The 71,916-nt window shown below is 42.8% G+C and overlaps 2 protein-coding genes across 2 annotated transcripts; one reads left to right on the forward strand and one right to left on the reverse strand.

Moving 5' to 3' along the window:
* Positions 1-7,281: 7,281 nt before the first annotated feature.
* Positions 7,282-23,558, reverse strand: Dnase2b (deoxyribonuclease 2 beta). The gene is made up of 6 exons (XM_036191392.1): positions 23,446-23,558; positions 20,695-20,872; positions 16,151-16,232; positions 13,582-13,743; positions 9,469-9,666; positions 7,282-7,622 (listed from the first exon to the last, which is right to left on the reverse strand). Exons 1-6 carry the CDS (start codon positions 23,556-23,558, stop codon positions 7,282-7,284), a joined length of 1,074 nt encoding a protein of 357 aa, XP_036047285.1.
* A 697-nt stretch (positions 23,559-24,255) lies between these two features.
* On the forward strand, positions 24,256-58,167 carry LOC118586298 (uricase). The gene is made up of 8 exons (XM_036191424.1): positions 24,256-24,339; positions 36,868-37,086; positions 38,986-39,102; positions 39,196-39,274; positions 50,769-50,952; positions 53,310-53,433; positions 55,303-55,386; positions 57,871-58,167. The coding sequence occupies exons 1-8, from the start codon at positions 24,310-24,312 to the stop codon at positions 57,943-57,945; spliced, it is 912 nt and encodes a 303-aa protein (XP_036047317.1). The 5' UTR covers positions 24,256-24,309; the 3' UTR covers positions 57,946-58,167.
* Positions 58,168-71,916: the final 13,749 nt, after the last annotated feature.

Below are 71,916 nucleotides of genomic sequence, written 5' to 3' on the forward strand. Positions count from 1 at the left end.
GCAGAGGACTGGACATGGGTCAGTGCTACAGAAAGATGAGGTGATCTCACTGTTTGGCTGGTGTGTGGCTTCTGAAAGTATTTTACACAGAGAATTGACAGTAAAGGTGGAAGGAAGAGAGGAAGAAGGGATAGGTTTTAAAAATAACCAACTGAAGAAGCGGCATTCATTTGGCTACTTTTATATATATCTATATCTATATCTATATATAAAATGATGTTTATTTATAGGAATGATGTTTAAATATTCAAATAATGAGTGAAATATCACTCAAATAAATTTATTTGAATGAAACATCATTCAAATAAATGAATTTGTATATGATATATATGTATTTATTTATTTTTGTAGTGCTGGGGATTAAACTCAGGGCCTTGTACATTCTAGGCAAGCACTATAACACTAAGCTGCATTCCTAGCCTCTTTTTATTTTTTATTCTGAGACAGAGTCTCAGTAAGCTGCCAAGGCTGGACTGGAACCCACCCTGCGTCCCACTCAGGCCTTGAACTCATGATCTTTCTGCCTCAGTCTCTAGAGTAGCTAATAGTCTAGGCCTTTACTAACAGGTCTGGATACATCTGCATTGAAAGAGATTAATTAGGAAGAACTGTATTCATATAAGTGTTGGCAGGATGAATAAGAATAATTTTTATGTGGCTGGGTCTGCCTACACCAAGATGCCCAATGGCCTGTGTAGAACACAGTTCTAATAAGGCCTCATCATGTAGGTCACAGGAGCTGTATGTTTGCTTACAGGACATCTTTTCTGGCCCAGTGTGATCAGCACCTTTGGGACATGGTTAGCAAAGGAATCTGAACGAAGCGCCACCCTACTACTACATGAAGACTTGACAATACTTGGTCAGTGTTCAATGAGCTTTATGGGACAGAAGAAAATGTTTCTTGAATACTTGCCATAGCTTGCGTTCTTAGTATGGAATTTTTTTTCACTTTTTTTGTTGTTGTTTTTTTCAAGACAGAGTTTCTCTGTGTTGTTTTGGTGCCTGTCCTGGATCTTGTTCTGTAGACCAGGGTGTCCTTGAACTCACAGAGATCTGCCTGGCTCTGCCTCCTGAGTGCTGGGATTAAAGGCGTGCGCCACCACCACCTGGCTAAGCTGGTCACTTTTATTGAAATGTCTTGAATGTTGAGCTGGGCCAGGGGATCTCTCTCTCTCTCCTCAGGATTGGCTGTCAGCGTCTCCTAAAATGGAGTAAAGTAGAAAAGAATGCTCTTCTGTAGACACAGAGGGACATTGTTCAAATCAATAATTCAGCCAGAGAGTCACTTCCTTACGTCATGGACTTTGCCATGGTGGTCATTTGTTGTCTCATTTTATGGGTGCAGACTGAAAGTGAAGGAATTAAAAAATGCTATTCCATTAAAATGACGACTAAATGAGCAGCAGCCGGTACACTGAGATAGATGTCAAAACCGTAGGAGGAGACAGAAAAGGTCATCAGATAGTGATTCAATTCACCAAGAAGTTACAATAATTGCAAATGTACATGTACCTAACACTGGGGAGTCAGCTTTATGAAGCAAACATTAGGTCTAAAAAGAGAGAGGCGACCTATATCAACACCCCATTTCAATAGTTAGATCACTGACAAAAATCATTTTAATATCGAAGACTTCAATGAAGAGAAAGGCCCAGCCACATGCTTGCACATCTGGAGGAAAATATCTAGACAACTGCAAAAGCAAGTTATGACTTGGGGGCTCTGTTGGAAACACAGGAAGAAGGAAGATAAATGACATGTGGTGAATGGCTGTGGAAAAGCCAAGGTTAAACCTAGAGTTGATAACTATTGTAAGAGGTGTGCACAACACAATTATTTTTTGCACTTTGTTTGAAGTACACTTTTTTACTTTTCCATTTCTTCATCTCAGCTTCTAGACAACATATTGAGCAAGAGTGGACTCCATTCCATCAGTCTTACACAGTGGAAGATCCTTATCTTGTCCATGGGAGACTACTTGGAAACAAACCTTTACATCTCTTCCCCTTGTTCTTTCTATCATCCTAGGAGCTGGCTATTCTTAACAGTTTTCTCACACTTTCCCTTTGTTTTCTATCCTTCATATAGAAGCTACACTTAGATCACCAACATAGGAGAGAGTTGGCTGTTTCTTGTGATGGCCTCTTCTTTCTGTTTATTTTCTCCAGCCTTTCACCTTGTTCAGTCCTGCTGAGACCTCTGCCAGAACCTCTATACCCTTTTCTGTATTATTGCAGCTATGTTACACATCTCTTTGCCCTGTATCTCTCTGGTGATCACTGTGTTCTATTTTGATATATAGAGAGAATATTACACCTACCCTTAACATATTTAGTATTATTTGATTTAAGCCACTCCAAGCATGGGATCCCATGGGAAGTCAATGTCATTATTTCTTCAAGATCTGCTTTTCCTCTTTTCCATTTGTCAGGGAAATCTAAGTATTTTGAAATACTCACCCAAACCATTGTGTCAACTCTCCTCTATTATAACAGATACCTGAGAAAACAGTCTTATTCTGGCTCACAGTTTTGGAAGTTCAGGTAAATGACTGATTGGTCTCACTGCTTTTGATCCTGTGGCCATGTGTATCTTGATAGGGGCATATTGCCAATCAAAATTAATCACCTTGTGGCCAGAATATGTGTGTGTGTGTGTGTGTGTGTGAGAGAGAGAGAGAGAGAGAGAGAGAGAGAGAGAGACAGACAGACAGACAGACAGACAGACAGACAGACAGACAGACATAGGAGAATGAGATACCATAGTCACCTTCGGAACATGGCTGTAATGATGTGAAGACCTCTAGGGCAAACCCCTGAGAAGTTCCTGCCAGGACTCCTACTCTGGGGACGATGCTTTAACACATGAGCATTTGGGGGGCACTTAAGATTCAAATGTAGCACTTAGTTAAAAACATCCAAAGGACAGGGTAAACTATCAGACTCCTGCAGAGCAGAACAGAGCAGAACGGAGCAGAGCAGAGCAGAGCAGAGAAGAATAGAGAAGAGCAGAGGAGCAGAGGCTGTTTGCCTTCTTTTCTGCACATTAGAGTTCCTGAGACCGAATATACCAAGTGGATTCAGTTGGAGAAGTGTTTGGACTCTTTTCAAGTTGACAGAAGCCCACTATTACTACTCTCTGAATAAGTCATGAGCTCACTGAACTGTGCTCATCATTCACTCAATGTTCTGTTGACCATAAAGATACCGAGAAAGGCTCTTGTTTGGCTGCCATCCAAGGACGCATTCCTCTGACAATTGCATAGCACACCAGACTTACACCTCTTGTCATAGACAGGGAAGAGGTGTCCAAAGATGTCTGGTTCAGTATTTGAATACAGTTCAGAGGTGGAGTACTTACCTAGAACACGTGAGTCTGTGCATTTCTTCTCCATCACCTCTGAGATACCTGATTCATAGACAAGCTGTAAGCTATCTAGATGATAGTTTTCTACATACTTAGAATCTTGTTCTTAAAAATCCGCTGAAGATTCAAGCTGTGGAACATACTTGGGACATCCCTTCTAGGCAGCTTTAAAAATGAGCTGGCTCTTTGGAGCCCACTACCTATGGTGGGACATCTTGCACAGCCTTTATGCAGGAGGGAGGGGCTTGGACCTGCCTCAACTGAACATACCAGGCTCTGCTGACTCCCCATGGGAGGCCTTACCTTTTTGGAGGAGGGGATGAGGACGGGTTGGGGGAAGGCTTGGAGGAAACAGGAGGAAGGAAGAAAGGGGGAAGCTGTGGTTGGTAGGTAATTAAAAAAATTCTTAATAAAGGAAAAACAATAAAAAAATTGTAAAAATCTGTGTTGTCTTGAAGTTGCTTTGCAGCAATCTTGACTCAATAATTTCTGATCATTTTTTTACATATTTACTCAAATATCATCTGCTTTACTGGAAAGAAAAGACAAAGATTTTTTTAGCATCTACATTTCATAACTATTAGTTTCTGCTAAAAATATAAAGTATTTCTAGATATTTATTTTTGTACAGGTATGTTGTGTATATATGTGTTTGTGTGTGAGCGTGCATTCCTGCCATGGCGCCAGTGTGGAGGTCAGAGGACAAACTCTGGTATCCTTCTACTTGGTGTGAGGCAGGGTTTCCCTCAATGACAACTCTGCCCAGGCTAGCCAGCCCGCAAGCTTCAGAAAGATTCTATTGTCCGCCTCCATCTCATCATCTCATCATGGGACTGCTGTGATTACAGACATCCACCACTGTGTCCAGCTTTTACATGAGCGACTGGGACCTAAACTTAGGTTGTCAGGCCCATGCAACAAGTACGTTTACCTACTGAGCCATCTCCTCAGCCCCATAAAATATTTTTTCATCATAGCACTTTTTTTTTTGTGAACAGTAGCTATTCAGGTCACGCCAGTCTTAAGTGAGCTTGTAAAACCGCAGCTGTACAGCTGCTTTCTTGGCTGTTGCTCTCTCTTCCTAGTAGAGAACTCACACAGTCACTCTGTCATCCTAACATCCTGAGCTGGATTCCCGTTGAGCATCTCCTTCCACTGAGCAGTATTTCCTTTTGTGTCTCTATCTCAGATCTTATGAACCTGGACTCCATTCAACATCGCTTTCCTAATGACCATTCAGATACCATTATTTTCATTTCACCAAAATAGTCTTTGTTTTCATGAGTCAGATTCAGAGCTGGGATTTCCTCTATCTAGTACATCTATTCCTTGGGAGTTGAAATTGTCAGTGTATTAAGCCAAAAAGCAATAATTCTTTTAACTGAATAAAAACTTTAACAAATGTCTGAATATTTGAAGTCCTAACATAACCTCTTTGTTTTATCTCATCCCACCAGTTTCTTTCTACTGCTTGTTGTGAAAACTTTTCCATCCTATGCTACATTCTCAAGCTCATTTCCTCTTTAATCCACATTCTATGTCGGTGTGTAAAGTGCTTGTAACTGGGACACTGTGAGCATCATAATCCATGTCTCAATTATTTCTGCTGAAAAGGCTTGGTACCAAACTCTGCCACTGTTGCTTCTACACATAGGTAAAGGTTGTCTTCGTGAAAATAAGCAAGGACTTTGTTGTGCTGGACACTTTTACGTCAACTTGACGACACAGGCGAGTGTCATTGGTGAGGAGGAGCCTCAGCCTTCACTGGGCTGTAGGCAAACCTGTAGGAAATTTTCTTAATTGGTGATTGTTGTGGGAGGGCTCAGTTCACTCAGTTGAGCCACCCCTGGGCTGGTGGTCCTGGGTGCTATAAGAAAGTAGGCTGAGCAATAAGACTGCTGCTTTCTTTAAGGGAGGTTAAGTATTTCCATCTCTCCATAATCAGAAGCCATGCCTTTCAGGTGTGTGTCTGCAGTGGGCCAGCACCTCCTTTTTTTCCCTCCTGCTTCTGTATAATCTGACTTTATTTTATCTTCCTAATTTTATTTATTTATTTTTGTGAGCATGGGATGTGTCGTTTTCTAGACTGTCTGGAGTTATGTGTTGGGAGATAATTTGACCTAGTGTATATTTTTAGCTCAGTAGAATTACTCCATTTTAACCTTCCTTTTACATTTTATTTATTCTTTGTATGATTGGATCAAGGTTTGCCCCTCTCCACCTGTGAGTCGTCATCTTGCACTTTAAAATTTTCCATTGACAATCCCATTTCATAGAGATTATTTATACTCCGGTATTTTCTGCAAGACGAAAATAGTCTTCCCCAAGCCCTTTAATACTCCCAAGTAGGGAGACAGCATCCAAAAAAACCTGTCTCTTGTACTTGTTTTTGACAAGAAGACAAGTAACTTTTTCATGGCCTATCATTGGGCCAGTAGGTCCTAGAGACTTTGGTTCATATTGAAATATCAAGATAATTATGATCCTGTATTTCTTCACTTCCTTTATTGTCTTCTGGAATCTTGGTTAAGAGCACAACTTCAGTGCCAAACAGTTCTGCAAACCTCCGTTGACTTGTCGGGAAAGTGAGAACAATGAAAGTTATTGCTGAAAAGAGCTGCTATAAAGATTACATAAGGAAAGGAGTAGTGCGTGTGGACTGCACCGCGCTGCGCTGTCAGTATGTTCTGAGCAGCCACTGTGTGACTCTAAGCCACTTTTGCTCAACTCTAAGCTTTTGAACTTGGAACCCACATCTCACACTTTCTTAAGTAACTAAGTCTTTCGATTTTGTATATCGTGCATTTCAAGGTGAGAACTCCAGAACAAGAAACACTGAAACTAAGATGACTACCCTTGATTTTTGCTTCTTTGTTTACATTTATTTCCTTCAAATTCGTGGGTTTATACTTACATTGTTTTCATTCTGTTTCTTCACCTAATTTTTCTCAAAATAATTCATAAAACTTTTTGTGTTCTATTTTCTTGGGTGGAGGTCAAATTTGAAATTCCCCAGCATTTTACACCCTAAACTGTATTACAGAGGAAGTGGGGGGGGGGAGTCTTGCATGTGTTCTGTGAAGGCCCTACCACTGAACTACCTTCCAGACATTCTTGAATTTTTTGTCAGATAAGTTCTCACTAAGTTGCCCAGGCTAGCCTTGAATTTACTTTGTATCCTAAACTGGCCTTGAACTTGTGATCAACAGTTCTGCCTCAGTCTCCTGAATAGCTGGGATTATAGGACTGTGATTTCTTCCTCCAGTGATTTCTGTTAGCTATATGCCAAGCTCTGTACTAGGTGTCTAAACATGCTTAGATATTATTTCCCTGTTTTAGACTGAAACAAAAAAAATATAGCATGGAGAATTCAAGTGAGCAGCTCAAGATGATGTGAGTAGTAAGGAGCATGAGCAAAGAAGACAAGGTTAGACTCTAAACCAGTGCAGAGGAGGAACTTTGGGGATAGGACCATAGAACAAAACAGTATAAAAGAGGAGAGAGAGAGAGAGACAAAGGCAGAGAGAGACAGACAGACAGACAAGACAGACAGAGACAGAGAGAAAGAGAACACTTTTGTTTTCTTTAAATAGAACAGTCAGAAGAGCTTTGTGAGATAGATTAAATTTAATCCACAAGAAAGGCCACTGAAGATGTCCAAACTGGAGAGAGTATTTTCTTTTGTTCCATCATTATCATTATTTAGGTTTCTAATTCCATAAATACAAAGGAGACAAATTTCTATTGATTAAAACGGAATGGTAAATGTGCACCCACTACGGTTTTTAGAGTGTTTTATTGGATGCTATGTTGTGTATGCCCAGAAGCTTTTAACATCTGGAGAATGGATCCAAGGCAAGAAGTTCCATTTCCAGTGTTTTCAAGGACAGTGCACATGTCTTTTCCCCAAGCTTAGTCACATGGCTCATAATGGACTAATAATCTATGAAATGAGTAGTAAATGTCCTGATTGTGGGTACAGATGAATCCTCCACTTCTGAAGGCTTGGTGTGGGTCCCGATTTAGGTCTCCAATACAGGTCCAGCGATATTTGGAGCCCTGTGTGGAAACGCACCATTTGGAGTGGTCATGGTGGGAACTGAAGTAAGGTCGGTGATACAGCTTAATGGCCTTGATGTTGTAGACATGGTAAGGAAGGGAACAGTTCGAAGGAAGCTCACGTCCCTTTCGCTGCCAGGTTTCTGCTAGTAAATCTGTTTTCAAATGTTGAGCCATCCAGGCTGTAAAGATGTCTAGGGGCCAGGAGGAAAGAAACAGTGAATGAGATCAACCAGATAATCCCTGAAAAGTCCCTAGGGAGTAGAAGTCTCCATTTATTCTTGCTCTATACATTTGGCAAAAGTAATAGCATGACCACATGATAACATAGTGGATGAGAAAATATTTTCTAAATACTAAAGCAATGTTCAAACAAAAGTTATTATTGTCATTTTATAAAGATGTTGGAGTCTGCAAATGCCTTCTCTCACACACAAATACAGCAATATATGTTTTAGCCATGAAAAGACTTCTAGAAATAATAAGATGGAGAATTAGAGGCAATTTCAAGGATTTCTGTAGGTACTATGACTGAATTTAATTAAGTCAGTGGGAGAATTTTCATAAAAATGTTAGTGTAGAACAAAGAAAAACTAATGTATGGTCATCCATGTCAATTGAGAGGTATCGTCCAGGATGAACGTGGAAGGGTGGATTTCAGAAGATATAGGAACATCAGCTTTTCACAACAGCTGTGGCAGAAACACCGGTGGGACCATGGTGGCAAGACAGTTGGAGAGGATATGACAAAATTGAAAGCTATTAAGGACCTGAAACTGGATGGATTTGGTGGTTTGTTGGAAGAATGGGAAAGAGGGAATCTGGAATGTCTTAGAGACTATGTAGAATGTGAAGAAAAGAGTGGGTATGTGGGGGATGATGGCATGACCAATCTGGCACATTGCATTCTGTGTACTTCTACCAACTCCTGGTGGAAACAGCCCATTCACCGTTGAGTACATCTGTTAGTGTATAAGTCTGGGGCAGAAATCCCAGCCTTGGAAATCATCCAAAGTCTTTCTGGAATTATGTTACATGGTACATAGAGTGATATAAGGATAGAAAACCATATAGCAATCTCATCTCCTAAGGAGGCAGGTCTGGCACAAGGGACTTCAATACACCAGAAGGTAGACTAAGAGGCTGTGCTCCCCAAAGCAGTGAAGGAGAGGGTTTCAGGAAGGGAAAGTTTTCATCAGCACCATGGCCGACAATGGCTTTTTCTGTCCCATTAGTTTCTGTACTTCTAGAGTCTGACATAGGCTGTAAGTATCAGTAAATTCCCTGTAATGTACAAAAGAAGCAAGAAAGCAAAAAGCATGGTGGACCACAAAGCTACGCAAAGCATTTATGGCTGGGAGAGATTGTTATAGACAAAGGGAAGAGAATCAAGCTACTGAAGGCTCTGATGTTGTTCCAAAAGAAATTTGGGTGGAAACAGGGAAACCAGAGAGATGGGCAGTTTAGACTTGAGGAATGGGTTTTAAATAAGCCTGTGTGATACAAAGAGCCTGTGAGGGCAGGAGGTTTGAAAGACAGAACAGATAGAGTAGAAAAAAATAGCAAGGTATCTTGAGGCTAGAGTGGGTTGTAGAGAGAGTTAGGGGGGCTGCTGGAATGTACACAACCCCAGGTACAAAAGCATAAAGACAGCTAAGAGAGGGTACAGAACTTAAGTAACTGCTCCCTTATGCTCTTTGTTCTCACCAGGGGAGAGAGGGAAGGGCTGTATAAAGGGTTTGAGAACAAGGAGGCCTCAGAGCAACTGTCTAGCAGATACTGGAAATAGCTGTGGCTCTCCGCCCTGCTGAGACTGAACTGAGTTTCTAGAGTCCCAGATGTATGTGTATGAGGTGCTTCTGTAGTTGAACTGGCAACTGCTACCATTCATATGGAACAAAGAAACACATGAGTGAGCTGTTGCCTGAAGTCTCTCTTCCAGCTTCCCAACTCTTCTCTCCTCCTCTGTCCTGAATAACCAGAGTGTTTTCTCTAAGCAATCCACATGATTCCTACTAACATGGTGATAACTTCTCATACCATCAGTATAAGAATCGGATTTCACAAAATGGAAGAAGTTCTGTCCCTGGGCAGATTGAAGCACAGTGAGGTGCCTGCCATGGATCTTTAAGGAGCTGGACTTGGCACACAGCTGGGGCATGTGGATGAGTTCCCGGTGGAAGGTGTTTGGGATGGAGCAGCTGTAGATGTTTGGTTGGGAGACCAAGAGCTGAGAGTCTAAATCAAGAGACAACAAAGAAAAGTCAAGCACAAATGGAAAATGGAAATACTTACTGACGTTATGGATTTTTATGTCGATTAAAATACAGAAACAAAAAATTCCCCAACCATGGGCACTCCTCCTCACCTGTTTAGAGTAACAGTCTTCAAATGCCTCGTGGTTAAGGTAATTAAAGCCTATTGAACACTCCTACTATCCATATATGTTTTATACATTTTTTAATCTTCGTGGGGTGGGGTGTATAATGTATGTATGTATTATGTATCTATGATGTGTCTGTATATGTGCCTGTGCCCGCGTGACACACATGTGGTAGTCAGAGGACAAACTCATGTCAGTTCTTGCATTTTACCTCATTTAAGGCGTGGTCTCTCTGCTGTTTGTCATGGCATACCTAAGGCTCATTGGCCCATGAGCTTCTGGAGATTTTCCTGTCTTACTTCTGTTCTTATGGTAGGAGTGTTGGGGTTACAGTAGATGCACTGCTACTATGCGTGGCTTTATGTGAGTTCTGGGATTCAAGCTCAGGTTCTGGCAACCTGTTTATCCAAACCCTCTTCCCAAACTGAGTTTTATGTTTTCCTAATCTAATCATTAGGTAAATTCTAATTAACCTAATAATTATCTAACTTATCTAATTACTCAGTAAATTCTGTTGTTATCACCATCCTCATTTTTGAGATGAATTAACTGAGACTCTGCGCCACACACCTATAAAGCTTGTAGATGTGGAGTTAAAATTCATTTTTATATAATCCTGCCCTGGATGCCACATGCTTTCTTTCCTATGTGTACATAAATAAAAGTAAAGAACTCCTAGTGTCAAACATTCATTTTGGAGAATAATCAACTCATTGTATGTCTCATCTATGTAGTGTTCAGCACTCTAACATATGACTTCAACTAGTTAGATGAAGGACATAATGGTTATTCTTGATTGTCAACTGACTCCATCTGAAATTAATGAGAACCCAAGTGGCTATGTTTACCTGGAGGGATTTTTCTTAATCAAGTCATTTGAAGTGGGAACACCCACCCTGGATCTTTTGAGGTGGGAAGATCTATCTTTAATCTGGGCCATACCTTCTGGTGGCAACTTATATGAAGGACATGAAAGAAGGAAGCTTTTATTCTTTGCCTGCTTTCCTTCACTCTCAATGTCAAGTTCAACCTTTCACTGAAATTAGAGGTTACTTTTTTGGGGCTCAGGTATATACTGAAGATCAACTGAGACATCCAGCCTTGTGGTCTGAACAACTACTGGATTCTTAGATTTTCCATTGGTAGACAGCCAATGTTGGACTAGCTATAAGTCACTCTACTAAATCTCATATAGATATATATTCATTTTATCATTTCTGTTCCTCTAGAGATTAGTCTAGAGTCTAGACCAGTGGTTCTCAACCCTTGGATCTCAACTCCTTTGGGGTCAAATGACACTTTCACAGGGGTTGCATATCAGATATCCTGCATATCATATTTTGACATTATGATTCATAACAGTAGCAAAATTACAGTTATGAAGTAGCAACAAAAATGATTTTATGCCGGGTGGTGGTAGAGCACGCCTTTAATCTCAGCACTTGGGAGATAGAGCCAGTGGATCTCTGTGAGTTCGAGGCTAGCCTAGTCTACAGAGCGAAATCCAGGATAGGCACCAAAACTACACAGAGAAACCCTGTCTTGAAAAAACAAAACAAAACAAAAGATTTATGCTTGGGGTCACCACAACATGAGGAACTGTATTAAAAGGTTATAGTATTAGGAAGATTAAGACATTGGTTTATACTAATACAGGGCTTATGGTGAAAATCGGGTGAGAAACCTTTTCTAAGCTTCCTGTACCCGAAGGTGAAACACTACATCTTTTCTTACTTCCACACAATATTTTGTCAAATAGAAGTATTTTGGGTGATTTGAGCATGAGATCTTAGAAGACGTTATCTGCTGCTGAGGTGTGATGTTGGCAGTATGGAGGCAACACCTGTCAGAGTGGCTAAGATCAAAAACACAGAAGACAGCTTATGCTGGAGAGGATGTGGAGCAAGGAGAACTCTCTTCCACTGCTGGTGGGAATACAAGCTTGTACAGCCACTTTGGAAATCAATATGGTGCTTCCTTAGAAAATTGGGAATCCATTTCCCCCAAGACCCAACTGTACCACTCTTGGGCATATACCCAAGGAATGCTCAATCCTACCACAAGGGCATTTGCTCAGCTATGTTCATATCAGCATTGTTTGTAATAGCAGAATCTGGAAACAACCTAGATGCCCTTCAACTGAAGAATGGATAAAGAAAATATGGTACATATACACAATGGAGTACTACTCAGCAGAGAAAAACAATGACATCATGAGGTTTGCAGGCAAATGGATGGATCTAGAAAAAATCATCCTGAGTGAGGTAACCCAGACTCAGAAGGACAAACATGGAATGTACTCACTCATAGGAGGATACTAGATGTAAAACAAAGATGACTAGACTGCTACACAACTCCAGGGAGGCTACCTAGAAAACAGGACCCTAGGAAAGACCCAAGGATCACCCAATGACAGAGAAATGGATGAGATCTACATGAACAACCTGGACGACAGTGGGAGTAATGAAGGGCAAGATTTGAGGGAAAGAAAGCTTAGGGGAGCAGGAGATCCCAGCTGGATCAAGAACAGAAAGGGAGAATGAGGAATAACAGACCATGATAAATGAAGAACACATGAGAACAGGAATAGGCAGAGTGCTGGAGAGTCCCCAAAAATCCACAATGATACATCCTCTGTAGACTGCTGGCAATGGTAGAGAGAAAGCCTGATCTGACCTAGTCTGGTGATCAGATGGCTAAACACCCTAACTGTCGTGCTGGAGCTCTCGTCCAATAACTGATGGAAGTGGATGCAGAGATCCTCAGCCGGGCCCCAGGTGGAGCTCCAGGTGTCCAACTGTCGAGAAAGAGGAGGGTCTGCAAGAGCGTGAATTGTTGAATCCAAGATTGCAAAAAGCACAGGGACAAATAGCCAAATGAATGGAAGCACATGAACTATGAACCAAAGGCTGTGGAGCCCCCAGCTAGATCAGGCCCTCTGGATAAGTGAGACAATTGAATAGCTTGATCTGCTTGGGAGGCACCCAGTCTGTGGGACCAGGATTTGTCCTTAATGCATGAGCTGGCTGTTTGAAACCTTGGGCTTACACAGGGACACTTTGCTCAGTCTGGAAGGAGGTGACAGGACCTGCCTGTACTGAATCCACCAGGTTTAAATGAATCCCCAGGGGTGCCTTGATCCTGGAGGACATGGGAATGGAGGGGAGGGGCTGGGGGGAGGGTGGGACTGGGGGTGGGAGGGGGGAGGACACGGGAACCCATGGCTGATGTATAAAATTTAAAACACATAATAATAAAGAAAAAAAAGAAAAATTTTTAAAAAAAGAAAAAAAGAAAAAACTAACATTGAGTCTATATTTAAAAATAAAGGTTTGTCTCTTACACACATATATGTGTGTACACACGCAGGCACGGTTTCTAGTTCCTCATGTAAAGTACAAACATCTCTGATCAGTAGTGTTGTGTTTCTGTATATTTATGATGGCACTGAGGTCTCTGAAGGCATCCAAGGAAAAGCCAACACCCAAGTTTGTCCCTGTCCCAAGTACTCATGCAGTATCTGTCTGCCTCATCCATTTTTTGTTACTTACCTGGCTCCGAAATTAATTTGAAATTATTCCCCCTGTTAGAGTTCAATAATGTCATTTGCAGACCAGGAACTGAGGCCGGGAGAGACCCTGCCTAAGGTCTCACCATAGCAGAGACAGTAGGGGGACTTGAGGAACCAGAAGGTCTATGAATAATTAACGGATGAAGTGGCACACTTCCTCCTTCAACACTCTACCCCTTTATGTATGCTCTGGTGTTACCTAGGACTTCATACTGGCTGTACTTGAAAGTTATGCAGATGCCGCTTTGTCCATATCGTCTCCCCGAGGATGGGTAATCATAGCCATCTTCTGGAAATGGAGGAAACCTAGGGACAGAATGAATCAGCCAGAACCCCTGGATTCTGTTCCATACTAGAAGACCTACCAAAGAAAGACACATGTGATTTGGAAAAGTTAGAAAACAGATCTCCTCTCAAAATATATTTCAAAACTATAATATTGAAGCCTACTTACACTTTAGATTAATGTTTCCTTAGGCTCTTGAGAACTACCCTGCTCATTTGTCAAGGATTTCAGTAACAACTCAGGTATACATCATGGTATCCCCTTACTGTAAAGGGGAGCCAGAGAAAACACTTTGTGAAGATGTAGGAGCAATTTCATATTGAAACTAGTTGGGCAATTTTGCTGAACTGGAATTTGATCTCGTTAAACATAGTTACCTGGCAAGCTCTAGCTGGAGTCTTCACTGATGAGTCTCTAAGTTGTCTTCAAAGAGCTGCTAAAAGCAGCTAAAAGACAATAGCAAACCGAGGAGGGTGCTGGCAGCACTTGGCTCTAAGAGGCAGCTGCTCATTTGTTGGAGAAGACTCACCCAGTTTCTACAGTCTCAAGTTTAAAAGTCTCAAGAGCCTACTAAAATGAAAGCCACAAAGGCAGGTTGTGACATGGCAGAAAGGCCCTTGTCCAAAACACTTTCCATGTTTATAAACATGTGGTGGGCTAGCCAGGGCTTCCAGGTCACATAAGAATATGCCAGCAAAGGTATTCAAATGCCTGCTGACTTGCTTTTTCAAAGAGTACCCCTTGAGGAGAAAGTATACTGTGGTGGAAACTGTTGGAGTTTCTGTTGCCTAACAGGTCTCATGACCTTGGTATCACAGCCTCCTGGGTGTTAATGTGCCCGTGGGTCCAATGAAGCCCCAACTTCACATTAAACTCTCTTTTGTTTCCCCCAATCCTTGACGCAAACAACAGGTCAGAAAAGGAAGGCTCAGAGGCCAATGGGATGAGGATGGAAAATATGGCATGTTCCAAATGCCACTGGGTTCCATGGTAACGAGGCTATCACAAGGGCAGCAATGTGATCACAAGCTCTCAATATCACAAAGTTTGATGGGCATTACAAATGATTTATATTTGGGGAGGTATAGGGATACACAGAGCCTCACGTGGCAGCCCAGGTTGGCCCCATACTCTGTAGCCCAGGCTGGCCCCGTACTCATGGCAATGCTGCTGCCGCCTCAGTCTCTTCAGTGCTGGAGTTATTGTGTTTGTGGATATGCCTGGATATTGAAAATCAGCTGCCCTAGGGCCAGATGCACCTCAGTGATATATTAGTTCTGCTGTACAGTATTAAACCTGAATTTATTTCCTGCCAACCATTAAATTTCAAAATATTTTCTAAAATACTATTTTTTGTCATCTCCTGAATAATTGCATGCATAAAATTCAGGGTAATGGTTTCCTTGTTAGACATTGTAAGTACTCTGCAGTCTCCCGCTAGCTCAGCCCCATGTCACCTGCTGACTGTATTTGGATTCCTTTGAAGATACTGGGTTTGGAACGTTCTGAACAATACTTATTGCCATAGAAGTTATTTGAGATATATTATGTTAAAAGGAGTTGGAAAAATAATAATTATAATAGTTTTATAATCTACTGAGTATTAGGATTACAATTTTTTGTTTATCTACATTTAAATTTTTCTATAACACATATAATTATGCATAGTTTGTAAATGGAAAATAACCAAGATTACTATGTTAAGAATTCCTGTATCAAGTAACAATTTGTAACAAAGCATATATTAAGTTACTATTAAAAAAAACCTTAAGGATTTTTTAAATGTTTAAATGAAGTTACACATTAAATAGAGTTAATTTTATTCAATGCAAATTATAACTCAGTAAACTTCCATAAGCTGGGTATAAGCCTGTAATCCTAGCAACATGGGACATTCAGACAAAAAGATCAGAAGTTCAAGGCTAGCTTGAGCAACTTGGGGAGATTGTATCAATGGCCTGGGGGTATAACTCAGTGATAGATTGATTGGCCTGCAAAAATGAAAGAAATAAAAAACCAATAAAACCTAACTAAAAAGTGTGTATATGCACATGTGTTTCTCTCTCTCTCTCTCATATACATATACACATACAATGTATCCTTGCTGGTGTGTGTATGTCTCTGTCTCTCTGTCTCTCTCTGTCTCTGTCTCTCTCTCTCTCTCTATACATGTGAATATATATATATATGGCTGTATGTATGTATAACTGGTATTTGAACAACCAGTACTTGAGTACTTACTTTAAAGCATATTTTTTTTTAATTTTAAGAAATAAATTGGGATTTCTGAAAAGGGATTTGACATGTCAAGCCATATAATTATTTTGTAAAGCGTTATATAGAAATCATATCTCAGTAAGTCAGGATAAGCCATAAAACAAAAGCTGTCTTTTTAATGTGGAATATGAGGATACTAAAGATGGAAGACTTAAGAAAATGTTGATTCCCAATAGGCAAGAGAAGCCAAGAGCTGCTTACTTACCTTTGGTGTGTCCGTACTTTCTGCTGTAGTTCATAGACTTGGGGACACCATCATTGTACACTAGATAGGCTGTGTCATTGCTCTGCGGGAACACAGAGTTATAATGGCACAAGTCTTCTATTTTCAATTATTCTCACTGTTTCTATCAGCTACCCAGCCTACAGCACAAAGCTTTCATTAATGCACACAAGAAATCACCCACAGGAACATGAATTCTGTGACATCCAAGATGGAGGGGGAGAAGTCCATTTTCACTCATACAGACTTTGTGTGTATGTGTGTGCATGTATATTTGTGTGTGTGTGTGTGTGTGCGCGCGCGCGCGCGCGCGCGCGCGCGCGCACGCTAGAGAACAACTTTGAGCATATTTTCCTGGCCTAGAACTAGTCAACTAGAGTAGGCTGACTGGTCAGCAAACCTCAGAGAGCCACCTGACTCCACCTCCTCTCTCTGGGATTACAAGCATGTGCCACCACCTAGGTTTTTTGGCCTCCTGTGACAGGAGTCCCATGTGATCTGTGCGTGAGGATGACACTTCCATTTTTTCTTGGTTGTTTTGGAAGCAGGTATCTGATTGAGCAAGCAGCGTATGATAAAGGAGTGTGGAATTGTTGTTCAGGAAATGAAGTTGGGACAACTGGCCAAAGATTACACCTGGGTTTTTCCACTGATGTTATAGGTGCAGTGCAGAGTGGGCTGTCAGGATCTCATTTCCTCTGCCTGTGTCGTGCCTCACTGCCTTCACACAGCTTTGTATTAATCAGGACTCTTCATCACCTGCTCCCCTTCCTCTCTTGTATGAGAGTTGTTTTCCCCCAAATTATTTCTCAGTGACACATTGACATTTTCCTCCCTAGAGAAAGTGGTGAAATTTAATGTGTGATATTGGATTTCTTCTAGTGAGATTCTCCAAAGAGGTTGTTTAACCTCCAAGTCAGAGGCAAGCCATTGTTTTGGTAGTGTCTCTTTGTCATGTTTCGGGAGCTTCTTATATTTGTTCTGGGTGGTTCCATTCCACCTGTGCCATGATACAGTGACTTTTACCAAAACCAATGATGTTGATATTAAAAAAAAAATTAGTGACATAATAAAAGCAACAAGGGTAACTCATTTCCTTAAAAAAATTCCCTATTCTTTCCTCAGATGGAAAAGTCAATAATGGATCTCTTGAAGTTACTTATTTGAGGTAATCCAAAAGCACTTAAAAATGTGTAGTAGCATAGTTTTGGTTACCCTGTCTTGGCATTCCAGGAAAGTAAGCTGTTTCCTTAGCCTTGGTTTTTTGTTTGTTTGTTTGTTTGTTTGTTTTTTGTATAATCAACCGCAGCAGCTACAGAATGGTAATGCATCATCCTTCTCCTGAGAACTCTGACAGTTACTCTGAGCTGGCATTGACTGTGGTAACAAAGCCATATGTATGCCTTCCAGGTGCCACGTGGAAGGATGACCTATTGAGGGTATTCTTACAATAGATGATGTTTATTATTACAGCCTGGAGGGTAACAGACAGCTATGTCTAAATTGGTTACAGCCTTGGTGGGAAGAGATGCTACTGAAGAGGGGAAAAGATCATAGAACAGGCAGGATAGACCTGGTGGCACATACCTGTAATTACAGCATTGAGGATGATAAGGCAGGTGGGTCATGAGTTCAAGACTAGCTGACTAGCCTAGGCTACACAGGGAGGCCCTTTCTCTTAGAATGTGTGTGTGTGTGTGTGTGTGTGTGTGTGTGTGTGTGTGTGTGTATGTATGTATGTATGTGTGTGTGTGTCTATGTGAGTGCCTTTGACTGAGTGGGTACATGTGAAGGCCGGAAGTTGATTTGGGGGGAGGGTTCTTCCATTACTTCTCCATCTTATTTTGATTCTCCCACTGCACCTGGAGGTCACAGGTTCAGCTAAGCTGGCTGTCATCAAACCCTAGAGATCTACTCATCTCTACCCCATGCTGATGTTGTAGGCTTTCACCACACTTAGCTTTGAGGGCTATCTCCATCTCCCGGGCCCCAGAGCTATTCCTTTAACCCGTATGTTAAGTGCTGTCTTGATTATTGGATGCTGGACTAAGGGGATTACTCTCTGACCTTAGTCTAGCTGGAGATACAGTTAGAGAAGGGTAAGCCACTGCATTGTAGTTTGATTATTAAGGAATCTGAAGGGTCCTTATTTGCAAAAGTAAAAGAATAGGAACAATTCCAAATGTACCCAGGCTGTTGGACTCAATCCCCTTGACACTGGTGATACACAATTAGCTGGTTTTATCTTGCCTTCCACTATCAGAAGATCAATACCAGGTCAAAGGGTAGAGAAGACGGTTCTCAGTCACTGGGGGCAGATAGTTCTGTCTTCCAAAGAACACCCAGTCACACCTATGTGCCATTTGCTCTGTTGCTGTCTAATTTTGAGCCAATCAGATATGGAAACCTGACATCAGCCCCTTTCCTGACATTTTCCTCTCTAGAACCAAGCACTCAAAGCGCTGTATGTGTGTGGGTTTTACTCCATCATCAGATGCTTTTACATCGTCCTTACGCTCTATCCCAGTGTCCCTTTCACTTCTCACACACTCTTCAATTCCTTACTTCCTTTAGTTTTAAGGTGAGGGTGGGCAAAATTTTAGTCTGTAACCCAGATGAGCCTGGAGGTCACTTGTATATCCCAGGTGGGCCTTGAACTCATGGTGATCCTCCTGCCTCAGTGATCTTCCTGAGTGTTAGGATTACAGGTGTGAACCACATTTGACCCTTCTCCCTGTTTCTGTTCTGCTAAGCAGGTGTAGTGCCTTCTCTCTCCGAGGAACTAGGCTGCCTTTCATGCCCCAAGGTCATTAATGGAATCTGCCAACCTAAAAATCAAATGGTCATCTACTCTAACTAAGGTGAATGGCAGTGACTTGGCAATGTTATCTTTTCCTCTTCTCTGTTCCAGGAGTTCCTGGGATGGAAAGGAGAACAATGTAGGGATTTATTTTCTCACTAATAGGTTCTGTTCCAGGTTCCCTCCACCTTGGGAAGCAGAAGTGCTCAGTCAGTTTTTCTTTTACATAATAGCCTGGTTATTCAAAACAAGCTTGTTATTGAGATTAAATAACTCTGTAAAACACCCGAAACAGTGCTTGGCACATCATATGTACTCCAACAGCCTACAGTCATTTTAACTGTGTAATTTTGCTTCAAGGTTGCTTTTAATGGCAGGTGAATAAAACAAGTGTCCCCCCCCCCCCCCCAGGGACAGCTCCTGAGTGATGTTCAGGTAGGACTTGTGCAGTAGTACTAGAAGCTAACTAAAGCAGTCTTGTGGTGAGCATTAAATTAGTCAACAGGGGAAAAGCCCAGCCAAGAACCTACCATAGTATAGAAACAGTTGTTTTAAACACGCCCCTCAGTTATTGTCAGGGAATGCATTTGTTGGGTGGGTCTACCATAGTATAGAAACAGTCATTTTAAGCACACCCACAAGCTATTGTCAGGGAATGCATCCATGGAGTCAACTGCCTGTTAGTTACTGCTTGGTTTTGCTTGTCACTCATGTCTGGAAGGAACTCACCATAAACCAGATGGATCCTGGCACACTGCAGAGCTGGCCACCCTGAGGCAGCAGGCCTACTTATCTATCTCTGTCTTTGGTCAGTTCATTACCTGAAGTCCAGGTTGCAGGCTTTGTCTCCACTCAGGTAAGCCAGTTCTGGGCCCCTGAAGCTAAAGCCTTAGCTGTCAGCCTACTGTTTCAAAAATAATTAATTAAAAGGAAGACCCAGAGGAACCTTTACTTGAATCACCAGCATGCATCAACACCATGATTTAAACAACCTACAACTCAAGGCATGATGCTCACAGACCTGCATTGCCTGGCAGCGGGAGAGGGCTCTCACCCCATTTCTATTAAGTGCATAAAAGAGTTAAGTGCTGAGTGAGTGAGTTGGCAGAGATCAGGCAGCTTGAAGACTTCAGTAAGCTATAATTTCACATCTTGCCCAGTGATACTGTTGCACTTAGTGCCAAGTTGTGAGAATTTTGTTTGTTTGTTCTAATCAAAGGTAGTTAGCTTAGCAAGGACTTATATTTCCTGATCCTACCTGGTTCCCTTTGCACTGATTAACTAATTGCATCAGATTGTAAAGTTGAGTTCCCATCAATGGGATGAGACAAGGTTGCTGTCTAGTCAGGGATAAAAGATGGAAACCATCTTGGCTAGGCATGCTGGCTAGCCCAGTTTGGGTTCAGCATACCCTTTCTGTTAAAAGAATTGCCTTGCCGGGCTGCTTTTGTTTGGTCTGTGTGTTCCTTCATATGCCACAGATTATTCTTCGTTTTTTAAGAAAGTGAATCAACAACTTGGAATTAGTGTAGATTATGATGATGTATTTCTTAAAGCCTGGGTCAGGTTGATCCGATTGTCCTGGCCTAGTTCTGAGTGAGTTTATCTTAAGTTTCTAAGGATAGGTAAGTGATATATATATAAGAGCAAAGATGCTCTTCAAGGAAGACTTAGATTTTGTTTTCATACTTTTTATGGTCTCCACGAATGATTGACTGTAACCTACCTTGGAGGTATGCACTTTATATAGCTGCTCTAAGGTTCTTCCCAATACGCTCTTGCTGCTGTTCACCAGATGCTGGCTCTTCCTCCAGCTTCTCATTGTTGAGTCCAGGTACAGGTACTCCAGCCCGGACGCTGCATCTTTACTGCCAGGCCTTTTGGGTAACTTATAAAAGATAAACCTAACACAGCAAATAGTTATTAACTGCTCTCACTTATTGATTGCTTTTCCAATGACGATCCATGCTAAACAAATATACCATTCACTGTGTTTCATAGGAGGCCTCTAAGCAAAGGGAATACTCAAAGCTTCTGCCACTTCTCTATCTTTTTTCTTTTTTTGCCTTTTCCCAAGGAAGGTAAGTTTGGTATGGGTGGTATGTGCTATGGCTTGGAGTCTAAGACATTAGCTGGCCTAGTGACTGGGGTCCCTGAAATGAAAGCTCATGTGTATTGGGAGTGATTCTCTCATTTGTTCCCATAGTCCCAGTAGGCACAGGGGCGAGAAGGCCAAGGTCTTGGATTTGCTTTTAGCACCTGGTCTCTTTGGGGATAGTCAGTTGGGGTGGGCTTTGTCTGAGCTGGAGGCTTTCTTGCAGTTTGGTCCTGAGCAACTTTCTTTAGCTCAGTGTAGCAGGAATCTTAACAGGTCTTATTAATAAGAACAAACCTGAAGCCAGTTATTGGGGTGAATGCTGGAAGATCAGAGAAGCAGAGCAAGCCACAGCTACCTCACCTCGCCAGTTCCTCAGCTGATCTTATTTCCTCAGACCGGAAACTTCTGAGTCCTCATCCACATGAATCTCAGCTGAACTGTGCTGCTCCAAAGCCTGAATGCTTAACCAGCCAAATGCTGCTAGGTCCTGGTCTTCACGTCTTATATATCTTTCTCTTTCTGCCATCACTCTCTGGGATTAAAGGCGAGTGTCTCCATGCTGGCTGTATCCTTGAACATACAGAGATCCGCCTAGCTCTGCCTCCCAAGTGCTGGAATTAAAGGCGTGCACCACCACTGCCCAGCTTCTGCTATGGCTTGCTCTGACCCATTTTCTATCCACCATTTTTGGTTCTGTATCTAGTGGCTGTCTGTTCTCTGACCCCAGATAAATTTATTAGGGTGCACAATATTTTGGGGAACACAATTCCACCACAGCTCAGGTTATCGGAATGTTCTGGATGGAGGATTTGCTCATCAAGGGTTTGAGGCAGGCGTTCTTATGCCTGTGGTTATTCTGCTTGTTATTTTCTCTGCATATCTCATGGTGAGGACAAGTGGTTGGGCCTATGTAGCATTCAGCCAGCCTTAGGTCACCCCAGGAAAGCCCAGGCTTTCTCATGTGCTCTAGTCCCATTGTGGTCAAGGTTTATTTTTACTGAGCTGGCCTGTGTCCCATAGGATATCTGGCCTCCCCCTTTTAGATGCCAATAGTATCCCGAACTTGTAACCATCAAAACTGTCTCTATACCTTGTCAAAAGTCCTCCAAAAGCAAATTTTGCCTAACTTAAAAATTACTGGTCTAGCCAAATATACTATAGCAGCATAAAATCCTGGAATTAACCCCAAGAGACTCAGTGAGCCAAACATAGTACATACACTCCAGCAGTGTGACACATTCTGAGTGTGAAACTTCCCATGCCACCTCTTGATTCTGCACTGATTCTTTGCTCCTCTGTTGGCCTGAGCTGCCAGGACATCTCCCTATTATTTTTAAAACAACTTCATAATTATTCTTGAAACTTGGTCCAATGTTACCTCCTCAAAGAGCCCTTTGGGCCACATGCTTCCTAATGTCCTATGTCTACCCCGCAGAACTGAGCTCCCTTGAGGGTAGGAAATACGTTTTGTTCATATCTTTGTCTTTAAAACTCAGGGCAGGGCCTGATCAGAGCTCACAGATGTTGAAAGACTGAATTGACTGACGCTCTTTAGTCCAAGTTCACACAATGATGTCACCTGCCTTGGCAGACCTAAACACCAGAGTTAAAGAGTGGGAGAGTGGCCAGATCTCCAAAGAGGACCTCACCACATTGACATAGGGTGGTTTATCTCTGACACTGTGATAGAGACCAAGAACCTCCCAGTCACTCCTGCCTGGTGCCTGGGCTGCCTTGTGAATGAAGGTTAACCAAACAATGCTTGGCTCCATCAAGTAGTTTCTCTTGTTCCCCTGAGGAGAAAGGTACGCCTCAGTTTTAGAAAAAACCTTGTGCTTTCCTGGCTGTGTATCTCAGCAAAAGCACACGCAAGGGAAGGCAATTGCCAAGTGACAGGGGTCAGCTTGGTTGCACTCTGCCTCCCCCCCAAGAACACCGACTCAGGCTCAGGAGAACAGCTTGCACTTTCTCAGGGGCAACTCACCCACTCAGCAACTAGCTCTGCTTAGAAATTGAGCCCATTGGGACACTTTAAGTCTTTTTCTTTTCAATTAATTAATTTGTGTATCTATTTATTAAAAACAAGATCTCATATAATCCAATCTAGCATAGAACTCACTTTGTTGCTGAGGATGGCCTTGAACTTCTGATACTTTTCTGGAATTACAGTGTGTCCCATCTTGCCTAGTTTATGTGGTGCTTGGGACTGAGCCCAGAGCTTCATGCATGCTAGACAAGCACACTGACACCCCCCATGTCCTTAGCCCCAGTCTCTGGCTTTTTAAAGGGAGGAAACCAGGCGAAAGCTTTCCTTAGGTTCATCACAGACATACCCTGACTTTCTATTTCTACACCAATCATCCCATTTCATTTACCTACCAGTCCACAGCTCCACCATCTTCCTTTTTGCAGGAGATTTCTGGTGTGCCCAGGACCCAAGAGAAGGCAAAGAAGAGCAAAACAAGGGCTGTTCTTGGGTGGTTTGCTGCCATTTTCTATCTGTGGCCATGGACCATGGAATCAGAGTGTCAAGTCTTTTTCAGGCTGTACTGGCTGGGATGTGGGTTCTATTCACTTTTGCTGTCACTGTTGGGACATAAACAGAAGAGGCTGAGTCCCATGTCATCTGATGTTTCTGTCACAACATTCCAGTGTGACTCTGGATGCCTTTGTGCTCCATTGTTGACTAGTTTGCAAAGTCATAGAAAAATCTGGAGGGAAAAGGGTATTTATCCTGCTAACCCATGTAGTTAACTCCTTGGAGTGGATGAAATAGTGTGAAGTTCATGGGAACAGAAATTCTTGACAAGTGGATGTTGAATGAAGTGTATTCTGTGTTTCTTTTCCCTTCTCACTGACTATATGTGAATGTAAATGCATGTGATTCATACATTAAAAATGACAAAACCTAGTGCCTTATTAGTAATTAGGATCTGCACCTATAATAATATCTGTCTTAAGGGAGCAGTAATTTCTAAAACAGCACTCTGAAGGTTGTTCTAAACTAAGAGCATGCGTTTTAGAAAAAATGTTGACGTACCTTCCACACACCCCTAGTTCTGACCACTCAGCAAGGCGCTTTGCTTTAAAAAGGCCATGGTGTCTCCCTGTCTACTATGCAATCAGGTCAATATTGACTGTCTACTCTTTGGGGATAAATAAAAAACTTTACCAATCTCTCTTCAGCTCACACCACTCCTTCTCATTCTTGAAACTGAGATTGGAGTTGAAGGCTGAGGGAAAATGGCCCATTACCATGGAGACTATGGCAAGGTGAGCTGCCCCCCTTGAGAGAAGGAAAGAGTAGACAGATGTACAAACATCTGCTAAGAGTTTCTTTGCGTGCTTTGAATCTATGTCTAGCTGTCAGGCTAAGGGGTGATTCACTTTAAGCCTGGGAATCACAGTGACTCTGTTCTGTCCCTCTCTTTGCTTATGGATTCAGATCAGAGTCATCTTGGAGACCCAACCCAAGCAAGAGCCTGGAAGGTCAGGTCACTTCTATGTGTTAGCCTAGCAGGTGTTCTTCAGGTTTTCGAGTTTGTAAGAAAGGGAGAGCTTGTGGGTCTATTTCTCCGAAGACAGAGGATTAAGGAGTTCTATGGACCCACCAACAAAACTCACATTATCATGGTACCTGTAAAAGAGCAGAATTCTGGGCCTCATTTCAAACCTTCAGAATCAGAGTCTCTCTAGCTGGGTCAGGAATCTGTGTTGTGTGTGTGCATATGAGTTTGTGTGTGGAGGTCAGAAGTCCATACTGGGTATTTACCTCAATCATTCTGTCTTAACTTTTTGAGGTAAGGTTTCTCACTGGGCTGGAACTCACTAATTTGGTTAGGCTAGCTAGTTAGCAAGCCCCAGGAATCCTCACCAGTACTGGGATCACAGATGCTTGCACCTTGGCCAGTTTTTTAAAATGTGGGTTCTGGGGGGTCAAACTCAGATCCTTACGCTTAGGTGGCAAGCACTTAAGGACTGAGTAATTTCTCCCGATTCCTAGAGCCTATATTTTAAATAAGCTTATTGTTAGTGCAGGTACATTCTAAAATTTAAAGCCAGTGCCCTGAGGCCTCACTGATGGGACATTTGGAGACTGACAGCTTTCTACAAGGGAGCTGTCAGAATCAACTAAAGCGAGGAACATTCTTACCATTTCTGCATTTTGCTTTATGGGTTAGAATTGTGTTCAGAAAAGTATTTAAATAGCTGCAAGCAATAAAAATATTCATGGCATGACATTTATTTTAAAAGAAAAAGTTAGTATCACTTACCTCTTTTACTTTATGAAACTCACACAATTGAGCACTCAAGTATAGGATTTGTTGAATCATTTGGAGGACACAAGCAAATCATTTTCATTTATGTGACCTAATGGCAGCTTTGCTGACTAGGCTAGAGAATAATTCCTGACTTTGTCTCCTTGTCATACACATGGCATGATGGTGATGACATTTTAGTAAACGATCCTGAAGTTTTAGCCAAGCCTACTTACCTTCCTGTGAGTAGGCTGAAGGACACCTGTATTTGGGTGACATTTGCTAACTTCAATTTCATGTCAAGGTCTGGAAAGACACTTTAATAAACTTTCTTTTTCTGGTGTCACTGACTGTACTGTGCTGGCCGGCTGTCAACAACTATCTGTATACAATCGCTTCACGGTCAAACACGGTAACCAGCTGTTGGGGGTTCCCAGGGATTCCAGCCTGGCCCCAATTCCTAGACTCTGATATGTCCCTCTTTTCCCTTTTCTTCTTACTAAAACCCATAAGGTGGTACTATGGAAAGAAATCTGGAAGTTGGGTGGATGAGGAAAATGCAAGCAGGACAGAAGGCTTCTCATGAGGCCACTGATTTTGCAGCCACGTTGTATAACAGCATGGAAATGCCACACTCTTTCACAGCCTAAGGATCTGTCAAAACAGTAGAAATTGCTTTTTTTTTTTTTTCAACTTGACCAAGTAGAGTAAACAGAGAAGAACTCATTGCTTGGAAGTAGATTGACTTTGTGTCCGTTTACCCAGAAATTCTAGAAATCTGTAGTTCTGATGTTTCTGAAGAGAGCTTCTTTCTCATGCTGCCTTTCTCACGCCTTCCACATGCCTGGCATCTAGCATGTTTTCCAGTTCCCATGTGTCTGCATTAGCACTTGATTATTCTTATATATGTTGTGCTTTTATTTTTAATTGTGTGTATTTGTGTATGCACATGGGTGCACTGCCTTCAGAGGACAGAGGCTTTGATCCCCTTGGAGCTGAAGGTGACAGGTAACAACGGCCAACTAGGCATGGGTGCTGGTTCAGCTCCTCAGCAAAAGCTGCAAGAGCTCTTACCCATGGAGCCATTTTCCAGTCCCAGCACTTGATTCCTTACTTGGCTTTTTCCACTCTCTAGTTCCTTTTAGAGAATTAATCTGTTATTTATTCTGTCTCTCCAAAGTAACCAATTCTTTCTTGAACCATGTTCAACAGGTTCTTATCTGATTATTAATTATAGAATCTTTCTTTTCCCCATATATCTGTGTGTAGTGTGCATGCATGCGTGTGGACGTGTGTGTGTGTGTGTGTGTGTGTGTGTGTGTGTGTTGTGTCACATATGTACCATGGCACACATTTGGAGGTCAGAAGTCAACTGGCAGGAGCCGGTTCTCTCTTTCCAATGTGGCTCTTGTGTGAGAAGCACTTCACCTGTTCAATCATCTCCTTCAGCTCCCTAGTTTTATTTCTTCCAAATTAAGTTTTTAATATTTGATTTACTTTCTCAATGTTCAACCATCTATTTCCATCAAAAGATTAAATTGTTATTTTGCACATTGCATCTAATTCTACTAGTACCTATATTTGCAGGTTAAACTTTGCTGTTGTGTCTGCCACTTGTTACTGATACCTTCCTATTGGTGTATACTTTCCGCTTTGGGCTGTAGTTTATTTTCCCTGCAAATTCATCTGTGAGAACATTGAAAGGCTAAAGATAAAGTTGGGGTTTTCAGCCTCTGGCAGCTGCTGCCTCCGTTGGTGGCAGTGCAGTCTTCTAGTCAAGCTGCTGGCTTTATTTGTGTTTGGAAGTATGACTTACATTCCATAAGATGTATCTGTTTAAGGGGAGCTTTCTCTCTGAGCAGATCTGAGAGGCCTGCTGATAGCGTAAGAGGAATCTAGAATGTGACAGACTGAGGGAAAACTCAATGCGCTTGTTGTGCAAACAAAGGATGGGGCTTGGAACTGTTGATAAAAGGAGGCAAGTCAAGCAAATTCAGGGCAAGGAAGTGCTCACGAGGGACATGGTTAAGGAAAGTATCATCTGTGGAAGAGGGTGGACACTTGCATCAGCCTGGTTCCAATCATCCTCCATACTGCTTTGGAATGCCAGTTTCTTCTGGAAACCTTCCTTAACCTGGCTCTGGTGTTCCTACAACATGTCCCTGGAGCTCACTCTACTGTTTCAGTTAGAGTAATTAAAATACTGTGTGACTACTTACTTGTTTCAAGTGGTGGGGAACTCTTGTGGGTTAAATCTGGCCCACTGACTGCTTTTATAAATAAGGTTTTATTGGTACACAGTTGTACCCATTAATATATATATATTGTATTTAATTTCTCTTGTGTTATAATGACAGAACTGAATCTTTGAAAGCCCGGAGTATTGGCAATTTGATTCTTCACAGGAGAAGAATGTTCTAGCATAATATTTCTACAAGGGCAGAACAATGTCTGCATTGCCCACCCTTGTGTCTCTAAGCATGTCACATTGCTTTCCACCTCCATGGAGCTAAGTCAGTAGAGCTCTATGAACATGTGAAGTGAATGGAAATGAATTGACAACCTTTATCTGCAGTTGTAAAAAACTTAGAATGATGGGGTTGGAAAGGTGGCTCCGTGGTTAAGAGCATGTGTTACTCTTACAGAGGACCTGGGTTCAGTTACCAGTACCCACATGGTGACTCACAACTCTCTGTAACTCCAGTTTAGGGGATCCCATGCCTTCTGACCTCTGTATCTGGCACACATGTGGTGAGCATACACACACGCAGGCAAAACATTCATATGCACAAAATAAAATAAATCTAAAAATATTTTTAAAGAAACAGAATGAAACCTAACGAGACAAATCAACAAGGTGGGTATACAATAGCAGAGAAAGTGCTGTTATAAGAATTTCAGACCCATGTTTGTAAGTCTGGGAGGCAGCTGTAGTGAAGAGAACCAGGTAGCTTGTATATCATGGTTGCTTCTGCATCTCACTAGCTGTATGGTTTCACTTCAAAGAGCATCTGCTTTCTTTCTAGAAAGGTGAGACTCACCTGTCCCTCCAGAGGCCTCTCAGAGACCAGAGTACTGTGACAGTGACTTCTGGTTCCTCCCACTTTCTTCCTATTTCTTCCAGGACAGGTATTTCCTTTCTCTTACATGTAGACTAAAGCCAGTCCCTGGACAGATAGTGGTGAGTGGCTCTCATCATTCCTGCTTTCAATGGTCCTGACCCAGGTCAGAGTCAATACTCACCTCAAATGGTCAGAGCCTGTTGCTGAAGGCACAGCCCTTCATCTGCTACAGAGAGAGCTACCTTTCAGTTCTCCTCATGCGCAAATACACCCATGTCAACACGGAATCCAGTGAAGTTCAGAATCCCCACCAGTTCAAAGGGATGGTGTGGCGAGGGACACATCTTGAGATTGCTAAGTTTCTGCCCCGTGTGTGACTTGGGCAGCTCCTTTCCTATCTATGAGTGTGTCCCATGTGACTTGGGCAGCTCCTTTTCCATCTATGAGTCTGCGCCCCATGTGACTTGGGCAGCTCCTTTCACATCCATGAGCCTGTTTATTTTAAATTACTGACTCTTTTCTGCCAGCTCACAGAGTTGTTGGGAGGAATAGGAAAGATGATGTCAGCCCCAGGAGGTGGAAAATTAGATGATAAAGTGCTATGTAACTGTGAGTGTCTGGTAGTGTGGCCAATTTCGCCCTCTGTCAGGATCAGTCTGTTCTTCCTCTCACTCATGAGTATGACTCCAGAGGGAATTGTCAAGCAAACTGAAGGGATTGTGATAAAGGGTTAAAAACAAGGTGGCACATGGCTCTCACTTTGCCTTTCTATTCCCTAACAATGTATCCTGAGAAGGTTACCTGATTAGCCCTGGTGTCTGCCCTGTTCAGTAAGGGAGCATGGTAGGCACTTCACAGGGCTCTAGTGGAGAGTTGGAGGAGATCACACAGACAAGTCTCCTGACATGTGTCAAGCCCGGCTATTGTTCTCAAGTTCATCTTCAGGTCTCGTCGCTGGGAAGCAGATGCTTTCACTGTGCGCAGTTCAGTGTATCTCCTTCCAGAACGTTTCAGATGCCGCTCCCAGTTCTGTGTTGTGATGTTTCCCACCTCTATCCCAGGAGTTTCTGGGTACCTTCTTCCAGGTTTCCTGCCCTGAGGTTTGGTGAAAGGCTGGCAGGGAAATGAGCATTTCTCTTCTCATTTTAATGACAATAACTGAGCACCCACAGTTGGAGTTGTAATGAGGTCACAGGTTAGTTACCCTTTCTTTTCACCATGAGTATACAATGAGGTTTTATTCTTCTCTTGAAGTGTCTACTTGAAGCATATTTTGGGTCAGCTTTGAACAGACTGCACTTCTCCCTCATGAGCATCACTTACTCTTCAGGCTCAAGCAGTACAGTCTTATTGTATATTCAGTAGATCTCATTCAACAAAACAAAACCACCATAGAGCAAACACACACACACACACACACACACACACACACACACACCACCACCACCACCACCACCACCACCACCACCACCCCACCGCTACCACCGCCGCTGCCGCCACACTGGCTGCTTCTCAGAGTGTCACTTGTTATTATTGTTCTTATCATTAGCATGTATTAAGATCTACAAAGGTGGCACTAACTTGGTTCATAAGAGTGCTTGTTTTTCTCATATTGGGTCAGCATTCTTCCCCTCCTTGAAAATTTTATATTCATAAATACCCAAGAAAACATTCACGGAAGGAGAAAATTGGATAGAGAATTTGAAGACTTTCCTTGGAAGATTTCAAGGACAGAAAGAGACAGAGAGAAATGGAGGGATAGAGAAGGAGGAGTGGAAAGGGGAAGGGGAGGTGGGAAGGGAAGGGAGGAGTGGGAAGGGAAGGGGGGGGGAAGGGAAGGGGGAGTGGCAAGGGAAGGGGGGAGGTGGGAAGGGAAGGGAGGAGTGGGAAGGGAAGGGGGGGGGAAGGGAAGGGGGAGTGGCAAGGGAAGGGGGGAGGTGGGAAGGGAAAGGGGGAGTGGGAAGGGAAGGGAGGAGTGGGAAGGGAAGGAGGGGAGTGGGAAGGGAAGGGGGGGGGGAAGGGAAGGGGGGTGGGAAGGGAAGGGAGGAGTGGGAAGGGAAGGGGGGAGTGGGAAGGGAAGGGGGGAGTGGATGATGGAAAGAGTTGAAAGACCTCAAAGTGTCTTCCTCTGCCAACAGAATAAAGAATTTCAGTGACAGAAGTACAGCAGAGTGTAATAAAAGGTAGAAGACCGAAGAAAGCTGAAAGGCGCTTCTAAAATAGGAAAAAGAACGAGTGTGTGTATTAGAGGGCTCTGTTACTACGAAACTGCTGGACTATGATAACTTCAGACAACATCTAACAAGAGCGGTTCATGTGTGGTTAATAAGAGCAGGTCATGCGTGATTCCACAAGGGACTTTTGCACGTTATTGTCTGAAAATGATTCAAAATCCTAAGTTCCATAAGTCAACCTCAATTTTTCCCCTGTAAGAATTCTTATTTTTTTAAAAATTATTTTCCTTTTGTATATATGACTCTTTTGTTTGTTTGTTCGCATATATTTATGTGCACCACCTGTGTGCCTGATGTTTGCAGAAGTCAGAAGAGAGCATCAGATGCCCTGAAATTAGAGTTACAGACCGTTGTGAGCCACCATGTGGGTGCTGGGAACCGAAGCTTGGTCTTTTAAGAGCAGCCAGTGCTCATCACTGCTCAGCCATCTCTCTAACCCTCACTAAGAAGGCCTGCGAGGAAAACATAGACGCATGTGGTGAGCTCTTCCCCTACCTCTACCTACTCTTGTAACTTGAGAAGAGCTTGAAGCTGTGTTGTTAAAGTTTCTGAGAAGTAAGTGAAAACACGTTTTCCCGTATTGAACTAAAAATGACCTAAATTTCCTCAATAGTCTGCAAAATGACAAATCTGGTTTCATGGACAAGTCACTCATGACATTGTGTAAGACACTGTTGAGGGCTGCGCCAGACAGAGATGGTCTTGACAGACCCTCAAGATGCTAGCATTGGGAAAACTAAGATGAGTGCCAACGTGAGTGAGGAAGGCGAGTGTGAGCTCATTGTTATGCCTGTTTACTACAGTGACCTATGAGTTCAAGGAGAAGAGCCATGTTTCAGGGAGAGGACCAGAGGGACAGGACAGAGACTTATAAAGACGGGGCGTTCTGGGGAGAGAGGATGGGTATTGATTGGCATTTATAATCACAGACACTTGAAGTTAATTCTTAGTTGTGTAGCTAGAGAAATGAACCCATTTTCACCTTGTCCCAAATCTAGAAAGTAGGGAGAGTTCACTGGGTGTCTGGTACATGTCAGTACTAATATGTAAATGTTAAGATTAAAGAAAAGCACAGGGAAATGTGTACAGTGGAGAATGTTCAATGCGTGGGTGAAGGAAAATATTCACTTCCTGTAAACATCCTCCAGTATGTCTATCCAATTAGGATTCATTCAAAATTCAATTTATATTGATGAGGATTTGTTTTATCTGGAGATATGAACAGCTTAAATTGGTGTGTACCGATGTGACATGATTCTCATGTCTTTATTAAAAAAGAACAGAGCTGCACAGTAATGGAACTGATATCAAAACACTGCAGCTATCACTTCCAGTCAAATGGGCTGCCAGGTAATGGTGCTAGCTGACATTCACTGATCACTGCATGCCAGTAATTGTTCTGAGTAGTCACTTGCATCCTCACAATTATACATGGGAGATGCTGTCATTATCCCATTTTACAAATGGAAAATGGAAGGAGTGAAAAAACAAATACTTGCCCAGGTCCCTGTAGCTGGTAGTTGGTACAGGCCTTCTGACTCTAAGGCTCATGTGTTCATATCCCTACACCAGTGCTTCCCTGCTTCCAGATGGAGGACCACTCGAGGTACGGGCATCAGTGAGGATGGAACTTCCAATCAGACCATTGTACCTGAGGGGAGATGATTGGAAGCAGGCCCTCTCTGAGCAGATGCTCCTTGATCTTCGACACTTGGGCTCTGGTTTGGAGTGTACCCCAAGTATTTATCTCTATCCATTAGGATCCTTTCATGCAAAATTGGGCAAGTGAATATTATTTATCCGTGATAATTATAAACAAAATTTGCTGAGCACATGTTTGCCAGGCTCTTTCTTGGGTGCTTTATGCTCTAAGAGGGGACATAATAATTATTCTAGTTGTAGAAATGGATAAATTTATATCCATTTGGAGTCAATGGTAGCTGAACAAAGACTCCACCAAGACTGCCTGAATCAAAGCCCATCCTCTCCAAATGATGCCATTTGTACACACTAAACATTTGCCATGGCCAATTCAGATCTTTACCTCCAGGAGGTTCTGCAACTGACATCCTATTCTTTGGCTACAGAACTGGGGAAGGATAGCCTCAATTCTTGTGCGGGTCATTATCTACTGACTCTTTGGGTATTCCATGCTTGACTTGATGTTCCTGCTTCAGATTCAAATGCTGTGGTTATTTGAATAAGATGTCCCCCATAATCTTGGGCATTTGACTATTTGGTTGCCAGTTGCTGGTGCTGGCTGGGGAGTCTAAAGAGGTGTGACCTTGCTTAAGGAAGTATGTCACTGGAGGCAAGCTTTGGGAGTTTAAAGACTCATGCCATTTTGAATTCATTTTTTCTGTTTCATGCTTGCTGTTCAAGATGTGAGCTTCCTCTTCCTGCTACCATGTTTTTGCTTGCCATCATGGATTCTAAGCCCCTGGGACCATAGACCCAAATGAACTCTTTCTTCTGTAAGTTTCTTAGTCATGATGTTTTATCACAGCTACAGAAAAGTAGCTAATGCATCTAACCATTTGGTTAGATCTTTTGGAGTCTAACTCATTTCTCAGTAAACTTGCCTATTCAAGCTTGTTCAAGTGTCCAGTTTTATGAGACAGAATCTTGCTGTGTAACCCCAGCTGGACTTGAATCAATGATCATCCTTTCTTGGCTGAGATCATTTATATGCTCTCTGACATCTGGCTTAGGATCTTACTCAAGAGCTCTGACCTCTCTCTCATGTGCCTTGAGTGATCACTGGCCCAGAGTCGACCTGTCTTACTAGCAATACAAATACTTTGTATCATGGCCTCTCTCTCTATTCTCTACACTCCATTTTGTCTTTCTGGGATTCCCTTCCCTTCTCTTCCCTCCCTCTCCCTCAAGCACGTGTACACACACACACACACACACACACACACACACACACACACACATCACTCTTATTTATTCAGTGTGTGTGTGTGTGTGTGTGTGTGTGTGTGTGTGTGTGTGTGTATGAGTATGCTACTGTGTGTGTGATGGTCAGAGGACAACTTATAGGAGTTGGTTCTCTCCTTTTTACTATGTGATACCTGGAGGCCACCATACTTTGTGGCAGGCACCTTTACTTGCTGAGCCATCTCACCAGTCATGGATCTCTCTTTTCTGGCCAGCTGTGCCTGTGATCTTAGGTTGTAGTCATCAGAAGGCCTCCCTTCCTGTTCCTGTTTTCTCGGGAAGGGGACCTTTTTTTTTTTGAAGGCATCAGAACTGAACCCACTCTTCCTTTCTTGGCATCTTTTGTGTGTTTTCATTAACTATTCTGTGTCATGATGTATGCAGAGGAGGCGGTTAGTAGCACGATCCATTCATTCATGACAGATTTATCAAGTTCCTATTTAAGATCCAAGCAGTGTGCTGAGTGCTGGAGTTGCCATGGTGACCGAGATAGAACTTTCTCCTGCTTTCATAGTTTATTGTTTCGGAATGAATCACACAAAAAGAGGTACTTGCAATACAATTTGATAAAGATTCTGAGGCAATATCAAGTATCTTGAGAATACATCAAAAGAGCCACCTACTCTACGTTTGAAGGGCTAAGACAGATTACCTGGAGGAGGTAACACTGAAGACTTGTAGGATGCCTGGAAGAAATATACAAGTCAGGTAAAGAGGCTGGTAGTCAGGGAGTATGAAGAAAGGGGCAGTTTGAGAAAGATGTGAGGTCTACAGGCAGAGAAAGCATCTGATCCACAGTAGTTCAGAATATCAGAAGCAGAGATTAAGTAGGCAGAGAACAGATGCAATACTGGAGCTGGTGTATGGGAGTACAAGTCCAAGTGTCATATGACAGCTGCATGTCTGCGAGATTGCCTGTGTTCTCACAAGCTAAGTTACTACAGCTTGGCTATGCAATGGCAAAAGATGGAGCCAAGGAGTAGGCGGTATAGAGTGCTCCCATAAAATACAGATGATTAATAAGCTCAGAGACTTTTGGTCCTGGGCAGCCACCACCCATGCTATCACAAGGGCTGAAGCAGCCGAGTCCCTTCTTCTCCTAGGTAGAATTCCTGAGGCTCAAGACATGCTGGTGTCTAAAGTGTTCTCCTTCCCAAGTGAATACACTTAACCAACATTGTCTCTGCTGCAGCTACATCCCACTGTCTGCCATGGGCACTATTTCTACTTGGAACGAAGCTGGAGCTTGCAGAGACACCAGCGACTCCATAGGGTGCAAATGGAGACACTGAAGTTCAGTGACACCTAACCACTTGTCACAGCCACCAGGCTGTAAGTGGCAAGGTGGAACTTGGGCCTGGACTAGTCCCAAAGTGACTTTACAACACAACAGCTTCTTCTCTGCCACTATTGTGTTCTTTTGAAGAGCCCTGAGCTCTGTTCTGCCATATTTCTTCCTGGCAGCCTCTTTTCCACATGAATGTTTCTTTAACATTCTCTCATGTATCAGACTGAATTTGACCTGCCTAACCAGCCTAGAATGACCTTGAACTTGTGATCCTACTGCTTCCACTCTCCAAGTGCTACGACGGCAGATGTGCACCACCGTGGCCACTTTATGTGGTGATGGGAATGAAACCTAGGGCAGCCTACCAACTGAACTCACTCCCCGAGCGCCTCATTGATTCTTGTTTTGACGCGGTTTCCCAAAGGTTGGATCAAAGATTTTGGGAGTACATCTCAAAGAGTCTCCCATTATAGATAGGCAGGATTCAATCCATGCACCCTGAACTTTTGTATATGTGAAATGAACAAGAGCTTGCCCCATTTGACTACATCCTCAAGATTTGAGATGACCTCCCATTCCTCATGTTCATTAATGAAACAAGAGCTATTTTCGATGTTGGCTAGTCCTCCTATATTCTCCTCAGAGGAACTGGTGACGTCTCATGCAGTGATTTTTTTAGGCTATCCTTGGCATCCAAAATGAGAGCAGCAGGAGAGGTTCCTGCCTTTCTACCCAGACTTGCCCTGTACGCTGTTTCTTATGTGCATTCATTTTTACCACTTCAATATCAATATCCACACACAAAGCTATAGGGTTTTTGGACCCTCCACTCCCTGCCGCCTCTCCTCCCAAACACCCAGCAACAAGTCTGGTGGGTGCCAGCTGTAGAAATTGATGCATTCACCAGCTGAGCCTCAGACACAGGTCTTAATTAAATGCCTCTCCATTAGAGGCTTAGCTCTCCTTGCAGTCAGATGGCCCTGGCTCTGCATTCCTGACAGAGTTCTGGATGCTCTCACCAATTACTCATCTCCTTCCTGGCAGCAAATAGAAAAAGCAATTTTCAAATTGTTTCCATTATCACAGATCATTTTCTCAGAAATATCACTTAAAAAAATAGATGGGGTGGGCATGGAATTATTTCCAGTTAAGACAGTCATGAAATTTTCTAGAATTTCTAGTTTCTATTTCTAGTTCTCACAGGGGCTACTATGTAGTTGAGAGTCCACCAATATAGTATGTATACTAACTCTACCTTTACTGAGCATGCAAAGAGGGTGAGCCACTTCATTTTGTTCGCCATTTGTAAGATAGTAGGTACCAAGAGCTGCTGCAAGCAGAGGTCTCATGTGACCTGGGAGGCTGTTATTACTATTTAAAAAATCATTTTTCAAGAGGGGCTGAGCCAGGTGGTGGTCGCACACGCCTTTAATACCAGCGCTCGGGAGGCAGAGCCAGGAGATCTCTGTGAGTTCGAGGCCAGCCTGGGCTACCAAGTGAGTTCCAGGAAAGGCGCAAAACTACACAGGGAAACCCTGTCTCGAAACAAACAAACAAAAAGAGGAGGGCTGGAGAGAGGCTCAGTGGTTAAGGGTACATACTTCTCTTGTAGAGGACAGGAGTTTAATTCCCAGCATCCACATTAGGTGGTTCATAACTGCTTGTCATTCCAGTTCCAGGAAATCCGACACCTCTGGACTCCACGGGCACCTGCATTCACATTCACAAACTATCACACACACACACACATAATAAAAACTAAATAAATGTTAAAATTGCTATCAAGAGAAGCATCTTCCTGTCTATCCTCAGGGTAATCTGACACATTTTTGTTTCCTAGGAGCCTCTTTTTCCCTATGAAAGGCCAGTCTTCAAAGGTTGGATGTGTTACTGCTTTCATAAGTGTTGTGGATCTCACTTCTAAATGTCTGATAAAATGAAAACCTGAAGAGACTGTGGCCGGCATGTTAAACTTGTTAGCCTTCCTCAATCAGATAACTACATTGTCATTTCAGAATGATGAGGTGGAATTTGTCCGAACTGGCTATGGGAAGGATATGGTCAAAGTTCTCCATATTCAGAGGGATGGAAAATACCACAGCATCAAAGAGGTGGCAACTTCGGTGCAGCTGACTCTGAGATCCAAAAAGGATTACCTCCATGGTGATAATTCTGACATCATCCCGACAGACACCATCAAGAACACAGTGCATGTCCTGGCAAAGTTCAAAGGGGTATAACCATTCTTAGATGCTAGCTGCTTCTCCACGCAAACCCACGCATGCTCGCCTGGGGGTGGCGCTGCCTTATTTTAAGCTCTCATTTCCTTTTAACCTATTTTTACATATACGCCATTTAAAAATTTTTTCCTTTCTACCCTAAAATTCTCAGGCTTACAGAAAAACTTGCTTCATTTATTCTTTTAATTCACCTTGTTAGTTAGGTTCCTGGGCAAATGAACTTATAGGCCAAGGGAGGATTTCAGACCTAATGAACACATTTCTTGTGCTTTATCACTCTGAGACTGTGCATTTTTCGTAGAAAGGGCATTGTTGTACAGTAAATGAGAATATTGATTATAGGATACTCTACTTATTGGCAAAATCGACTGCCCTAAATTTTGTGCCCCATTTTAGTTTCCTGATTGTTGTGACAAAATATCCCACACTCCAGGGCATGGAGGAGCAGCTGAAGGAAGGGTCTATTTTGGCTTGTGGCTTGGGTTTATAGTCCATGGTTCTCAACCTTCCTAATGCTGTGACCCTTCAAAACAGTTCTTAATGTTGTGTTGACCCCAACCATAACATTATTTTTGTTGTTACTTCATAACTGTAATTTTGCTACTTCTGAATCGTAATGTAAATATCTGTATTTTCCAGTGGTTTTAGGTGACCCCCAAAGGGTCGAGATCCACAGGTTGAGAACCACTGGTATAATCCATCACCATAGGGAAGTCTTGGCAACAGGCATTTCGTAGAAAGGTAGTCATCCCCTATCTGTGGTCAGGAAGCAGAGAGGTGAATGCTGGTGTTCAGCTTGCTTTCACCTCTTCATTTATTCTGGGACCCCAGGAGGTGGGATGGACACACCCACATTCAGGGTGAGTATTCCCCTTGTGGCTCAAACAGACATACCTAAAAACTGACTTTCCTGGGGAATACTGGAGCCCATCTGCAAACCTCAGGGAAAGCCTCCCCAGCATTACAAGCACATTGAGAAAATATTCTGGAAGTAAGTTACACCTTGTTTATCTGCCAATGTCTCCTTTCCTGCAAAGCAGATTTCTTTTAAACACAGGATGGTGCTGGAGAGGTGGCTCATCCGTCAGGAGACTAGCTGGTCTTCCAGAGAACACTAGCTGCATTTCTAGCACCCACATGATGGCTCACAACCACCTGTAATGCCGGTCAGTTCCACGGGATCTAGCACCTTCTTCCAGTCTCCATGTCACCAGACATGAACATGGTACACAGATATGTAGGCAGGCAAGACATCCATACATATAAAAATAAAAGGAACCAAACTATTGAAAAATAACAAATAACAAGACAGTTTCCTAGGTGATGGAAATCTATAGCCCACACCCAGGAAGAGTAGAGGAAACCCAGGACTGGACTGTTTCATCTCTTCAGATTCTAAATCTTCTTCTCTCATTGGAAGAGACAACTGATGAGTAAAGCGCCCCTGTGAGATTTAGCAATCACTTTGGGCTGCATTTGGCTGTGCTTTCCTGTAATCACAGCCTGTGGGAGGCAAATCAGAAGAACTGCCAGGAGCTTGATGCTCTCCTGGGCTACACAGAGAAGCCTTATCATAAACAAACAAACAGAAAAAAATACTGCAAGTCAGATATAGAAGTTTATAATCTCAAAATGAGGTATAGACAGAAAGATCGTGAGTTCAAGATCAGACCAAGCCGTGTAGTCAGTGAGCCACTTTCTCAAAATAAATGAAACAAACCAGCCTAAATGTTCTAAATGAGACATTTTGACCTTTCTTTCTTTCTTTCTTTCTTTCTTTCTTTCTTTCTTTCTTTCTTTCTTTCTTTCTTTCTTTCTTTCTTCCTTCCTTCCTTCCTTCCTTCCTTCCTTCCTTCCTTCCTTTCTTTCTTTCTTTCTTTCTTTCTTTTTCAGATAAAAAGCATTGAGACATTTGCTATGAACATCTGTGAGCACTTCCTTTCTTCTTTTAACCATGTCACCCGAGCCCATGTCTACGTGGAAGAGGTCCCCTGGAAGCGTTTTGAAAAGGTTTCATCATTTATGCTCCCAGTTTAATGAAAGAAATTGCTATTGTGGCTTGTGTTGGAATGTGACTAAAAACAACTTTGTCTTCTCTTTCAGAATGGACTCAAGCATGTCCATGCTTTCATTCACACCCCCACTGGGACACACTTCTGTGAGGTGGAGCAGATGAGGAGTGGTAAGGAACCATTTTCCATGTTTTTAGTTTGCAAGAGACATCAGGTGTCTCTTGTTGATGTCCTTGTTTTTCTGGCCCATAGCAATTCTTTTTATTAACACAGACAAAAACTGTAGAGAATGTGTAAGCCTTTTAAATCTGAGACTGAACTGAACATGGTGACTTTGGATTTTACATTACAAGGTTATCTGCCTTTTACTGAAGGGTAACCAAGGACGTGATACTTTCAATTACAAAAGCTGGAGTCTGAGTGGTGAAAATTTTGTACTACCCAGTTTGGAGGTGAAACAGGAAAAAAAAAAAAGAATAAAGGCTGGAAATGACAAGAATGCAAATTTCCAAATTCTTTGACCAACATTTTTGGTACAGTATCATGAGATAATGATAGTAGCCAATATTTTGAAATTACTAAATCTCCCTGACATTTTATTTGCATAATAAAATACTAATAGTATCATAATCACTTTAAAATGAGTCTCAGTTAAAATAGCAATGACTATTACATAATTGTATTTAGCAAGAAACTTAAAATCTAACTATGAAACACTATTATAGTATAGACCTTATTAGTACCAATAATTAATATGAACAAATAAAGTTCCCAAAGCTGGTGATTTGTTCCACTGATTTGTTGAGGTCATCAGAAGCAGAATTAAGTAATCCATTCAGATTATTTAATCTCTTCGAAGCAGAGAACTTTGGAGCATAGAGCCGAAGACAGCAGGAAGAGCCATCTCAGTAAGAGACGCTGCAGTGGTCATCATGGATTCAGTGTTGACTTGGAACTTTTCCTGTTTCAGTTTCATTCCTTCCTTTTTATCTATCAATGCTTCTAACTATTTGGATTAAGCCTAGGTATAGCTAAGTCTGTCTCAATGTTTGAATAACTTGTCTACAATTATTTATAGAAAAAAATTGAAAAGTTGTTGTATTAAACTGGAAAGACTATTTTGATCATCAAATGCTTAGTCATGTGGTAAAAGTCCCTCACAGGGCTGTTATCTAAAACAGCTCAGACTGTCCTCCTCCTTGTCTTCCCTCCCTGCCTTCTTTTCTTTTTCCTCATTCTGAGTCTCCTTCCTCCTTCCTTTCCTTATGTATGATTTTAGAAGCAATAAAGAGAAACATATCATGGCCAACACTTTCTTCTTAAGCCGCACTGACTACTCTCATGAAATTAGAAAGTCTAAGCCAATTCTGCTTAACTTTATACATAATTTTAAAGTTTTTTAGTAGCCACTTTAGGAAATCAAAGAGAAACAAAGAAAAATATTTGAATAAAAGATTTAACTTAATCCAAAATACTATTTATGAAATAAATACTAATTAAATAAATTTCACTCTTTGAAATAGAAAGTCTCCAAAATCATGTAGATATCCTGCATTAATAGTACACCTTGAGTCATGTTAGCTATTTCAAGTGCAGACTGACAACAGGTGTCTGGAGGTCACTGTATTGGTCAGCCTAACTCCCAGCTGATTTTCAGAGATGTCTGGGAACTTAGCACACTTTTTATCCTATTCTTTATCAAACTTTCAAAGACTAGAAATGACTGGAAGTAGACTTGAGCAGAGCTAATTAAAACTAAAGGCATTTATGGAAAATGTCATTCATTTCCAAAGTGCTGGGGTCATTCATTCTACTAAGCAAGTAGACTTTGAAGACTTATTACATACACAAAAGATGGTAAGTGAGGAGATGCATGGAATTTTTCCGAATCTCAGAGAATCTGTGGTAGATTTCATTATTGGAGATATACTTGTAAACAAATTCATTGCAAGATGAAAGGCTAAAAACCACACTTGAGGAATGAGAGGCATCATCACGGAACAGAGACATTCCAAAACTCAACTCTTCCCAGGGCAATGTAAAAGGCTTTGGCATGAGATGAATTTTGATTTTGTAAAACGATTTGCATTATGCTGGTCATGAAAGAGGAAGGGTCTGCCTGGAGAAGCAGTAGTCTTAGAGAGGCAGGATGCAGGGAAAGGTGGGCTAGGGCATTCGGAGCTCCTGCCTCATGCTGGGCCCACATTGGACAGATATTTATTTAACTGTTGAAGAGCAGGACTAAGTTCAGTGGGTCTGATTCCTTGGGTGCTGCTGAGGGTCCTCCTGTGCTGAACTAATGTGTGTAGTCTAACTTAAAGGCAGTTTGCATAATAAACCACAGAACACATTATAATTCCTATCAAATGAATCTCTAGTTAAGGTCATAGAGGCCTTGTGGTCACAATAAGCTGTGTTTGAACTTGAGCTCCACTAGTTAATAGCATGATTGTGAGCAAGTGAGTTACAGTTCTTCAGTGGGTTTTCATTGGCAGGATGAGGATTCTGAGGCCTACCTCTACAGTTTTCCAGAGAAATAAGGGAGATGATTATTAATTTTATTTTATGCTTTATTCATCAGTTCTGACCTGAGTGTGGTGAACAGGCTGGAAAGGCAGACAGTAGTGAGACACCTGGGGATGTGTTGCAGAGATGAAAGAGGCGGGAGAGGGAGAGGATATGGACAGACTGGCAGCTTGCTGTCAGTCCTTTGTGAAATGTAGACAGTGAACCAGTGGTTGAGTAGTGTTGATGGTTGAAGGGAAGGAGTTCTAAAAGTTGGATTTAAAGTGGAAGGAATGGGACCAGAGAAATATACACATGATTAAAGTTTGGAGGACAAAGGCAATGACTTTTGGAGTGTGGAGTGGGAGATAGATTTGGGGACCATCAACAGATGGATGATGGGTGAATGAAGCCCCAGGGAGGGAAACAGTTCCAGAAAACAGAAATAACATAGAAAGCATATTGGCCAGGTTCTGTAAAGGAACAAAACTGGTAGAATAGATATGTATATATCAAGAAGTAATTTAATAGATTGGCTTACAGGATATGGTCCAGGAAGTCCAGCAATTGTGGTCTCACACCAAGAGAGCCCAGGAATCCTAGAGTTAGCTGCTTAGTCTGTAAAGTTGAATGTCCCAGTAGCCCAACCTAGCTCTGAAGGCTCGGAGGGTTCCTGGAGAGCTGCTGGTCTTCAGTCTGTGTTGGAAGCTCCAAGAACCTTGTTCTAATACCTGTGAAGGAATGCCTTGGTCACAGAGTAGTTGCACTTGCCAACAAGAGTGAAGGCAAGCAAGCAAGCAAGCAAGCAAGCAAGCAAGCAAGCAAACAGAAGTTTCCTCCTTCCATGTCCTTTTATGTGTGCTGCCACCAGTATGTGCTGCCCACATTTAGGGCCGGTCTTCCTGCTTCAAATAATCTGATCAAGACAGTTGCTCACAGGAGTGCCTGGCAGCTTGTGTTTTAGTTGTTTCCAGATGCAGTCCAGTTGACAACCAAGACTAGCCATCATGCAAAGTGAGAAAAGGGGAGGTAAGAAAGCCCAGGGAACTTAGACTTTGCCAGAAGGCTGGTTGGAGAGACAGAAGAAGGAGGTGGAAGAAGGAGGAGTCTGGAGAAAGTGGTGTCACAGAAGTAGAAGAGAACTGTTTTCATTAGGGATAGATACAGAGGTAGCAAGAAGCATTGAAAAGAGACTCATATGTAATGTCTCAGCACCAGGGCTTCTTCCTACAAGCCTGGTTTGTTGTTGGGGTAGAGGTGATATAGCTCAGTAGTAGGGAAGTTAGACAGAATCCTAGGCAACCTTTTCTTATCACTTCCTATTTTGGCCATTCACCTTGATAATAAATTTCCATGTCGTAAGTAGGGGATGTAAAGACATTGAAGGAGAAAAAGAAGGCAAGATCCCTGAGACAAAAGTACCAGGTCCTAAAAGGCCTATAGCACTTCTCCTGGAAAGACTCAGGTGCCTGACTGTGGAAGACCATAAAAAATGGTCTCATGGGGTGCTGAAGGAGATGATGAAATCGATTTGATATAAGCCACAGAAAGGTTAAGGAATCTAGGTTAAAAGATAGCTGAAGAGGAACTCTGGAGTCAGTAAACATCCTTGGTGATTTCTATGAAGATATTTTCAGGCAGCGGGAGTGGATTGGGAAGTTATCAGTCACTAAGTCCAGGACACTGCCGATGATCAAACAGAATGGGAGTTCTCTTACCACCTGAGTGCCAGGAGTTAATTCTGCCTGAGTTCTGATCACAAGGTTCATGCTGCACAGTAAAAAGAGCAGCCTCAGAAGCAGTTCAAATCTTTCGTCTTTGCAGATGGCTACAATGCTTCTGGGAACAGATAGCCCTGTGGCAATTTGCCCAGAAGTTTCAATTGACTGATCTGAGCTCATGCAGCTCTGATATCCTACAGAGCTGGCAGGGCTGGGGTAAGAGTACAGTTGTGCAGTAAGTGAATTCAGGTTCCCATGTGCACTGGATATAGCTGTGTGCATACACAGGGTTCTTCATTGGAAACCATTTGTATGCTATCGCAGCCTGGGGAGGCCAGCTCCTGAGAACTGCTCCAGGATTATAAATAGAAGACCTCAGAGTAGCAGGACTTTAGGGAACTTTTTTATCTGAGAGGCAAATAAAGAAACACACAAGCTTTCTGATGGTAACTTTCTCATTTATTTACTCCTGAAAAAACCCTCTCTTAAAATCTTTCTTGCTCTCTCTCCTGCCTAGCTATTCATCCTCTCTCCTCAGCTCTCTCTGCATGTACACACACACACACACACACACACACACACCTCTTTTCTTCTCCCTCTACCCAACTCTGCACAATTATATGTTACCTTTTCAGGGTCTGACCAATTCTCATAACACATGATAAGTCACATAGTTTTTCTCAGGCTGGTTAGGTCACATTGACCAGCCAGTGAGTAACACTTGGCCTTGCACATAGCCTGAGTGATTAGGGGTCTTAGACAGAAAGTAAACAGTAGTTGGCTTAACCTTGAGTTTGTAACATAAATTGAGGCTGGGACTACACGCAAAAAGTCAATTACTTCAGAGGATTATGTCTTAATGATGTTAGCCTGACTTTGGTTTAGCAATAAACACCTGGGGACTTGTCTTTGTGTAATTACTGCAGGAGCAGCTTAGTCTGTTTTAAATTTGCTCTGAAGTCTTTGCAAAATGTGTAAAAGGCTGTCTTTGTGACTGAGAATAGTGCTGTTTCCCTGTGTCAGTTAAGAAAAAATAACCTGGTATTAATTTCTATTTATCAGAATTATACAGCCTAAGTAGAAATCATCTTCCTGGCCATCCACAGCTAAGTGTCCCAATAGATGGAATATATACATGAGATTAACACACAAGCAGTGGGAAAACACCCACATCTGTTTTTAGGAAAGAAATGCAGCAGCACATGAGAGAATTATAGACAGAAGCAGCTTGTCACTAACAGTTAGTGACCTCACGGCTCTGCCGGGTGGGGCTCCCCGTCAGCATACAGCAGGTGACAATGCCAAACACTTATTGTTACCTGCTGTATACTCCCACAGCTCTCTGCAGTATCATAACTCTCTTTTGAGAGCAGAAGTGTATGTTCTTTTTGTGGCAAAGTCCAATTCCTAATTCATTATCTAAGTTATTAAAATGGAAGGAATTGTGACATGAATTCATGTTATAATCATCTTCATAAGGTATGCCCATGGAGAGAGGGCTCAATGGATAAGAACTCTTGCTGTGAAGGCATGAGGACTTGGGTTTTAATCCATAGTACCCATGGCATGGATGCTTGTGCATGGGACCTCAGTACTTAGAGGAAAAGACATTCTGATTCCAAGAGTTTGCTGGTCAGCCAATCTAGTCAAATGGTGAGCTTCCCTGTCTCAAGGAAATTAGGTGGAAAATGTTAGAAACAGACACTTGACATCCTGTCTGGACACTGTACACATGCACAGGGGTGCATACACACACACACACACACACACACACACACAGATACACACACACACACACACATTAACACTTATGAAAAAGAAATAAAGAAGTAATGTCTTTGTGTAAGTTTAACTGAGAAAATAATCATTAACTCACACAGTCCACCTTACATAGTGAAGGTTACTGGGAGGTGGAGACAAGCAACGAAGCCAAGGACGTAAAACCCAGAGGCAGACCGGGCAGGTTTAAGGAATGACAGTCTAGACCGGTGGCAGAAGAAAAGGGGTCCAGTGAGAGGCCACTCTAAGACAGCTGCTGTCTCCCCTGGACACCTGGACTGAAGGCTTTTGGTCTTTCCATAGAGAAGTTCTTGGCAGACACAAGGTCCTAAAATCACCTTCCTCATTGCCCAGTCACACTAAAGTCAAGTTAGCCCTCTGCCTGGTGACGTTATCTCTCTGTCCCACCCTCCAGTTACTCAGCCTGGGCTTTGAAGATCCTTGGGGGAGCACAAGGAGTAACAGAGGCAAACCCTTTTTAGTTGATCTTTGCTTTTCTCTAGCCTTTTACAAGTTTGCGTCTTCATAGTAGAGTGATTTGATATAGTTTTAAAGCATCTCCCCCCTTTTAGTTATTTTTGTCCATTTTTGGAGGCGTTAACTGTGGAAGCAATTATCCTCTTCATGACAGGAATTTTCCCATCTCAGCTCGGTAAAGCTTTGTGTTTTCCTGACACCTGATGCGTAGGTAAGGAATTGGTCTTGTTTTCTATTAATTCTTAGTGAGTTTCTTTCCCTTAGAGTACTAAAGGGTAGATGCATGCTTCTCTGAGAGATAAACCACCATTTGCTAAGTGTGTAGGAGGACACTTGGAGCTGAAGAGACTGTGTTGTAGCAATGTAAAATGGTAAAAATCTTCCTGCTGCATTACCCCATGATCATGGTGGGGAGACATGGGTTGATTAAACCCTTTCATGATGGATACCGAGAAGGACACTGCTTCTGGCTGAATTACTTCTTGAGACTCTAAATTGGGATCATTTTAGAGTGTGTGTGGAAGTATATTTTTAGTTGGTGGCCCCATGGATTTGAAAGTCTCAGGTTTTTACCAGTGCTCAGTAGGCTGGGGCACTGCCAACAGAGAAGATAAAATAAGCGCTCTGACTTCATCCAATATGTCTAATGTGTGCCAAGGAGAAAAAATTCTTCAAAATTCAGAGAGGATAGTTTTTGTTGATTTTGTTCACAGAGTGATGGAGGGCATCAGAATAGTTGGCTTCTGCTCTGACAAAATGGGGAACAGTTAATTGTCCATGAGAACAGAAGACATTTATTCTGTGGGAATCTGTTGCCAAACCACATTTAAAAAATGCAAGGGCTTTCTCTGTTTCCAGAGTCTAGTAAGAAAATAAATCATTTCAAGGTGGCCAGCCAGCGCTGTCACTCTGAAAGGTCTACACAAGTTACTCCAGGACCGGGGGAACACAGGAGGAAGGTCTTTGGTTTCATAGTCCAGTGAACCTGTAGGGCACGGGAAGCTCAGGAAGACAGGTGGTTAACACTGGTGGAGCCAGTTGAGAAAAGACCGCTGTGGTGACTTCCTCAGAGCATTTTGGATACAGCGGCTGTTCTATGAAACCCTCACGTGCCTTACCTTCGGCACAACTCCAAAACCTGAGGATGGCTGCCATCTCCATTTCAAAGATGAGAAAATCAAAATAGGAAGAGGTGAAGTGATTCCTCCAGGGACATAGTTTTTGTACAGAGGGAGAGTGGTGTGGTAGGAAGGGGGCTGGGACTTGAATTTTGGGAACTTTGAATGCCAGTGCTTGGGATTCTTGATATGCAATACCACACTACACACAACATACCACCACCCTTTTCTGAGTAAGATTGTGGGAGGAGCCAAAGCTTGATGGGCAGAGCAATGCTGGGGTGAAAGGCAGCAACACTGGAAAATACGGAGACCTTTAGCCCGTTCCCGTCACCTTTTCACTCACCTTCAAAGGACTCGACTCTTTGTTGTAGCTCTGGGCCTCTGTCGTCCGTTTCATTCTTTTGAGGTTCTGTTTTCCAGAAGGAGTGATGGGGGATGCATTCTGGATACTAGTTTGTAATGACTGGAGTTGCTCTTTAATGGAAACTCATAGGAAATTTGTCCTTCTAGAGATTTATTTTTTTTCTCCTTTTAAAATTCTGTGTATTGTGTGTGTCTGTGTTGAGTATGTGCATATGAGTGCAGGTACCCACAGAGGCCAGAAGCATCAAATCCCTCTGGAGCTGGAGTTACAGGTAGTTGTGAGCCAACCACGGGTACTGGGAACTGAACTTGGGTCCTCTGCCATGGCAACCACTGTTCTTAGTGGCTGAGCTACCGCTGTAGTCCCTATAACAATTTAATGAATAAAATACTTTCAAGATGCACAGGAGCCATTTCAGAAAGTGATGCTTCACTTTCATCAGATGATGGAGACACCTCTCAAGGCTGAGGCCCCCAAAGCTCACTGTGGATGGGCGGTGCTAACCCTCTGGTCTCCTGGAACGCCCTCTTGAAGTCCTGAGATGAGGCAAAGAGAGCTTAAGGAAGGAAAAACATTGCACAGATGGAGAATGCTTTAAAAGGAGGGCTGAAAAGCATGGAATCTCGTGGTGTGCTGAATTTAAACCCCACCTCTGCCCATTTTTTTTTTCCTGTGTGATGATGAGCGCAGAAATGAAAGCCTCCTGCATGAAAACATTTACTCTGGAGACTTCTGAGGACTAAGTAAGAAAATGCCTTGGAAAGGCATCAGGCAAAGGCTTACAAACTGGACAGTGCCAGCCAGAGCCAGTGCCCTTTTCCTCTCCTTTGCCACCTGGAGTGTGTGGGGAAGGCAAACAGTAATGCTGGAGGAAGTCAACTGTCCAGGCAAGGATGAGACAAAGATGGGGTGCTCTTGCTTGACACAAATGTTCTCTTGGGTTGAGACAGACACATGGAAGTGAAACACTGATTTTGTGGGACCAGTGCCTTTATAGAGGTAGCATCTGGCTGAGAACACAGTGTGGTGGCAGAGCACCTGCCTAGCATCCAAGAGACCCTGGGTGATTCAGTACCCAGGACCAAAAGAAGAACAAGAAATAAAATCAGACAAACCTGAGCAGCTGAAGGCATTAAGGCGCTGTGGCAGCTTCCTCTTGGTCTTTTTTCAAGTACAGCATCCAGTGAGAACTTCTGAAAGTTTCATTTTTCTGTCATGTGGTTTATCCTAGGACATTCTATTCAGAATGCTTTATTTAATCAGAACATACTGAATCAGCAGATCTGCCACTAACCTCTGGACATTGCTTTCTCTAATGGAAGGACTTGTGTAGCTTTGCAAATATCAAAATATAGGCATTGCTTATCTGGCTCTGGAGAGTCACAGCTACTGATGCCGCACAGGTGATAAGGAAGCACACCAGGTTTTGAAGAGCTTTGCTGGTGCCTTTTGACCCTTCTTGCTATATATCCCCATATGTAGCTCAGGCTGGCTTCTAACTTGTGGCTGGTCTGGCCTCAGCCTCACAAAGATTGAAGTTATTGATGTGGGCTTCTATGCCTGGCCCTTGGGTCTTAATTGTGGACTGTGAATTATCCTTTCCTTTTACTAAGGACATACAGTGATGCCCAGGAACTCTGACTTTTGACGTTTAGACTAGACAGGCCATGAAGGACAGCTATTTGTCAGGGCCAACTTAGAGGTTGAAAAGAAGTATCCTTCAGAATCCTGCTATGGGACTTCAGGGATTTTCCAAATGCTTCCTAAATGTCCTCTGTCCTCACAAGCCCATGCATACAAATAAGGACATGGTGATGTTCGTTACTGAATTTTTGTGGTGCTGTAGATTTCTCAGTACTAAACTTCCAGGTGTCCATCCAAATTCCCTCAACATGTGAGAGCTTGCTCAGGCTGCCTTGCTCATGCTCAGGAAACAGTCTACACCCACTGGGGACAACTGTTGTCTCAGGACTCTGTCTGGATTTTGTTGTCAGCTGCCAGATCTGGGAAGAAACTTCCTTCTTGTCAAGTCCCAGTGTGTCAGTGCCATGGTCTCTCTAGCCCACTACACTGCTGGCGCCACAGTTTGTTTAACACATAAAGACAAAGAATGTCCCTCCCTGATTCTGTGCAAACCCTCCATCATCTGGGTCCTTGCATTGGTCAGATGTGTTAGTGAGAACCCGCAATAAGTCACTGGTGCATTTAGGAAAAGGAGTCCAAAGCTTCCTCCTTGAGTAGTTTTGCCAAGAGCAAGCCCAGATCTGAATTCTCTACTTCTCTCTCTTCCTGTCTTCTGTCCTCTCCTGTCTGCTGTGTGAGTCTGAATCTGTGCCTGCCCGCCTTGTCAACCTGTCTGTCCATGTGTCCCTAACAAAGGGCTTTTACTGTGTATTTATTGAGCAGTGAGGGATAAAAGTCACGGAAGTGATGAGGCTGCTTTTCAGAGATCTTAGCAGAGTTCCGTAGGGAATGAGACTCTACTGACCCCAGCTGACCCAGATAACTAACAAACAGTGTTACCAAGCAGTACCTGTGTGCTGCTTTCAATATTTATGGCTGACTGCTATTTCATAAGGCAGCTTTTGTTCTATTTGCTGTTTTCAGCAAGTGATAGACATAACACACATGTACTGTTCTCTGAGTTGGGGCATAAGCCTAATTTCAGATTAAAGCTATTCATCAGCTTAGATTGTAGAAGGTGATGACCTGGGACATCCAGGGCAAGTAAGGTTGGTCATTACACTTTTTATTTTTTAATTAAAGGCAGGTTAAACAAACAGGCTGAGTACACAGTAGGACAGCAGTCTTAAGTCTTGAGTGACTTCAAGGTGCATTATTAAGTCTGGCTGTTATGAGGTCCAGCAAAAATTCTAGTCTCTTAGGATGTAGGAGATGTTTCTGTAATAGGATATTGCCACAGGCCCTGAGCTAGCACTTCTTGGCACACAGTAAGCAGCATCTTCCAAATGTGCCCATCACCTCCCGCCACCCATTCTTTGAGGGGACAGCTGAGAGAGAAGGTGGCAGATCATCTTTCATCATTTTTATCCCTTCTCCAACCCCTGATACCCATGAAGCAGCTTCAGCACAAAGCCATAAGTCTCCTTGAACGTCAACTATGCAGGTCAATGCATCAGCAGCTGTGTCTTTCTGCTCTTTGTTCGGTCTCAGTCAGGTCACACTATTACTCACTCAAGAGGTTGTCTGGTCTTGACTGAGCTTATACCCACCAGGGCATCAAGTGTTCTCAGGGTATAGTGATAACTGAAGTCACCAGCTTCTGTAGACCAACCAGAGGACACATTTCAGGAAAGGGACCTCAGCGGCAGAGAGAAGACGTACTCCTGAGGATCCCATATACTCATGTCACTGTTTGAGTGACATGCACCTTGTGTTATGTAAGCTGATTTGGCTGAGACACCCTCACAGGGACCCAGGAGCAAGTCATTTCAGCATGGATGGATATATCCTTGGATCTTCTATCTTCCTCGGGTAGGAGAGGGGCAGAGAGTCTGGAAGTCCATAAAGAAGGAATCCTAGGACACAGGAAGATGGAAGCACAGTGTGTGTGTGTGTGTGTGTGTGTGTGTGTGTGTGTGTGTGTGTCTGGCCAGGGTTTTCACTGCTGTTGTAGCTATCAGTAAAAAGACACTGCTTTTGTACTCATCTTCTCCCACCCTTCTGCCTGAAACAGGACCTCCAGTCATTCACTCTGGAATCAAAGACCTCAAGGTCTTGAAAACAACCCAGTCTGGATTTGAAGGATTCATCAAGGACCAGTTTACCACTCTCCCTGAAGTGAAGGATCGATGCTTTGCGACTCAAGTGTACTGCAAGTGGCGTTACCAGAGAAGGGACGTGGACTTTGAGGCTACATGGTATGACAAGCAAGCACGGGATCTAGAGCTGGGCCAGGTTAATGGAGTCTTAGATCAAAGAAGAGACCTAGCGACCAGTCAACTCAACTTCCTAGTTCTTTGGGAACCCCCTCGTGTGGTGTGTGTGTGTGTGTGTGTGTGTGTGTGTGTGTGTGTGTGTGTGTGTAGGTGGGTGGATGGGTGGGTGTGGATATGTAAGTGTGCATGCACTTGTCTGCACATTCATGTGGAGGCCAGAGAACAACTTCAGGTGGTGTTTCTCATGAGTTATCCACGTCAGTTTTTGTGACACTCTCTTACGGGGACCTGAGACTTACTTATTAGGCTAGGCTTGGTGGCTACCCAGGGTCTTCATTCTCCTCAGTGCTGGGGTTAAGTATGCAGCATAATTTACAGCTTTTAATGTGGGTGCTGGAGATAGAACTGAGATCTCTGTGTTCAGATGACAAGCTGTCTACCCAGGCCCTCTTTTTCAGATTTTATCAGTGGCTCTCAGTCATTAGTGTACAGTGAAGTTACTCAAGACGTTATTAAAGGTCACTGGGCTCACTCCTAGGCCCTGGGAGAATTTTTGTATTGCCAACAACAGCCCAGTGACATTTCTGCTGCTGGACTCCATCGAACGAAGATCACGTCTAGCCCTTCCAGCAATGCAGAGCGCCCGACCTAAGCTTCCAAACCCTCTCAGCTTGCCAGAGACTTTCTTGGTTTCAATAACTGAGACTTTCACGTCCCAGGAAACTGGGTTTGGGGAAACTGATGACAATTGGAAACCCACAGACTAAGCTCCATTCTCTGATATTCATATAAGTGTTTTTGTAAATGGGACTGAGGAGAGAGTTCTTTAAGTAAAGTGTTTGCAAGCATGGGGCTCTGCATTTGAGCATCAGAACTCACTCATAAAATCCAAACATCATGGTGTGCAATTGTAATCCAGTGGTGGGGAGACAGAGCGAGACAGTTCCCTGCAGTTCGCTGGACAGCTAGCCTGGCTGAATCAGTGGCAAACTCCAGCTAAATATCAGAGACCCGGTCTTAATAATAAGAAATTGGAGAGCAACTGTCAAAGATACTTGAGGTTGACTCTGTGTTCCATACAGATTCATACATACATGCACGTGCCTGCACACATGAATATGCACACAGACACACACACAGACACAGGCACACAGACACACAAACACACAGAGACACACACATAGGCACACAGAAACACAAACAGACACAGGCACACAGACACACAGAGACACAGTCACACATATAGGCACACACACACACAGACAAACAGATACAGGCATACAGGCACACAAAGACACAAACAGTCACACATAGACATACACCCAAAGGCATGCAGACAAACAGTCACATGCAAACACACACAGAGTAAATGACAAATGCTTGAAACATATAAAGGTGTGAGTTTTCTGATATCACTGACAAGGAACAAGCAGGCTTCTGAACCCTCAGAGCCTTGACTATGGGTCTCGTCCCTTTGCTGAACTGCTTATTGTTAGATACTTCTACACAGGGATGAGCTGAAATCTGTTCCTCCTGCTACAAAGCATCCTCCCCTGGTAGTTTTTATCTGCTCTTTTTCTTCTTTGAGAGGCTTTTAAATGCTTGAGAAAGAGCCTCAGCCTAGTCCTCTTTCCCCTTGCTTACTTCAGGTGCTCTCCCTGGGTAGCTGAGGCCTACTGTATTGATGTTGAGAAGACATCAGATTGAACATGGCAAGCAGGGGAGAGCTCCAGTCCTCCCACTGACAAAGGTCTCAGAGAGAAGGCTTCAGTTGTGAGCTCAGATTCCTCTTTAAATAGGGGATAATCATGGCATTGCCTCAGCTGTATTAAAGATTCACTGATTTTAATCCCAGAAGGTGTTTGGCTTACAGAATGGCACTAAGACCCCGAGGCAATAGTTCAGGGATGCAGCCCTGCAAAACAGGGAGAGTGTTTGTGTTTGGAAGTCTCCTTACACAGACGGCATGCACGGTAGAAAATGGATGCTGAAATGCTATTTGGCCTTGGTATCACTCTATGAGAAGAGGTAGATGCTTAATGTCTGTTTAATGCCGTGTGGGAATGTGTGTGTGTGTGTGTGTGTGTGTGTGTGTGTGTGTGTGTGTGTGTGTGAGAGAGAGAGAGAGAGAGAGAGAGAGAGAGAGAGAGAGAGAGAGAGAGAGATACTGAGAGAGAATATGAAGTGGATTTTGCTTGTTTTCATTTTGGCATTACAGAGTAATAATCCTTTCTAAAACCATCCATAAAATGGTTTTATGGGTACTCCTACTTCTTAGCTTTATAATGCATTCCTAACAAATTAGACAAGCTCCTTCAGTCTCCCATTCTATGTTTCAGGAGCACTGTCCGGGAAATTGTCCTGAAGACATTTGCTGGGCCCTATGACAAAGGCGAATACTCCCCTTCAGTGCAGAAGACACTCTATGATATACAAGTGATGTCCCTGAACCAGGTTCCTGAGGTAGGCTTTGTCACTTGCCATGCTGAGGACTGAGGGAAACTGTGTCTCCTGTCAGCTCTAAGGGAGAGTGAAGTGTTAAAATAGAAAGTGGAAGACACATGAAAAGTGACATCTGTTGTTGTTCAGAAGCCTGTTATAGCAAGTGAGAAGAGAGCAAAAAATGGAAAAATCTGCTCAACCTAAAAACACGGGCCGCTGTTACAGTGCTTCAGTTTTGCAGGAAATTCTTTTAGCTCCTCCAACCTACCACAAATTTAAACTTCAAATTTAGGCCACTTCTATGCCTTGATGGGGAGATAACTAGACAGAGGTTGTATGTTTCAAGGTATGAATGATAGATGTTGAGAGATTTAATCCATCCTTCTGTTCTTCCTTCTTTCCATCCACCCACCCATCCATCTACCCACCCACCCATCCATCTATCTACCCACTCACCCACCATCTATCTACCCACCCACTCACCATCTATCTACCACCCATCCATCCATCTACCTATGTATTGATATTTCTGGACATTGTGCCACTGGCAGGACCCAAGGGATACAAAGATAAGCAAGACATGATCCCCACACTCAAATAATCCATAATTAAGTGAACAAAGAAACCAAGGAAGTTTAAAAAATATCACTAGTAGGTTATTATGGAAGTACAGGGGAAGAGTCTAACTCAGGCATAGGGGTAACACCAGATAGGTTTTCTAGAAGGAGAGGGGTGTGTTGAATCTTCAGAAACAAATAACCATTGGGTTATACTCAATGGCAAGGGAGCAGGACAAGTGTGGAGACAGGAGGTGGCATGGCACAGATATTTAGTTGTAAGGGCCAACCACAGGTGACTTGCCAAAGAAGTCTTCTCCTGTGTGTGGGCCTATGGTGGCAGTGAGTCAGGGGGACATTTACAGGCTTACTTATTTATAGTCTGTGCTTTATTTAGGGAGCCACTGAGGCTCACTGATGGGTCACAGCAATGTATAGCATGGCAGGATTTGCATTCTAGAATGATCATGGGAAGCAGTATGATAAAAAGCACAACAGACCACAGGCTAGCAGTCCTGTGGGAGGATGTTATAGAAGTATAGCTGAGAAGTCCTGGGCCAACAGGGTTGAATGGAGAGAAAGCAGCATCCCCTGGACCAGAGGGACTTCTCTGACTTGGCCTAGCACTGTAGCATCCTCCTTCAGGCTTTCCTCTGCCTGTGCCTACCTGCACTGGGTAGAGTTGGTAAAACTAAGGTAGCAAACTCTCCGGGTGCTCACAACTCCCCCAGAATTCTTTACCCAATAACCCGGAGACTTGGGCAAAATTCTCCTAGAGACCTGCTTTGTGCTTGGAGGCTCCTGCCACTGGGGTATACATTCCTAGGCCTAGAAGTGGACCAGAGACATGGATGTGGCTTGCTATACAAGGAGAATGTCTATCGATATGATCCGGGAGAGAAGATGGGCTGGCCTAAGGTCTGGGGTGAGCTTTTCCCATGTCCCAGCACAGCATCACAAAGAGTCAGAATTTTAAATTACAACCTGACCTTACAAGTTTAACAAAAGTATCTTTGTAAATTAGAAAAGTAGAGTATAGTTCACTCAATCTTTGTCATGCATCCGGGTCTACAGTTTGACACTTATCCTAGGGCCTATGTTAGGAATCATCCTGGGAGCCTGAGCTTTTCAGAGAAGGTTTTATACCAAGGGAGAGGAATAGGCCTGCACCTGTCTCTTAGGAAGACTAGTCAGGGAACAGTGATTGGCAGCAGAGGAGCATGGGGCAGTACCTTAAAGACACAATCATGGTCACAGGAAGTGGTCAAGATGGGTGAGGTAGACGGAGAGACTCTCCAGTTCCAAATTTAACATATGCTATTGTGGATTCCAGATAGAAGACATGGAAATCAGCTTGCCAAACATTCACTACTTTAACATCGACATGTCCAAAATGGGGTTGATCAACAAGGAAGAGGTAAGAGAGTTTTAAAAACACTGAAAGCACATTTCTGCCCCATCTCCATTCAATTTCCTTGTCAACGTGGGACAATATCACCGCCGAAAACCTGCAGCAGCTGCTGGCTTGGGGGCATATTTATAGTTGCTCCTGATTAGAACCCTCTTTAACTCCGGGTCTTTCAATGCCTGAGGCTGAGTACCCTAGAAGTGGACGAGTGATTAGAGAGGGGGCTGTAAGTGGCAGGGAGGGACAAAGGAAGGAACAGAGTGTGCCCAAGGAAACAGCTCTAAGATCTCCTTGGGAAAGTGCCACGCAAGGTCACAGCTGCATTATTCTTCCATCACGAGGCAATGAGGAGAAGGCAAGATTGCATTTTCATTTTCTTTTATCGTGCCCACCTTTTGATGAAATAGCCAATTCAGGAGCACACAATACACCTGGGAGAGCCGAGAGAGTGTTTGTGCTACAGATGACAAGAATGAGAAATTTGTGTTTTCAAAAGGAACCTTTCTTTCAGGAAATCTGCAGCCCTGGCTTCTTTCTAGCTGTGACAATCAGATTGTCTGACTAGGCAGCTCGGAGCTCTGATGCATAGCCTCTGTGGTCACTTCCTGGGAGATCAGAACTGACCCTGCCCTAGTGACATTTTCAGTGATAGGCACTTTGACCCATCTGCAGCATCCTTTTGGGTAACTGTGTTTAGTGTATGTGAGGGAGTAGGGAAGAGGCCAGCTAGGGACGGCCCTGCTGGTGGACACCACATGCTTGGATGCACAAGGGTAATGGAAGAGAAGCTCTTGCACTCTGGGGCTTCTGTCCCAGGAGCCTTTCAACCCCTCCGGCCAGGGACCTGATCTCTCTTTTGCAAACAGTGCTGGTGGGTTCCACTGGCTCTGAACATCAGCCACATGTGAGTGCTTGCTCCGGTGCTGGAAAACAAGCATGAGGCTTGCGTATTCTGTAAGAGATGATCTAGGACCCTGGCTGGCAGGAGAGGGAAAGTTTGGCCACAAGTTCATTCAGCTGAAGGGACCAGCAACACTGTTTGCCTTAGAGGAAGGAAGGATGGCAAAGGGCTGCATTTTGGATGATTACTCGCTGAAGGGCAGGAGAGGGACTGAAACCAATCTTGGCCATGTCTGCCAGAGGCAGAACCAACGAGCTCTAGACAGAAGAAGGACCTGATGAACGCTCAGTTCACAGCACAGTCAAGAGGGTTTTTGAGGGGTCCACTGAGCCTTAGGCCTCTATCCTTCCCCTCCAGAGCTAGAAGTGGATGAGTCTTTGTGAGGGTTGGAAGTTGCAGAGAGGAATATAAAAAGAAGCTACAGAAAACAATCTTTCCTAGATTCCAGCAGGGCCTGGAAATAGGAAGCCTTGACTCTATAAGATAATAATAATAATAATGATAATAATAATAATAATGATAATGATGATGATGATAATAATGGACCTGTCCTGAGCAAAGTATCCTCACACTGAGGGTAACAGCTTTAGTCACACTTGGATGTTTACCCGTATGTGTACTATGTGAAGGCAACATGTGAGAAGCAGGAAGCTGAGGCACAGTGACAACAGCTGTGGAGTGACAGATGACAGGTTGGGAAGACAGAAGGACTCTTTAACACATCTGTTTGGATCCATTTAGCATCACGCTCACAGCTCTGTGGACCTCATATGATCTTCAGGGAATGGTTGATTCATAGCTATGGACAATGATTGATGTCCAAAGTGAGTTATCAAAAGAGGTCAAATTTCTTCATTATAGTTTTGAAAGCAGGATTGTATAATGCATTTAGAAATATCTGTATCATAATGACTAACAAACAAAATGCTTCTTAGTGACAGGTAAAGTGGCTGGGTCAGTCAACTACCTGTTGGGTAAGCATGAGGACCCAAGTTTGGTTTCCCAGCAAGCATCCATGTGAACAACAAAGCACTGTAACATGTCCATAATAAGAGCACTGAGGAAGCAGAGACCATAGGACCCCTGGAGCTCACTGGCCAGCTGCTCTAGCTGACCTGGTGAGCATTAAGTTCAGTGAGAGACCCTGTCTCAAAAAAATAAGGTAGAGGTCTGGGAGATGGCTCAGCAGGTAAGGACAATTGTTACACAGTCTGATGACCCAAGTCAGAACCCTGGGACCCATATAAAGGTAAGAAAGAGATGCAGCTACACAGAATTTTCCTCTGCCCTCCACAAGAGTGGTGTGACACATACAGCTCCCTTCTCAGTACACACACACACACACACACACACACACACACACACACACACTCATACATATATACAGTAACCCAAAACAGCATATAAAACTCTCAAAATTCCTATATTTTCTGAAAAATCAACTCATCATTCAAGTATTCCAAGGAAGATCAGGCACTGTTAGACTTTTACTGCAGAGCACTCAGTTTCCTCCTTGACAGCCAGTGACATTCTTGCTTTAATACTGGGACATAGACAGGAGAAATCTGAATTTCCCTGTGGTTCTTCTACAGGTTTTGCTGCCTCTCGACAATCCCTATGGCAAAATTACTGGGACAGTCAAGAGGAAGCTAGCTTCAAGGCTGTGACAGTCTGGCTCCAGTCAATTGTGATGCTGGGGACCACTGTGTGTGTACCTGCAAAAGATGTCAACTTAGAATATTGATTGCTTTCTTCTGTATGAAACAATTGCTTTCTTTGCAGAACCCCATATTTTCAGGTACAACATACCCCATGGCTGTGGGCAGTTTCCTTAAAAATCACTGGGTAGTATTAGAACAACCACAGTGATATTTATCCTTGTTGCTCTTGTATTTTTCTGCTTAGAATCAGTCTTTAGAATCAGATCATTAAGAAAATAATCATGAAGTAGGGGTGGTGCCACATCAATTAATCTGAACACAAGTTTAAGAAGCAATCATTGTTGTCATCCTATTGATATGTCTGGGTAGTACAGAAAATATAATAAAATCATGTGAAAAAACACTGTAGTGCCTTCAACTGACTGAATATTTGTGCTTTTAAAAACTCTGGCATTCAGACAAAAGCTCAGTATGGAGGAGGTCAGGTGGACATGAAACTCCAACTCTAGCTGAGGAGTTATTGGCATTTGGTGCTGCTGGAAGAAGGAAAGTCAGTTTTGTTTAAATATGTGGCATTCTGCCCTTCTTCTTTCCAATATCCTTCAGTTTGACTCTCCTGTCTAACCCCTTCTTGTCCAGCTATTGGTCAGTTAGCCCTTTATTAAACCAGTGAGAACAAGAAATATTTACAGTGTACAAAAAGATTGCTCCACAGTACCTAGCCATTAGCCAATCAGTTCTTTAGGCAGAGACACATCTGTACAGTGTACACAAATAATCTGCAACATTTCTCCTTTTTGTCTAAATAAAAAGGAAAGGTATTAATTTTAACATAGTAAAATGATATACAATAAGAACAATTATCAAGTAAGAATTACATTCACTACATCCAGTCAATATGTATTTGGCAGATTCAGAGAAAGGACTGTATTCTCAATCCTATCTTAGTGAATCCAAAGTTTTACACCTAAACCATTTTCTGTCAAAACTTGTATTACCATCCTAAAAATACCTTTTTTTAGATATTAAAACATTTTCTTAGATAAACCACTTAAACTTTTATGTCTCTCAACTTTATATACTTGGCACCTCTTTTGTGAGTTTTTTTTCTGAATTTTGTAACAAGGAAAAACTGTAACTGTAACTATCTATTCTTCAACCCCATCCAAGACCTGAGAAGGATATAATATTAACTAGGTATATTCTTCAACCCCATCCAAGACCTGAGAAGGATATAATATTAACTAGGTAAACAGGAAGTATAGAGTAAGCAACTTCCAAAACTACAGAAATGACAGAAACAGCTGACTGCCTAGACAGTCATTCAAGGTTCCTCTGTAACATTGGGCATCCATCTTTGGCCTATAAGCCTAGTATGCCTGACAGAATTTTCTGTGAAGCAGGAATTTTGAAGGACTGTCCTAAGTTGGCTTGGCAAAGTTTGGCAGTGGTTTTCTTTTGTGTCCTGATTGTTCAATTTGGACAGCATACTGTCAGTAGTTGAGGCAAGGGCAGTTTCTTGCCCAGTGGTTAGCTTTGCCACACAGAAGGCAAACTCCATATGGAGGTTCTTTGATATCCAACATCCTTTTTTGAAGTAGATTGGTGCTGCCAGGAGCAGATATGTCTCACTATCATGAAAAGCTTTATGTTATTAAAACATCTTAAATGCCATATTTTGTAGGTCTCTAATGTGATTGAAGATCACCTATCTATCTAAAATGTATCTATTTAATCTTGAAAATATACCTGACTATAAGTTTGATTGTTATAGATGACTAACTACTAACCTGCATTTCTTAATTATCCTAAGTAGTTTGTAACAATAGCTTTCAAGGACTAGAACTTTATATCACACAAATACTCCATAACACTTTCCTCTACTTTTAAATGTTCCCTTCGTTTTTTTAAAATTTGTTTTAAATTTTATTTTATGTGCATGCATGTTTTGTCTGAATGTGTGTCTGTGTACCATGTGCATACTGGTGCCCACGGAGGCCAGAAGAGGGCACTGGATCCATGGGACTGGATTATAAACAGTTGTCAACTGCTATGTATGTGCTGGGAATTGAACCCTAGTCCTCTGGAAGAGTAGCCAGGGCTCTTCACCACAGAGCCGTATCTCTAACCCTCCCTTTATTTTTCACACAATAAAATCGACACTGTTTTTAGAGGTGTTTACATACAGCTCTTAGTGTTGTTGACAAATGGCTTCATTCACCTTTGTTCTACTTCTATCTTAGGGGCCTCTGGCATTAGATTTCTATCACTATAAAGAAATACTTGAGGCGATTAACTTTAAAAGAGAAAACATTTATTTCCTAAAGGTTTTAGAGATCTCAGATGGCCTCTCTCCTTTGGACCTCTTGCAGGAGTGGTACATCTTAACAAGGAGAAGTCCACAGGAATGAGTGCCACAGCCCAGAAGCAAAGAGAAAGAAAGAGAACTATCTGTGCTCCTGTAATCTGTCTGAATAGTATGCCCTAGTGACTCAGGAATGTCCCATAGGACCACTGCTCTGCAAGGCTTCATTGACTCCCAGTATACCAACCACCCTGGGATCAAATAGCTTTGGAGACACTCATCCAAATCATAGCAAGTGTGTGGCTACTAGGCAGGAAACTCAACTGAAATCCTGGTTCCACCTTGTAATAAACCAGTAGTTCTCAACCTGTGGGGCATGACGCCTTAGGGTCAAATGGCGCTTTCACAGGGGTTGTCTAAGACCATTGGGGAAGACAGATATTTACATTACAATTCACACCAGTATCAAAATTAGTTATGAAGTAGCTATAAAAATCACAGTAATATTTGTGTCTGACACATAGGCATTTCAACTTAAGTATTGGCTGAATATAATCAATGTCCAGCCTTCTTTCCACTGTTGTGAGATCCAAATATGATGTCATCATCAGCCCGTGTGGGTCAGGTAAGAGGTGAGAGGTCTCCAGAGTAGTAATTTACAAGAAACTGGGAGCTGGTTACAAGCTGCTTATTCTGTGCCTGCTTGGAAAGAGCACAGGAGAAGAAAGATCAAACAGCAAGATAAGGAACATGCCACACCACGTTACAAAGTGTACTTCCACATCCTGGGTCCTTCATAACCAAATGAGTGGGAGTTTCTGAAGCAGAAGCCCATGTCAGGGCAGAAAGACCCCAAGACAGAAATCGTTGCCTGTTTCAAACACGCATGCATTTCCCTTCCTCTGCATACAGCACAGTGACAGTGATGGGGTATATTGAAAAACAACCAGCAGTTTTGGTTGTGACAAAGGGGCAGACCTGAACTGTAAACATCTGTGAAGTCACTGGTACCACACTGCTGATCAGATTGCTTTCACAGGCTACGGGGGACTCCTCTAAGCAAAGGTACTCTCACAACTCTCCATTCTCTCTCCATGTCCTTCATGGACCCCATCTCAAGGGCTTTCATGTTGGACTAGTGAAGGTGGTTGAGAGATGGTTGGCATGGTGTCCAGTGCGGCAGCCAGCACTTGGGACTCAGGGTTGCTACACTCAGGCTTCTGGTTGAGGATTGGTCTATACCATCTAAATCTCATCTCCTAGTGAAAGACTTGGAAAGGCAGTCCTGTTGTTTGCCTCCTTGGAATAAGTTCATATCATTATTTTTATAAACTGACTGTCTGCTTTTTCTACCCTGTATTAAACAGATTACCTTTTGGAGATAGCATTTTACATACTTGTCATTGAAATAGAATTTAACTTGGAAATAGAATTCAACTTTTGTCAATCACTTGCAGGCTTTAACTGTAGAAATTTGAACTTTCTTTTTCAAACCTTTTAATGCTTTTTGCAGGAAGAACACTTGGCTGTGCGACATTTGCCCTGGTTAGTGGCCTTTGAAAACCTCTGTAACTTCTGCCTCCATGCCTGTATTTGGGGAGGAGGCCAAACATGTTTCCAATGCCATGTATTTCAAGTCTTCTCACATGACACATTCCAGCTTCCAAACTCCACCAGTTGTAAAGCTCCACCTCTTGTGATTTTTTTCATGGGCTTTGTTCTGATCTCTCACAAAGTTCAGTGGCCTCCTTTCCTTCCATTGGCCTTATTTTTATTTTAGAGTTTTCTGTTAGTTATTTGAGAGTTTACTATAACTTTTTTTTTTTTAAATTATACCTCTTTTCAGAGCCAGGCCAACCCAAGACTTTCCCTGAGACCCTTATGTAGGGAGGAGTGTGGTTCCATAGTTCCTTTTCTAAAAACAGGAATATGCTTGGCAAGGCCATTGGTAGCTGGGGGAGGCTTGGGGGAGCTGTTGTTTCATATCCTGAGAACCCAACTCTTTCCACACTAAAGGGCTATGGCTATGACTCCTAAGGCTGCTGTGTGCCTGGTCTGTGGCACACGTGAGATATCCTGTGTTCCCTTTGTGCAACATTGCTTGAATAGCTTCCTACTGACTTCATCCCATTGTGTGACAGCTTTCTGCTGACTTTGTCTAATTTTCCCCTGAAAATAGTATATAAGATGCTGTACTGCTTAATAAGCTTGCTTGGTGTAATACATAGCTTGTACAAGACCTCCTGGTCCCAGCTTTCTGACTTCTTTATCTTCTTATCCCAGGTCCTCCTTCTTAAGACTGTCACTGACATGACTGCACTGATCTGCATGTCCAGGTCATAACCCCCACAAACTCTCAATTCATCCCCCTTTTTCTGCCCACCCTGTCTTTTTCTTTTTCTCTTTCTTTCTTTCTTTCTTTCTTTCTTTCTTTCTTTCTTTCTTTCTTTCTTTCTTTCCTTCCTTCCTTCCTTCCTTCCTTTCTTTCTTTCTTTCTTTCTTTCTTTCTTTCTTTCTTTCTTTCTTTCTTTCTTTCTATTAAGCTTTCAAGACCAATTTTGTATCACCCAAACATTCTTGGATGTGTGGTCTTCCACTGTTGCATGGTTGATCTACCAAGGGCTGCACTCTTTAAAAAAAAATTGTCTCTCCCTTCCCACAGCAACTAATAATTGCCAATAGCTCCATGGCTAGGAGTGGAACTGTGTGCCTAATCATCTATCTCTCCATTCTGGGATTTGGTCTGGCTTAGGCTTGCACAAGTATTGTGACTGCCATTCTGTACTCAGACGATAATGTTCCCTTGTAGTTATTTACCACATCAGAGTCTTATACTTTTTCTGCCCTCTCTTCTGTCTGAGGGATCCCTGAGCCTTGGGAGTGGAGTGCAGTATATATGTTCTTTTGAGGGCTAAGAATTCTGCAGCCTCTTATTCTTTAGCTGTAGAGGTGGGTTACTGTATTAATTATCCGCTTTATAAATAGGAGCTTCTCAGATAGGGGATAAGAGATTCTTCAGCTACAGATATAATGATAAGTCGTGATCAGTTAGTTTCATATTATGTCCAGTTGGCAGCACAAAAGCAGCAGGTTTCCCGCGGGCTCTATGATCTTGTCCAACCATAGGTTCTTAGCTGAAGAATGGTGCCAGGTATGGGTTTCATCCTAGAGAGTAGGACTTAAATCAGAAAATTGTTGGATGCTCTCATTTCCCTCCTACCACTGCCACACCAGTTGGTGTGTCTTTCCAGATCTGTCATTATTGGATCTCACAAGGTTAATAGCTGGGTATGATTGGTGCTTACTTTTCTCCTCTGGTGGCTTGTGCAGCACCTTCTATCGCTATGACATCTAGTTAGTGGGGATGAGGCTTCCAGGACTGTAAGAGCTTGACTTTGCCCTCTTCTATGACTCAAACATGTGGTAGCTTCAACAACAGAGTTTTACTGTCAAGTTCTGGAGGATAACCAGGAACAATGGGAGTAGTCCGAAGTGTTTGGGAGTCTAGGGATCTGTGCTGGCTGGTTTTATGTCAACATGACACAAGCTAAAGTCATCAGAGAGGAGAGAACCTCAATTCAGAACATGCCTCCTCCATAAAATCTGCCTGCAGACAAGTCTGTAAGGCATTTCCTTAATTAGTGATTGATGGGGGAGGGCTTAGCCCATTGTGGGTAGTGCCATCGCTGGGGTCTATAAGAAATCAGGATGGCCAGGTCTTGTAAGGGGGTCCAGTAAGAAGCACCCCTCCATGGCCTCTGTGTCAGCTCCTGCCTCCAGGTTCCTTCCCTGTTTGAGTTTCTGTCCTGACTTTCTTTGAGGATGAACTGTGATGTGGAAGCATAAACCAAATAAATCCTTTCCTCCCCAAGTTGCTTTTTGTTATGATGTTTCATCAGAGCAATAGAACAGGACCTCACTGGCCAACGTCTCCAAAAAAAGTAACTCATACCCAGCTGGACTTTCACTTATGCCCTGATGTGTAGTAAGAACAATGTTGCCATGTTATAGGTTAATAGGTTAACTCCATATTCTCATTCTCATTCTCTCTCCTCCCACCCGTGTGTGTGTGTGTGTGTGTGTGTGTGTGTGTGTGTGTGTGTGTGTGTGTGTGTGTATACCAGTGTCTTTTATCTTCCCTCTCTGGAGCATCTCTCCCCACAGCCTTTGCTCACACTGGCTCTCAGAAATGCTTGAGGGTTTTTAAAGCCTATCCAGACTTGAGAATATAGTGGCTTCAGACCTTTTCCCCAGAAAACTATGGGTTCATGTCTCTGTAAGTGTATGGGCTTCCATTAGGGAACTAATTATCTATCCTTAAAGCATAAAGGAATCCAATAGAAATCTGCTACATGAGGAATGCAGCGATGAAACCTGAAGGTGTGTGTCCTGCTCACCTTTCACAAGAAAGAGTAAGTACATAGAGGAGGGTCCCTGTTGATAGTTTCTGAAGGTTGCCATGACAAATCACCAAGAATTGGCATCAAACAGACATTTATTCCCTCCTACTTAGTTTTGGTGACCATCTGCCCAAAGTCAATGTTTTAGCCTGGGTGTGCTCCCTGCAAAGTCCCCAGCAAAGAAGATTCCATTCTTATCTCCTTAAGGAGTTCTTGGCTCATATCTGCATCACCTCCATCTCTGCGTCCACAGTCATTGCTTCCTTTTCTTCTGTTAGGTCTCCCCTGTATGACTCTTATAAGGACATTTGTCATTGGGTTTGGGGTCTATCGGGCATTTAGTGTGATCTCTCCCAAATTCTTAACTTAATGAAATCTATAAAGGCTATTTCTCCCACAGGTTAGCAATCCACCACAACAATAAGTAGGAGGACAGTAGGCTTCTTGAGAGTAGCTCTACTAGAATATGTGGGCTGTTAACTACACACAGGCTACTCTTCCCATCAGTCTGTAGAGTGACCATACCTCTTGTTCAGGCATCACACATACACCTGGACATCCATAAAGAACTTGGACTGTGGGTTCAGATGGTACCCAGTTTCAGGACAGGCTCCACCAATACCAGCTGTGTGACCCTAAGCAAGTTATACTCTAAACTTTGGAGCTCTCACTTCTGAGATGGGACTGATAACTGTACTGTCTCATAGGGCACAGAGTAACAGGATTATCTCTGGAGGCTCCTTTGATTCCATGCAGCTGTATATCAGTGTCTTCAGTAGAAAGGACCTTTTGTTTACTTAAGAAGCACAGAGACAGGCTGTCCCAGACTGACTGGCGACTCGAGGATGATGCCAAAACTCAGGCTCATCCACCTCTGCTCTGCATCTTCATCCTTAGAGTGTGATAAGGCAACATGGTCATGAAACAAACAATAAAAAGCCTGCTAAAGGTGATGGGACTATTATCCAGTTGAGACCAAAGAACATATTCCCTCCTGTACTGGAAGTTTTGGTCCCTGGTGTCTAATCATCAAATCCCTCTGCAGAAATTGCCTTTGGCAGAAGGAAGTAGTCTCACCCAAGTTTATATGTATTCTCTGGGAGCATCTCACAGTCAATATGTAGCCACATATGAGTTCAGAGGCATGGGATCTGGCTTTCTATGAGCAGTAACTCTCAGTAATAAATATCCAATCTCCCAGCAGTAGAGATTAATATTGAAGGACTTGATGTGGTGGCTAATAGTAATTTGGTGGCAAGTCAGATAGACTGAACACTTTTTATTTAAAAGGGGACAGGGATTCATCTTGACTAAAATGGATACATGATCATTTCCTGCCCACAGAGACACAGCTGGTACGATCCAAAGGCTTTAAGAATCCCACTCAGATCAGGAAGGTCCCACTTAAATGCAATGAAGCCCTCTATAAGTGACCACTGGACTTACCAGCTCTGTCACCTTGGTGCCATCACAATACTGCAGGTGCAATAGTGATGGAAGGACCACATAGAGGTGCAAATGTGGCAGCAATCTGGAGATGATACCCTGTGATGATGGGGTGCTGTCCTGAAGATAAGTATGGCCTCTTAACACCTGACTTACACAGGGTTTTGCTCCAAGTAGGCAGAGCACTTGGGTTTGGTAACTTAGGGTGATAATCTGAAGGATCTATTTACCTTGCCACTTAGAAAATGATACTTCCCAGACTCAACTCTAGCTTGTATAGCATATTCCCAGGGGAACACTTGACCAGAGAACACAACAGGAGTGATTTAGACTTTAAGTTATAGGATCATGCAATCAGCAAACTTGGCACTTTTCAAGGAAGCTGTTCCTAGTATAGTTCAAAGGGAGCCATAATTCTTAGAACTCTTACTGGTAGAAGCACTGTGGAAGGCGGTGTACCACTGAGTGGCAACTGAATGGTGGAGAGCAGGGATACACAGAGACCAGACCATTACATTCTTAGAACACGATAAAACTTGAGCATGGAGACAAACTTGTAATTATTATTTTAGATACGTGGGGGGAGATTCAGAGACTTGTACAAAGTAGACTTGTAGACAAGCTAAAAGTGCACCAGAGGCCAGAAGCCAGGTGTCCTCACTTTTAATTCAGTATTCCTCCTCCGTTGGGGATTTATATTTTTGAGAGTTTGCCTTTTTAAGCTGTGGGAGGAGTAAGCCTGTGTCTGCTGGGTCTTCAGTATGCATACACCATAGATATTTGCAGAACGCATGTGACAACATAGAGACTCTTTGGTGGCCGAAGGAAGTTACCTCGGTGTTAACACTTCTTCATAGACTAGTGCCAGCTAAATTGGCTCAAATTAATGAGTGCATGTTATTCAGATTTTTCATTTCTAAAATGTTTTGGCTGTTTGCTGTTGACCTATACCCCTCCATCTTCATTGAGATCAGAAAGGTATCACACAGACTCTCTTTCATTAGCTTCACAAATGTATTTTAAATGCTTACTTCAGACTGGAGATGAGATACCTGTACATTGACCAAGCCTCAAATTAACTTCTCAAGATTGTGGAGCCCAATACAAATTTATATATAGTTTTCTTCTCAGTGTTTCCTTTAACTGATTGTAACACGTTTGAAGGAAACTTAAATGATGCTTTTTTGGCTTGATTTCATTTGTTTTGGTTTGTATGCCCTTAAGAAGATCAAACACTTAGAACTATCCAACAGCCTAAAAGGAGTAAAACTATTTTAATTCTGAACAACATCAGTGTTCATCAGATAGGCAGTGTCTCGGCTGAGCACCTGTTAATTCTGTGATGGTTCTAGCCTTACAGTGAGGGGAGAGCTTAGTAATAAAACCTTATTTTGAGTGCACTTTCATGTGTGATGCCAATGACTGCTTAGGGTCTTTTCATTCAGTTCCTCATTGAACACATGAGATTGGTGTCAGGATTGCTGTTTTCCCCAGTATCTGTCCTGGCCATCCTGATTGGTTGGACCCTTGGCTGCCTGAGGACTTCGAGCAGAAGTGCAAGTCTTCCAGTTGCAAATCCTGTGCCTTTCCTCCATTGCATACAGGTATCTTACCTGGAGCTGTTGGGTTTGGGCATGGTGGAGAGGATGCCACCCCAAACACCAATTCTTCAAGGCAGGAACTGCTGGCTGCTTGCTGAGCTTCCCTGTTTGTTCCTCAGAATGACCCCACAAGACCCATAGTATTATTTTCAAGTCAGTTGGCTTCCAGTATGTAGAAGTTGAATATAATCCATTGAGAAAAGTATATGAACACAATTTACCAAATGTCCCTGCTGCCTTGGATTTACAAGGATGATGTTTAGCATGGGTCACCTTGCTAGAGCTGGAGGTCCTTGTAGAAAGCTTGTTTTCATTGCTTGGTCTCATGTTTCTGGAAGCTTAAAGTTTTTAAGCCAAGGTGCCCCATGGTGGTGCCTAAGAGACAGCATGCCCATTCCCGCTTAGCTGGTGGTGCACAGACGTGGCTTCCCAAACAAGGTAATCCCTGCAAGTGAGGGGTGCATTTATCATCATTTACCACTTACTCACAACCTGTGTCAAGTTGTGAATGGTGGGGCTGGATTCCAGCTCAAGTCTGTACAGCACAATACCAGCTTCTGCCCATAACTTTCTTACCAACCTCACCTGTCTGCTGCTGCTGAGGAGATGGGCCAGCCTGTGATCTTATTCTGCAGAAGAGTGAGCATTTTCTAACAGAAGGCTTCCTAGTCCAAGCTTTCCTGGTTCTTCCTTAAGGAAAACTGCAAAGGAATACCTCACCGAATGAACTGAAGTGTAGAGTTTAGCTATCTGCATGTGGGTATCTGAAGACTTCTGTGACCTTACTGGCAGGGTGGTGCTTTATCACAGAACATCAGGGCTGGTCTATCCCCAACTCTTCCTCTAGGTTTGCTGCCTCTATATGATTCTTTTTTTCTTTTGTTTATTTGTTTGTTTGTTTTTCTTTTTTATTTTATGTGTTTTAACTTTATACATCTGCCATAGGTTGCCCTGTCCTCCCCCCTCCCACACCCACCCCCACCTTCCCTCCAGCCCCTCCCCTCTATTCCAGTGTCCTCCAGGGCCAAGACTCCCCTGGGGATTCATTTAAACCTGGAAGATTCAGTACAGGCAGGTCCTGCCCCCTCCTTCCAGACTGAGCATGTGTCCCTCTGTAAGTCCAAGGTTCCAAACAGCCAGCTCATGCACTAAGGACAGGTCCTGGTCCCACAGATTGGGTGCCTCCCAAACAGATCAAGCTATTCAATTGTCTCACTTATCCAGAGGGCCTGATCTAGCTGGGGGCTCTACAGCCGTTGGTTCATAATTCATGTGCTTCCATTCGTTTGGCTATTAGTCCCTGTGCTTTTTGCAATCTTGGATTCAACAATTCACGCTCATGCAGACCCTCCTCTTTCTCGACAGTTGGACACCTGGAGCTCCACCTGGGGCCTGGCTGAGGATTTCTGCATCCACTTCCATCAGTTATTGGATGAGAGTTCCAAGACGACTGTTAGGGTGTTTAGTCATCTGATCACCAGACTAGGTCAGATCAGGCTTTCTCTCTACCATTGCCAGCAGTCTACAAGAGGATATATCATTGTGGATTTCTGGGGCCCTCTCGAGCACTCTGCCTATTCCTCTTCTCATGTGGTCTTCATTTATCATGGTCTGTTATTCCTCATTCTCCCTTTCTGTTCTTGATCCAGCTGGGATCTCCTGCTCCCCTAAGCTTTCTTTCCCTCAAAACTTGCCCTTCATTACTCCCACTGTCGTCCAGGTTGTTCATGTAGATCTCATCCATTTCTCTGTCATTGGGCGATCCCTGTGTCTTTCCTAGGGTCCCATTTTCTAGGTAGCCTCCCTGGAGTTGTGTAGCAGTCTAGTCATCTTTGTTTTACATCTAGCATCCTCCTATGAGTGAGTACATACCGTGTTTGTCTTTCTGAGTCTGGGTTACCTCACTCAGGATGATTTTTTTCTAGATCCATCCATTTGCCTGCAAACCTCATGCTATCATTGTTTTTCTCTGCTGAGCAGTACTCCATTGTGTATATGTACCATATTTTCTTTATCCATTCTTCAGTTGAAGAGCATCTAGGTTGTTTCCAGGTTCTGGCTATTACAAACAATGCTGATATGAACATAGCTGAGCAAATGCCCTTGTGGTATGATTGAGCATTCCTTGGGTATATGCCCAAGAGTGCTACAGCTGTGTCTTGGGTGAGATGGATTCCCAATTTTCTAAGGAAGTGCCATATTGATTTCCAAAGTGGCTGTACAAGCTTGCGTTCCCACCAGCAGTGGAGGAGAGTTCCCCTTGTTCCACATCCTCTCCAGCATAAGCTGTCTTCAGTGTTTTTGATCTTAGCCACTTTGACAGGTGTAAGGTGGTATCTCAGAGTCGTTTTGATTTGCATTTCCTGGATAATTAGGGATGTTGACCAATTCCTTAAATGTCTTTCAGCCATTTGAACTTCCTCTGTGGAGAATTCTCTGTTTAGTTCTATAGCCCATTTCTTAATTGGACTGTTGGGCATTTTGATGTCTAATTTCTTGAGCTTTTTATATATTCTGGATATCAGCCCTCTGTCAGATGTGGGGTTGGTGAAGACCTTTTCCCATTCTGTAGGCTGTCACTTTGTCTTGTTGACCATGTCCTTTGCTCTACAAAAGCTTCTCAGTTTCAACAGGTCCCATTGATTGATTGTTTCTCTCAATGTCTGTGCTACTGGTGTTATGTTTAGAAAGTGATCTCCAGTGCTAATGCGTTCAAGACTACTTCCTACTTTCTCTTCTATCAGGTTCAGAGGAACTGGATTTATGTTGAGGTCTTTGATCCACTTGGACTTAAGTTTTGTGCATGGTGACAGATATGGACCTATTTGTAGCCTTCTACACATTGACATCCAGTTATGCCAGCACCATTTGTTGAAGATGCTTTCTTTTTTCCATTGTACAGTTTTGGCTTCTTTGTCAAAAATTATATGTTCATAGGTGTGCGGGTTGATGTCAGGGTCTTCAATTCGATTCCATTGGTCCACATGTCGCTTTTTATGCCAGTACCAAGCTGTTTTTATTATGGTAGCTCTATAGTAGAGCTTGAGGTCTGGGATTGTGATGCCTCTAGAGGTTGTTTTATTGTACAGAATTCTTTTGGCTATCCTGGGTTTTTTGTTTTTCCATATGAAGTTGAGTATTATTCTTTCCAGATCTGCAAAGAATTGTGTTGGTAATTTGATGCGGATCGCGTTTAATCTGTAGATTGCTTTTGGTAAGATGGCCATTTTTACTGTTAATCCTGCCTATCCATGAGCATGGGAGATCTTTCCATTTTCTGACATCTTCTTCAATTTCTTTTTTCAGGGACTTAAAGTTCTTGTCATATAGATCCTTCACATGCTTAATTAGAGTAACCCCAAGGTATTTTATAACATTTGTGGCTATTGTAAAGGGTGGTGTATCTCTGATTTCCTTCTCAGCCTGTTTGTCTATTGTATATAGGATGGCTACTGATTTTTTTGAGTTGATCTTGTATCCTGCTATGTTGCTGAAGGTTTTAATTGGCTGTAGCAGTTCCTTGGTTGAATTTTTGGGGTCACTCATATATACTATTATGTCATCTGCAAATAGGGAGAGCTTGACTTCTTCCTTTCCAGTTTGTATCCCCTCAATCTCTTTATGTTGTCTTATAGCTCTGGCTAGAACTTCAAGTACTATATTGAATAACTAGGGGGAGAGGGGACAGCCTTGCCGTGTTCCTGATTTTAGTGGTATTGCTTTGAGTTTCTCTCCGTTTAATTTGATGTTGGCTGTTTGTTTGCTGTAGATTGCCTTTATTATGTTTAGGTATGTTCCCTGTATTCCTGATTGCTCCAAGACCTTTATCATGAAGGGGTGTTGGATTTTGTCAAATGGCTTTTCTGCATCTAGTGAGATGATCATGTGGTTTTTTTCTTTGAGTTTGTTTATATGGTGTATATACATTGACGGACTTTAGTATGTTGAACCACCCTTGCATCCCTGGGATGAAGCCTACTTGATCATGGTGGATAATTGTTTTGATGTGTTCTTGGAGCCTGTTTGCCAGAATTTTATTGAGTATTTTTGCATCAATGTTCATGAGGGAGATCGGTCTGTAGTTCTCTTTTTTGTTGCATCTTTGGTTTAGGAATCAGGGTAATTGTAGCCTCATAGAAGGAGTTTGGTAATATGCCTTCTGCTTCTATTGTGTGGAACAATTTAAAGAGTATTGGTATTAAGTCTTCTTTGAAGATCTGGTAGA

Source organism: Onychomys torridus, chromosome 6 (assembly GCF_903995425.1).
Source record: "Onychomys torridus chromosome 6, mOncTor1.1, whole genome shotgun sequence".
NCBI classification, from domain to species: Eukaryota; Metazoa; Chordata; class Mammalia; order Rodentia; family Cricetidae; genus Onychomys; species Onychomys torridus.

Bases quoted from the DNA above. Each gene is read 5' to 3' on its own strand.
- Dnase2b (XM_036191392.1), bottom strand. From the start codon at position 23,558: ATGGCAGCAAACCACCCAAGAACAGCCCTTGTTTTGCTCTTCTTTGCC. The intron at 9,667-13,581 runs GTAACACCAGAG...CTCTTGATTTAG, and splicing joins CAGCCAGTATGAAGTCCTAG to ACTCTCAGCTCTTGGTCTCC. The intron at 7,623-9,468 runs GTATGAGAAGTT...CCTGGCCCCTAG, and splicing joins ATCCGATTCTTATACTGATG to ACATCTTTACAGCCTGGATG.
- LOC118586298 (XM_036191424.1), top strand. From the start codon at position 24,310: ATGGCCCATTACCATGGAGACTATGGCAAG. The intron at 39,275-50,768 runs GTAAGGAACCAT...TGCCTGAAACAG, and splicing joins GGTGGAGCAGATGAGGAGTG to GACCTCCAGTCATTCACTCT. The intron at 55,387-57,870 runs GTAAGAGAGTTT...GTTCTTCTACAG, and splicing joins GGTTGATCAACAAGGAAGAG to GTTTTGCTGCCTCTCGACAA.